The sequence below is a fragment of the Camelina sativa genome, chromosome 13, assembly GCF_030686135.1.
Source record: "Camelina sativa cultivar CO46 ecotype springtype chromosome 13, ASM3068613v1".
Classification (NCBI taxonomy): domain Eukaryota; kingdom Viridiplantae; phylum Streptophyta; class Magnoliopsida; order Brassicales; family Brassicaceae; genus Camelina; species Camelina sativa.
Genome location: NC_141892.1, coordinates 19881713 through 19952320, shown reverse-complemented (window position 1 = coordinate 19952320; position 70608 = coordinate 19881713). Strand labels below are relative to the sequence as shown.

The following is a 70608-nucleotide window of genomic DNA, read 5'->3' as shown; positions in this document are numbered from 1 at the left end:
TATCTCACTCAACGATTCAATACAAGGTTTGAAAGAAAGGTTTGGGTTCAAGGGTAGGGAAAACGAATCGGGTTAAACGAAAAGATTGGTAAAAATGGAGTGCTAACCAGATTTTAGAGTTACCATGAGCAAGTATTCAAATTCCATAAGCAAGACAATTTAAGTTCAGGTTAAGTCCAATAATATAGAGATGATGCAATGTTCAAGCAAGTGGAAGAAGCTTTCAAAAGATGCAAGGTTCTAAACAAAGATTTTTCATTTTTTCTCAAAGATTGATCTAGCAACAATGAACTGTGATTAAGGGCTATAGCTTCAATCCTAAGGTTTGATTTTAAACAAGGTGATTTTAATCATTGTCCCCTAAAATTCATATGCAACAATCCTATATGAAGCAATCTAGACTCAATCCTAATATGAAAATGTAACTACATAAACACTCTTTTTTTATATTTTTCCATTTTTTTCAAAATTTTAGGGTTTTTTATGCAAATAGATGCAGACTCCAATGAATAAAACTAGTATGCAAAAATTTGAAATAAGAAAATAAAATACAATGTTATATGCATCCTAGGACCCTCCCCTCAACTTAAATTACACAGTCCCTGTGTAAATAAAAGTCTGAAAAGGAGTCCAAGAATCACACAAGATGAAATAAAACTAAATGCAATGTTATTTACAAAGGTTGGATGAATGTGGTACCTCATGGGTTGGTGAAGAAGGAGGTTGTAGCAGCCTCCATACTCTCCAACGTGTAGCCAGGTTCGCCACCGGCTTCAGCAGGCGCCGGGATTTGCTCATCAGAGAGCTCGGTTATGCGCACAGACGACTTGCTCGGACCAGCATCCGAGGGGTTGATCGGGTAAGTGCTCGCGTAGGTCATCGGGTATGGCATCGGGTAGTACGACGGGTATGGTGGAAGAGGTCCGGAATGATCACCTGTATAGCCGCTTGTAGGGTGCATCGAGTAGGGCATCTAATACGACATTTGGTAAGGCGGAGGGAAAGGCCTTGAGTAATCACCCGAATGGGTGCTCGAAGGGTGCATCGGATAGGCGTCTGAGTGGATTTTCCGAGATCTTTCAGGTCTCGTGACACCCTCTTCTGCTTGGGGCTCGTAGGATGATGCTTGTGAGGTACTGGAGGTGTCAAACATCGAATTCCTCCTAGCGGCCCGCCTCTCCCCATCCAAGTTGGTGCGTATGCAGAGGTAGGAGCTTAGGCACAGCTTGCCTTGTCTTGCAGCTCCTTGATCTGACCTCCCATCATCTTCACTAACCCGGTAAGATCCTTCACCTTTCTCACCAAAATCTTGTTCATTATCTTCAGCCATCCGATCCTTTTGTGGGCTTCCCTCACTCCAACGGGTTGCTTTTGAGAGCAAGCATACTCCTCAAAGTCATAATCTTCTGAGCTGTCTCCTTGTCCTTGCTCGGTTGCCTATCTCTCTTCAGCTACTGATTCCTCCTTCGGATTGTACAGCTCCTCCAGAGGTGGTGCAAAATCGATGTTGTCCCCTAGCCGGACCTTGGTGGACATTACGTAGGGCAGGATCATTTGGGTGGCCCCGGCAGTCGGATGGACAAACTTGAAGAGCAGCATGTCATTTGGCTTTTCATAAGCCAGGAACCTCGCCAATGTGAGGTAGTCGACGTCTAGCCACCTCGGCTCATGAGCCACTCCCTTTCGGGGCACATCGGAGGCCACCAAGATTGGTGTGACCAATCCTCCAATGCAGATCTCTTCAGCTCCATCCCTCCTCTCAGTTTTCATAGCCCATGACTTGAGGTAAAGGAATTGATCAAGCAGCACAAAGACCATACTAGTGTCCGCAACATCTCCGACTAGCGGTGTACCATCCCTAGCATTGTATAAGACTCCACCCAAGGCAATATCTAGCAGCTGGAGCTCGTGATCATTCATATTCCCAGTCTCCTTTCTAGCAAAAAGAGTGCAGGCGAGGGACTTGTGAAAATACCTCAAAACAGGGCTCCTTATTTGAGCAGACTTGGAGCTTGTGGACTTGTAAGGAAGCTTGTCGCCTATTTTCAGCCATAGGGACTTCATCTCCTCCTTGCTCACCTCCATGTTCTCTCCACTTCCAGCCTTGAAACCGTAAAGCTTCTCCATCTCCTTGAATGTAAGCCGGTATTCCTTGTTGCGCACGGAGAAGGTGATGAACCCAATCCCCCCATCGGGTAGTAGGGTCGGGTGGTCCTCAAAGAAGTGTAACCGCAGCGTGGATAAAAAGTGTACCGTCTCGTCCTCATAAGCCTTGAGCTTGGCTCGCATCATCTTGCCCAGGTGGCACATGTCAAACAGGAACTCGACGTCTCTAGCGATGCCCAATTGCTTCATTGTTTCACGGTGAGGATAGCGGGTACAAATGAAGTTCATCTTGCGGAGGACCTTGAAAAGCTTGGCCGGAGTCTCTACTTCTTTCTGCTTCAGCCTCTGCGAAGCTTGGCGTGTGCGTTCTCTTTGCTCCTCCTCTCGGTCAGGGCTTTCCTCCTCTGAATCTCGATCCTCTTCCTCAGCTGCTCTCTTGGCTACCTTCTCAGCCCTTTCAGAGGCTGGTCTCTTCCCTCTTGCGACCGCAGCTCTGCTCCTTAACCGCGAGGTTTGGATCTCCTCTGTTTCTCCTCTGTCGACATCATAATCGACCTCCATAGGGTCAGTAACAGTTCTCTCAGACGTAGACAGGTCCCTACGTCAAGGAGATCGGCGGACTGCGACAGCAACAGGATCGGGACAAAGAACACGAGTCTCTACACGATCTGTTGCTCGAGCATCCTCTCGGGTGGCCGATCGGGTTGAGCATCGGGTTGGGGATGCGAAACGTCCAGCCAATGGTTGAGAATGTGGAACGTCTCCCCTCCCTTGTGAATTGTGAGCTTTGGCGGCATCACCTCTGGTTCTAGCAGCGGCGGAGGTTGATCTGCTCCCCTTCTTTTGGTAAGTCTTCATCTTTGGAGCCATTGTTGAATCCTTGAAAAGAGAGAAAAGCTTAACTTTGAGATTAGTAGGGTTAGCTCCCAAGAATTTGAAAAGTCTTGATTCCCTTGAGAGAAAAATAGAAAGTAGGAATGCAAAAAGCTTTTAGGGTTGAGAGACTTATCAATTTGTGCTGCTGAGGGAGAAGGGTTCTAGTCCCTTTAAATAGAAGAGGGTTAGCAACTTGGGCTTCCCCGAGAGTAGGCTAGAGTTTTGTGGAATTCGGACTCCACTCGCCAGTCGATGAGGAACACGACCAGGCGCGTCGGCTACGGATTCGGGTAGAGCCTCGGGTTCCCCAAAATTTGTCTTTCATCTTTTTTTTTTTATAAATATGTAAAAATCGAAAATAATGCAAAGTAAACAAATAAATAAATTTTAAGAAAAAATAAGAAAATAAAAAGATATCTCTGTAGCAGGGTGATTCAATGGATTTCCCAAGTGAGCTTGTTTTAAGTCACTAAGCTTGACTCTTCATGCTCCTTCAGCATTGGTTTTAGGAGGGAGAGGTTCTGGAATCCTCTCCTCTGTAGCAGGGTGATTCAATGGATTTCCCAAGTCTTGTCCAGGTTCCACAGCAAATGTAGTGTTGAGTTCTTCAAGATGCTTGACTTTTCTCTGCTTTGTCTTAGTGGAAAAGGCTTGACCATCAATAGTTGGCCTTTTAATTCCTTTCTTGACATCAAACTCCATCTTGAAATGCTCCCCATGCTAAATTCTGATCTTGCCTTGTTTAACCTCAACAACGGCACCTACTGTTGCCAAGAATGGTCTCCCTAGAATCAGTGGATCATCTGGTTCCTTATGCATATCAAGGATCATAAAATCAGTAGGGACTTCCACCCTTCCAATCCTGAGAGGCAAATTTTTCACGATCCCATTCGGATGTCTGATTATTCTATCAGCTAGAACCAAATACAGACTACTCGGTTTGAAATTGTTGAACCCCATCTTGTTACCAACTGATAGCGGCATGATGGTGACTGAAGCTCCCAGATCGCACAAGCAATTTTTTCAAAATCCGAAGTCCTATCGAGCATAGCAAAGTAAAAGAGCCAGGATCCTCCAATTTCTCCTCGATTTGCAGCTCAGGGTCTAAGCACACTACATTCTTGAGTATTTCATACCCAATCTCCTTGACAGCTTCCTTAACCTTAATCTCCAGCTGAGCTGCCTCCTTGACGATTTCCTCTCGAAGTTCGTGTGGTGGCAAGAGATTAGGAGGTGGAGCCTTTCGCTTGGCCATACGTTCTGTAAGTGCTTCTAATTGGATGTCAAGAGCAGCATTGAACATTTCCTCTAGTTTACCTTCTGCTGCTTCAAACAATTGAGGTTGATCTGTCATCTAAACATCTACACGATGTATCATACGATCACCATCATCGGGTGAGTCATCGGGTTCAGCCTCGGGTAGTTCTTCAGATTGTGATTCTCGAACCAGTGCTCGATCATCGACTCGATCACTCTCCTCGGGTAAAGTCTCGGGTTCATACTCGGATATGTAGTACTTGGCCTCATTTATCCCATAGTGATCCATAGCCTCCCCATCTTGAACATCACTATCCTCACTGAGGTAGTCCTCATAATCATCATCAAGGAAAATGGTTTAAGCAGTGGCATAATCCTTTGGGTTCTGAACAGCTTTACCTGGAAGCTGGTTGATCTTTGGAGGTGGTTGGTTGTTTTGGTGGCCCTCGAGGTATCTCAGCTTGGTGTTGAGAGAGTCATACTTAGCAGTCAAATCGTTGTATCCAGAATCGATCTTGTTGCTCATCTCGGCAAAACGTTTGGCATTGTCCATTGCAGTCGATGCTTGATTCTGGATCATTTCTTGAATCAGTCCGCGTAGATCAGCTTCTTGGGATTGGTTATGCGGGCCTTGTTGTGGTTGGAGTCCAGGTGGTGCAATTGGTTGATAGTTTCCAGAGTATTGCTGCTTAGGAGCATAGCCTTGATTGTATTGAACAAAAGGATTTTGTTGACCTTGGTTCCCTTGGACTCCTGATGGGTAGACTTGGTCTTGAGGATTAGCAACGTTGGGGTTACGTTAGGACAGGTTCGGGTTTGGTTGTAGTTGTTGTACCCCTTGTTGTACCCTCCTTGGTTGTTGATGTAGTTTATATCCTCTAGCTGAGCATTCTCCCCATCTTGTTGCAAAAACTGCTCTTCCTCTGAGATGGCATAGACATGCTGCTGCTGGCTTAGGAGCTTATCCAACTTGTCATTTAGGGCCTTTGATACACAGAGTTTTAAACCCTATTTTCCTACTGCAAGTGCACAACAAAGAAGTAGTACTTAGGGGTCGAATCCCACGAAGACCAAGTTTTACTCTATGGTTCTATTGGTTCAATTTCAACCTAAGACAATTCAAAGTTGGGTTTGTTTGGTAACAGTAACGCGATTAAAACGGTATAAAAAGGCAATAAGCAAAACACAAGATCAGGGGTAATTCTCGGGAATTTCAGAGATAGCAACTAAACAACTATTCAGGACATAGATTAAGTACCAGTCTAGAACTCAAACATAAATATAAACTGATCCACTGCCGTGGTATCAATAACTCTATCTGATCGATTCTGTGCGGAAACGCGGAGCACATGCTCGACGGTCCATAAACCCTAAACTGTCGTTTGAGCCCAGAATCGCAGACAAGCATTAAAGAACAGGAATGATAAGTTCACAAATCACCTACACATCAACTTTCGCAGGTCTAGGATAATTTGCCCACTAATGTCTTTTCTAGCAACCTATTACACTTTTGATGAATAGATAAACCTAGAATCATAGATTGGGTGATCAAATCAACCTAAGCATTAAGTCTAACAATAGTGAAGACAATCGATTATATAAAGCCCTATTTGTGTTCTGTTGCTAACCCATGAAACCCCTTTTGAAACCCCTAATCTAGCAAAGAAAACTACTCAGACATAGAGAAATGAGTAACCAACATAGATGAGAAATTCAATAGCATAAAAATATAAAAATCACAAGGGTTCAGAATATGCTTCACAAGGTAGCCGCTCTTCTCCCTCTCACAAAAGCGTCGCTCAAAAACCAAAAGAAAAGGTATCCTATCTCTCCTAAAAACCCTAGGTTAAATAGCATACAAGTAGAGAAAAATAAGAAAAGATTCCAAATTCAAATCTCCCTATTAAAAAACGATCTCAGCCCTCTTTCTCTCACAAAGGATCGCCTAAAGTAAGGGGAATTAGGCATGGAATCGGCGCCTAGATGCTTACCACTTGTCGTCATGAAACCGTAGAGTTGGGAGTATGTGCTCGGAAATCGGGAGCATGTGCTCCTGGGTCTAAAATCAGCTTTTCTGCTCCAATTCAACTCCTTTCTGTTCCGATTGCTTCTGCTGTTCCAATCCTTGCTTTTAACTTCCTAGCCTCTTATTATAACCTGAAAAAGACTCAAACAACTACAAAACTATCAAATAAACGGGGTCAAAGTGAGTCAAAACCGTAACATATCAACTCCCCCGGACTTAGATCTTTGTTTGTCCTCAAACAAACTCAAACCAAGCGCCAAGAGAGCCAAGGTGGGAACTCGCAAAAATCTCAGAAACCGTGAGTAGACCATGACCTGCAGACCACATGTGTTAGAACAAGCTATACCGATAAGGTTCTCCAGCAAACATCTCCTAAACCAGAACCATAATTGGCAATCAAACCCAGAAAAAGATCACTTTCCAGACAAAGACTCTTTACATTCAATTAAAATTGGCGTGAGCTTCTCATTAAGGGCATTAAGCTAGTGAAATCGAGGCTTGGTAGATAAAAGGCTGTTTTAATGGTGGACTATAGAGTGTCTAGGAGTTACCATTACTTCGAAAGAGATGCAGGATATCGCACAAAATGGTAAGGGAGAGTGGACTCAATGATGTCCACAACCTCTAATCACTCTCCTCTTCTTATCTTCTCAAACTCAGTCTCTCTTTTCTCCTCAGGGTACAACGCATGCTCGGGGGGGTGTAACACTAGCTCTTGTCCCTTTCCATCATCCTTAAACGTTTTTTTTTTTTTTTTTTTTTTAGACATATGAAGGATGATGGGGGATCTTCTTCTGATATTGCCCCAGGAGCATGCGGACCGTATCCTAGGCTCTCTCTCTGCTCAAAACAACTCGCGGACTCGGATTTATATAATTTCGGAGTAGGTGCTCGCTGGGTTGGAGCACGTGCTCTGTCCGTCCGGCTTTTTCCTCTTTGGTTCTCCAGCAAGAGCGGGTTAGGCTCGGGGTGGTACTAACTTTAAATGAGCTAGCTATTCAGGATCAGCAAGATTGGCAAAATGAATAAGAAGTCCTGAATATGTGAAACGTTCCCTATCCTAATGCCAAAAACGAGAAGAATTTAAATCCGGTTAGGTTCCAATAAAGTAGAGTCTAAGTCTTTCCGGTGAAACCTTAATGGGATGAAGCTTTTCTGGCCAGAAGAAAGGTCCGAATGTGAAGAGGTATTAGCTCGTCTCTGTACTCTTAGTTCTGCAACAATGGTCACTAGGAAAAACGGTCAAACTAACAAATGGTTAAAAACATCACAGATTTCGGTCCTAATTCCCACAAGTTTTGGTTCGACTCACATGACAAACTGACTCAATAAAAAGAAAGATAAAGAAAACAAATGTCATAGGTGACCCTCCCCCGGACTTACTTCACACCGTCTCCGGTGTGAAAATAAGCCAAAGAGAGACCTAGACAAGAAGAAAAATAAAGATAACAATAAAAATGAAAAGAAAATAAGGCGGATAGGACAATAATGGTGTGTGTAACCGCGATCAGGCGTCGGAATCGTCTGGGCTCACGCTCTCTGAACGGGCAAGGCGGCGCCTCCGACGTGGTGGTCTCACCGGTGGGCTTGGGCCTGAAATTCATTAAACTCACCAGGCCCAATCGCTCTTCTCTTTTTCTTTGGTTCTCAGTTCGCCGAGCATGTGCATCAGGTTGCTCGCGTCCTGCGAGCATGTGCTCCGCGTCTTCTTCCAACATTCCTGAAACCGAAAAGAGAAGAAACAAATCCTAAAAAGAAAAAGAAAAACTCAGCAATATATACCTGGTGGGTTGCCTCCCACCCAGCGCTTGTTTTAAGTCATTAGCTTGACTCGAAAGCTCCTTAGGCAATAGGAGGGTCGCCTAGGACGAAGGTTTCACCTCTTTCGTGCTCAGAGGCGGCAAGATATGGCTTCAGCCTCTGTCCATTCACCACAAATTCTCCTCCTTTTGTTTCCAGCAACACAACAGCCCCATATGGTCTAATCTCCTTGATGGTGAAGGGTCCGAACCATCGTGATCTTAGCTTTCCGGGAAACAGTTTCAGCCTAGAGTTGAACAACAAGACTTGATCATTAGGAGCAAAGGTCCTAGTGAGGATCCTCTTGTCATGGTAGACTTTGGTACGCTCTTAGTAGAGTTTTGAGTTTTCATAGGCGAGGTGCCTAATCTCCTCTAGCTCATGCAAATGCATCTTCCTCCTTTCATGGGCGCTCTTAGTGTCAAAGTTCAGCATTTTCACTGCCCAAGCAGCCTTGTACTCTAGCTCAACAGGAAGGTGACACGCCTTACCATACACCAAGTGAAACGGTGTAGTCCCCAGGGGTGTTTTGTAGGCGGTTCTATAAGCCCATAGAGCCTCATCTAGCTTCTGAGACCAATCCTTCCTTGTTGTGTTCACTGTTTTTTGCAAAATGCTCTTAATCTCCCGGTTAGAGATCTCAACTTGGCCGCTTGTTTGTGGGTGGTAGGGGGGTGGCGACTTTGTGCCTCACTCCATTCTTCTTGAGAAGACTCTCAAAGACCTTGTTAATGAAATGCGATCCACCATCGCTAATGACTACCCGTGGGACACCAAACCGTGGGAAAATAACCGACTTGAACATCTTGAGCACGGTCTTTGCATCATTATTGGGGCTGGCCAAAGCTTCTACCCACTTGGACACGTAATCGACAGCCACCAATATGTACTCATTGCCGAATGAGTTCGGGAAAGGTCCCATGAAGTCAATTCCCCAAACATCAAATACCTCAACCTCCAAGATGAAATTCTGAGGCATTTCATTCCTCCTGCTGATGTTCCCTTGTCTCTGACATGTGTCGCAAGTAGACACGAACCGCTGCGCATCTCTGAACATGGTAGGCCACCAATAACCCGCTTGAAGAGCTTTGGACATGGTTTTGAAAGTAGCAAAGTGTCCAGCATAGGGTGAGCTATGGCAATGAAACAAGACTCCAGGAACCTCCTCCTCAGTCACACACCTCATGAAAACACCATCCAAGCAATGCCTATAGAGGTAAGGCTCATCCCAAAAATACCGCCTTATGTCTTTTAGGAACTTCTTCTTCTTGTTCCCCACAAACTCAGTAGGTTCTTTCTCTGCTGCTAGGTAGTTTGCATACTCTCCAAACCAGGGAAAACTCGGCTGTTTGTTGGTATCGATTGCCTTGCACGGGGTTTTCGGAGCATGTGCTCCCAGGCGGAGCATGTGCTCGGCGGGATCAAAGATGCCGATCGAGTAAACATGTTCTTCAGGAAGGCTATCATCCAAGGGTAGCTCTTCTTCTATCCTCATTCTTGATAAGTGATCTGCAACTCCGTTCTCAATACCCTTCTTGTCTTTAATCTCCAAGTCAAACTCTTGAAGCAACAAAATCCAATGGAGTAGCCTTGGTTTTGCATCCTTCTTGGTCAGTAGATACCTCAACGCTGCATGATCAGTGTGAACAACCACTTTGGAACTAACAAGGTATGATCGGAACTTCTCAAAAGCAAACACAACCGCTAAAAGTTCTTTCTTGGTTGTAGCGTACTTGCACTGAGCCTCATCCAAGGTGCGGCTGGCATAGTATATCACGTGCAGCTTCTTGTCTTTTCGCTGTCCCAGAACTGCTCCCACGACATAGTCACTAGCATCAGTCATGACCTCAAAGGGAAGGTCCCAATCTGGCGGTTGTACAATCGGAGCGCTAACCAAGGCTCCCTTGATCGTGTGAAACGCTTCCAAGCAAGCAGAATCGAAATCAAACTTCACTTCCTTACACAACAGCTGGGTAAGTGGTCTTGCTATCTTGGAGAAATCCTTAATGAACCGTCTGTAGAAACCGGCGTGGCCAAGGAAACTGCGGATCCCTTTTACCGAATTAGGCGGTTGTAAACTCATCATCACCTCAACCTTGGCTTTGTCAACCTCAATCCCCTTTTCAGAAATCTTGTGTCCCAGCACTATCCCATCTCTGACCATGAAGTGGCATTTCTCCCAATTCAGCACCAAATGTTTGTCTTCACACCGCTGCAACACCCTGCACAAATTAGACAAACAAACGGAAAAGGAGCTCCCATAGACGGAGAAATCGTCCATGAAAACTTCCATTATATCCTCAATCAGGTCAGTGAAAATGGACATCATGCATCGTTGGAAGGTCGCTGGTGCATTGCACAAGCCAAACGGCATTGTGCGGTAAGCAAAGGTGCCGTAAGGACATGTGAATGTGGTCTTCTCTTGATCGTCGAGATGGATTGGGATCTGAAAGAAACCTGAATAGCCATCTAAGAAATAGTAGTAAGGATGGTTAGCCAATCTCTCAAGCATTTGATCAATAAACGGCAAAGGAAAATGATCCTTACGGGTCGCAGCATTAAGTTTTCTATAGTCTATGCACATGCGATGTCCCGTAACTGTCCTAGTAGGAATCAACTCATCCTTATCATTCTTAACCACTGTAATTCCACCTTTCTTAGGGAGTATGTGCTCGGAAATCGGGAGCATGTGCTCCTGGGTCTAAAATCAGTTTTTCTCCTCCAATTCAACTCCTTTTTGCTCCGATTGCTCCTGCTGTTCCAATCCTTGCTTTTAGCTTCCTAGCCTCTTATTATAACCTGAAAAGGACTCAAACAACTACAAAACTATCAAATAAACGGGGTCAAAGTGAGTCAAAACCGTAACATATCAGCCTTCATGTCCCTTTTGTACTTGGCGTCTTCTTCTCCATTAGATCGCACAGTGCGATCGTACTCCTCATTGTAATGCCCATCAGACTGAGCCAAGTTCTCAACTAGATCCCAACCTTCATCGACATCTTTGTTGAGGAAGTTTCCATTGCTTGCGGTGTCCAGCAACATCCGTATCTTAGGGACCACTCCTCGGTATAGTGTACTTAGCAATGAAGCATTGCTGAAACCATGATGTGGGCATCGGGTAGTGTATCCCTTGAAACGTTCCCAAGCTTCACTGAACGTTTCATTGTTCTTCTGAACAAAGCTGGAGATATCTTTTCGCAGCCTTGCAGTTCTGGAGTTGGAGAAGAATTTGGCTAGAAACGCCTTCTTGCATGCTTCCCAGGTGGTTATGGAATCCTTAGGGAGTCGTTTCTCCCAGATGTGTGTTTTGTCGCCCAAAGAGAATGGGAAAAGCCGGAGCTTGAATCCAACTTCACTAACTCCATTTATCTTGGTTAGGCTACAGAGCCTATCAAACTCATCGAGATGATCCAGCGGGTCCTCCATTGGCAATCCATGAAACTTGTTACTTTGTATCATCTGGATGAGACTACTCTTTATCTCAAAGTTGTTGTTCTGGACAGCAAGTGGCACAATGCCATGTCTTTGAGTGTGAGTAGATGGAGCATCTCCTGCTCCTATGTGGGTCCTCTCTTAAGGAGCTGGTGGACCATTCTGATTATTCATCTCCTCCTCAATTGTTGGTGGTTGCGGATGCTGGACTTGTTGTTGACGTAGTAGCCTAGGTCTGTCGATGTTGTCGATGAATGGACTCAAGTGTTGGCTACCTTTGGATCGTGTTTGCATGCACAAACAGTTGATCGAGTGTGTACACAAGGTTCAACTTAATCTAGGTGATCGAGTGACGGGTCGGGTGGGTACTCTGGTTGTTCCTGAAATGCAAAACAATCAAACGCGTATGCAAACAGGTCAGTACCAAACCAAAATGGAAAATAGAACTTGATCTAGCAAGTGCTGATATCCTAAACATAGCAAATTAAAATCAACCAAATGGCAACGGCTCCAAATTGATAACAGGATTTTCACCCAGTGTATCAATTCCCTATGCAGTTGTAGTACAAAGGGTTATCAATCCAAATGGTTGTTATGCTAGCAGATAAGATATGATCAGAACTATGAAAGTCAAGCCAAGCAATAGTTGGGTTTGATCTAACAATCCTAAAATGATTAAAAGAAAATAAATAGACAAGAACCAAATGACCTAATCTAATCTCTTAGGCTAAGTGAGTAAATCTCTAGCATTGATTGATTCAAGTATTTCATCTACACCTCTCAGTGGTAAAACGCCTTAGATCTAATCTCAACCTCTCGGCGGTAAAACGCCTTAGATCTAATCTCAACCTCTTGGTGGTAAAACGCCTTAGACTAGAAGAGTATAGAATCGAAAATGCAAAAAGAAATGAAATTAAATCCTAACAAAGTGTAGAAAGATTTTTGAGTCACTCAGTTTCTCTCCCAGAAGCTCTCGCTCTCTGTTCTGAGGGTCTACGGCGTGATAGGGCGAGTGGAAGAAGAAGGGGGGTTTATATATGGAAACCCATTAACCCTAGCTTCCCAGTCCTGCCCGAGGGTCTGCTCGATGGGGTGCACGAGGATGTGCTCGGGTTGTTTTCGGTTAGGCTCTCAGATTGTTCTTTCTGTCCTTGGATCCTCTTCGATCGGGTTGTTGTTCGGGCTGTTCTTCTTGTTCCATAGCTCCTTTGGGTAGATGCTCGGATTTGACCTTGTTTCTCCCCATTTTCGGCTCTTAAGCACCTGTTTTCATCCAAAATATGCAAATGCAAGAATGCAACACCCTAAATGGCCTAAATGTGGATTCCTACAGTAAATGACCTAAAAATGCTAAGGTTAGGATAAAAACAATGCAAAATATGGACAAAAAAAGATGCTAAAAACATGTAAATTAGAGAGTTATCACTTGCATTGACCGACACCAACGTTCCATCGACCGATGCATGCTCGACATTTCACGAAATCCCTAATTGCATCGATCGACACCTCCACATGGCATCGACCGATGCTCTTAAGTCAAATCGCGTAGTCCCCGCATTGCATCGACCAACGCACAAAGTGCATCGATCGACGCACATGCCGAGCATCATCTTTCCCAACGTTCTTTGCCGGATCTCCGTTCCTAAACTACCAAAACACGATCTGATGCCAAAAAGAAGCTTCCCAAAGCCTCAAGTGACACATAAACACTCTAACAAGCCAAGGAATCAACCACATAATACATAAACACGAAAATCAGATAAATCTCAAACTTAGATAAACCATGGTCATGCACTCACCTTTGCCAAAGAAGATTTTGACTCTCAAACGACAGATCTACACTCCTAGCAAGCTCCTACAACGTTTCCAGCTACAAATCTCTCCAAGAACAGTCACAAAAGCACAAAAACTCCCAATAATGCTTAAGAACTTCTTCCTATCTTCTCTTTTTCTCAAAAACGGCCAAACTCGGCTAAAACCGCAAACTTCTCTTTTAATACGCGATTTAAGGGTTTCCTAACCCAGAACCCAGCGTTTAACTTATTCGCTTCGCGACCAAACCGACCTTGCATCGATCGATCCTACACCTGCATCGATTGATGCACATCCCAAACCGGAATTCCGGTTCACAGATGTTACAATATATAATTCAATCATCATTGTAGCATTTTATCAGATACTCAGTTCTTTTCCTAATACTCCTTCTTCTTCTAATACTCCTAGTAATGTAAATATTAATAACAAATTAAAAAGAAGAGAAAAAAAAACAGTTCTGTTATAAATCACTTAGGATGGATCTCCATAACCGGCCTGTTCACATGTCCAAGCCCACAAGGCCCATCGGTCTTGTTTTCTTATTCTAAGTCGGTTTAGGAATTCCATTGTACTTAGGGCTTTATCCTTTATTATATATATATATATATATATATATGTATCATTCGATTGAATCATTAATAAGAAGAAGAGAATACAACTTCTTGTTTCTCTAAATTTCATAACACGCTATCAGAACGAGGTCGTTCTAAAACCCTAAACGAAAAATCCCTAAAACCCTAAAGTAGCTGCACATCTTCTCATGTCCGTCCAAGCTCTCAACCGGATCAAGTTTGTGATTGTTCAAGCTTGGCGATCGGTTCTAGTTCGTGATCAGTTCGAGGTTCGTGATAAAACTCAAGGTATATGTGAGGTCTTAAGCTCCCGGATCAATTCCAGTCAACCCCAATCGGTGGAAGGTAAGCAATCAAACCACCTTCACATAGATGTATATCGAACCTGATTTTAACCTATTAGAACCCTAAAATGTGCAATTACACAATCAACAAATCAAAACTCTAAAACCCTAAAACTTTAAAATTTGATTGCTATGAGGTTTTAGGATTGCTTAGATTGTTTGTAATTAAACTGATTATACCTTGCTTAAAAAATTTGGTTGTTGTTGATTGCTTGTTTAAAATCAATTGCATGAAATCTTAAAACTAAAACCTAAAATCAAAAAGAGAAAAATATTAAGCAGTTTGTTATATGGTTTAAATCCGATCATCATTGATTGTTTGCTAAAAATCAAAACCCTAAAATCAAACATTAAAATCGGAATTGTTCTATGTTTTGCATGAAAATCTAAACACAAAATTAGGATAACTTCCAAATTAATTCTTTGGCCTTATCTCTAGTATATTTAGGAAAATTTAAATATACTAGAAATTATCCAAAAAGCCTAGAAAATATTTCCTAAAACTTTTTCCTAATCCTAACTAGAAAAAAAAATTCAATTTAGAGAAAAGGGAAAAACTTAATAAAAGGAAAACCTTGCATACTAGATTTTAAATTTATCTAGGATTGTTTTCATGCATATAATTAGCCACGAAACTATATATTAAATGACAAGAAATTATTTACTAAAATCGGCATGTTTCGGTCTTAAATACCGCATGGCCTAGACTAAAATAATCGGCATGATTTGGTCTTAAATACCGCATGGCCTAAGACTAAAACGATTGCATGGTTCAGTCTCAAATACCGCATGATAATAATCGGGTGCTTATTTCTATTTTATAGATGTCAAAGATCAACAATCTCAAATATGTTGCACTTAATGTCTACGGAGACAATATTTTTTTTTTGTGACGAAAGACAACTATTTACAATGGGCATTGGATACTAAGATTACCTTGAAATCAAAGGATCTATGTGAATGTATCGAGGATGGTAATGATACCACCGAAAAAGAAAGATACAAGGCGATTTTGCTTATACGCCATCACCTTAATGAGAGTCTCAAGAACCAGTACCTTACCATTGAGAATCCTCTTGACCTTTGGACAGAGTTGGAAAACAGATATGGACACCAAAAGACGGTTCTCCTACCAAAGGCTCAATTTGATTGGAAAAATCTAAGGATCTAGGATTTTAAATCCGTGGATGAGTATAATTCAGAGCTATTTAAGATAGTCTCGATCTTGAAGTTATGTAGTAAGGAGGTTACTGAGGAAGACTTGCTAGAGAAAACATTCTCAACCTTTCACACTAATAACATACTGCTTCAGCAACAGTAAAAATGGCTTTAAGACATATGCAAGTTTAATCTCTTGTTTGCTATTTGCTTAGCAAAACAATGAATTATGGGATTTTTGCCAAAAATGCCACATTTTCTAAAAAAGTTTTCACCAATGCCACATTTTCAAAACCTTAAAGAAAATGCAACAAACCAACTTTATGGCATAATATCAAAAGACGATTTTGCCCTCATGATAATAATGAAGCAAAGAAGCGGGAAAGTTGTGTCTCTTTCATGGTTTTGGAGGAAAAAGTACGGATGATGGACAAGATGGTGGATAAGACGATGGACATGATAAATATGATGGACAAGATGCGGTTGATGGACATAGAAGCAGATGATGGACAAAATGATATAGAAAATGATGGACAATATGATAGGGAGAAAAATGAGAAGACGATGAAGAAGAAAATGACGTGGAGGATGATGGACAAGGTGATAACATGTAGGATGGTGGACCAAAAGAATATGCGGAGGATGATGGACCAAAAGAACATCTGGATGATGGTAAAGGTATAGCATAGAGGATCGTGGACCAAAAGAGGATGTTGAGAATAGTAGACCAAAAAAGGATGATGTGAATGAGGGTGGAGAATTGAGTTTCTCGTCGTCATATTTCTCCGTAACATCTTGTCCACCATCCTCATTTTGTCCATCATTTGCATCTTGTCTATCATCTGCATCTTGTCCATCATCGGCATCTTGTCAATCATCCATATCTTGTCCATCATCCGCATCTTGTCTATCATCCGCATATTGTCCATCATTTTTATCTTGTCTATCAGCAGCATAGTGTTTATCGAGGGGCATTTATGTCTTTTTTATTGGGGGTTGTGGCATTCTGGAAAAGAAATGAACAAAGTGGCAGTTTGACTAAAATTTTATACTGTTCATGGCATTTCTTTTAATTAACTCATGAATTATTGCTAATGAACAGTGTAATGAGACCTCCTAGTTCTGCCCCATTACCGGAAGCCCATAAAGTTGATATAACTACGAAAGAGCCTCAAGGGCCTAAAGAAACTAAAGAGTCCAATTACGTCCATAGGGACAAGTATCACGGTCGTGGCCGTGGTAGAGGACGTGGTGGTCTTGGCAATTACCAAGAAAACCACTATGATGGTTATGGTCGTGGGAACCGATCCGACTTTGGTCGTGGTCAAGGTAGAGACCGCAGAATTTTCAAACCGCAACATAAGACTTAATCGGTTTGCCATCGGTGTGGTATGGAGAACCACTGGGCTAAGACGTGCAAGACAACTAAGCATCTTATTGATCTCTATCAAGAATGTTTGAAAAAGAATCCAGAAGCTAACTTGGTTCATCTCGATGGTGAAGGAGATTTCGCCATGAGAATGATGACCAAATGGATTATGAGACTTCGGATTAGCCCTGGTCGTTCGGTTCTATCGGTTTAATCGAGTCGGTTTATTCGGTTTTTTAAATTTTTGGTTCTTTAAAAATTCTACCGAATTTTTATTTGGTTCGGTTCATTCGGTACTTGGTTTATTCAGTTCGGTTATCTGTTTTAATTTCTATTCTAAATTGAACCGAATTTCATTTTATTTCAGTTAATTTGGGTAACCGAATATGAAAACAATATACATCCTCTATGAAAAATCAGAAGATCCGATGGAGAAACTCTTCAAAAAGTATGAAGAAGTTACAACCACGTAAAATCGATTAAATCCATGAAAAGGATTAAATGTCAGACCTTTTGATAGCGAGCAAACCCTAGCTTCAAACATAAAAACTAGGGTTATTATAGCTTTAAAACGATTAGGGGATTAGATGAAAAATTAGGCTAAAGGCGACAGCAGAACTGATAAAAGCTGAGTTATACTGCAAAGAATTGAAAACCAGGAAAGATAAAGAGATTTGTTCTCTGGCTTTTGATTTTCTGTTATGTGAGAGGCAGACGGAGAGAGAGAAATGTCTGAGAGGTAGTGGAAGAGAAACAAATTATATTTAGGGTTTTGTTACTTGATTTCAATGATATTAAATAGTTTGTGGGCTGTAATAATATTGGGTCTGACCATACAATTCACCCATGTATATATTAAGCCCAAAAAAATCCTAAATTTATTTAAACGCAAGTAACGTAGCGTTTTGTTTATTTTTCTTTTCTAATTTCATCGATTTGTCTTCCTTCAGTCATCCATGGCGGATCTGCAACTCAATCTCATTTTAACATCTTAACCCTGGCAGATCTTCAAGGATAAGTGATAGTTGGAAGAGAACCGAATAACCGTTCGGTTATGGCTTGCCGAACCGAACCGAACTGATAACCAAAATCCCTAAAAAAATCTGCCGATCGGTTTACTCCTTCTCTCAAATTCGGCACCGATAACCAAAAAACTCGGTTTTCTCAGTTCGGTTTTCTCGGTTATCACCGAACGCCCATGGCTACTTCGGATTTTTTAGGAGAGGATTTAAATTTAAAATTGTCTTGATTTAATTTTTATGTTTTATGCTTTGCATTTTATTGAATTATGATTTTGGTTTAAATTCAATTATTTTATTTCCTTCAATATATATTTGTTTGTTTCATTCTTTATGTCTAAAACATGATTCTTGTCCATATTAAGAAATGGCTGAGGACAAGAACAATGTCAATATTAGCACAATAGCGGGTATAGCAAGTCTAATTGAAGGCTACGGCCATGAACACAACTTGAACTAAGTGATGCCTTATATTCACCCAGCTCAAAAAGGAGCTTATTAAGTTTCAAAGATATTTGTTTGAATGGTTTCCATGTTGAAACTAAGGGTGAAAGAAACCAAGAGTTCCTACATATTACTGAAATCACCCAAGGATCTAAGAAAATCATAGAGACTATACCCACATTATCTACTAGTCTTTACCATGAAAAATAAATATGATAGAGGCAAATTTGGCAATGAACAAGATGTTTAATGAATAATTCACTTTATGGCATGATCGGCTTGGTCATTCGGGTTCTAACATGATGCGTAAGCTAATTATGAATTCAAATGGGCACACTCTTAAAGAGAGAAGAGTTATCCCTAAAAATCTCACGTGTGTAGCATGTGCACAAGGGAAACTCATCACCAGTAAAAGTCAATAAAGAGACTTTAAATTTTCTGGAAAGGATACAAGGAGATATATGTGGACCAATACACCCACCTTGTGGGACATTTAGATATTTTATGGTTCTTATCGACGCATCGACTAGATGGTCGCATGTTTGTCTATTTTCCACAAGAAACCTAGCATTTGCTAGATTGTTAGCCAAGATCATTAGACTGAGAGCTCACTTTCCAGATTTTCCACTTTAGACTATACGTCTAGATAATGCTGGTGAATTTACATCCCAAGCGTTTAATGATTATTGTATGTCCATGGGGGTAAGTGTGGAACATCCCGTGGCACATGTCCATACACAGAACGGATTAGCTGAATCCTTCATTAAACGTATTCAATTAATTGCTCGACCATTACTCCTGAGGTCAAAGCTTCCTGTGTCGGCTTGGGAACACGCAGTATTACATTCAGCAGGGCTTATACGCATCAGGCCATCTAGTGAGAATAAATATTTGCCATCCCAATTATTAACGGGTCATGAGCCAGACATATCCCATCTAAAAACATTCAGGTGTGTCGTTTATGTACTAATTGCTCCACCATAGAAAACTAAGATAGGACCCAAAGGAGGATGGGAATATATGTTAGATATGATTCTCCCACCATTATTAAGTATCTAGAGCCAACTACGGGTGATTTATTTAAGGTTAGATGCGCAAATTGTCAGTTTGATGAATCCGACTTTCCTATATTGGGTGGAGAGACAAACAAGCTGGTCAAAGAAATATCATGGAATCAAACATCCTTAAATTGGCAAGATCCTTGGACTCTAGCATGTGAGGCAGAGGTCCAAAAGATTATACATTTACAAAAGCTAGCTAATCAATTGCCAGATTCTTTTTGCTGACCCAAAGAGAGTTATGAAATCGTACATACCAGCTTGTAATGCACCAGTACGTATTGATGTTCAAAAGGAACACAATCAAGTTGCTACAGAGTCTAAGACACGTTTGAAACATGGTAGACTAATAGATTCCAAAGATAAGATTCCTCGGAAATCTAAGAAAGGTGCAAATAAAAACAAGGTTAAGGAAACCATAGACATGGCCGCGGAAAATCAAAAGGTACCAAATGAGGTTTGGGACGCTGAACCTCAAGGTCCTGAAGGTATTGATAATAATGAGATCTTAATAAATTATATCATGTCTGGAATTCAATGGAACCGAAAAGATGTCGACATTGATGAAATATTTGCATACAAGGTAGCACTTGAAATAAATGAGGATCATGAACCCACGTCTATATTAGAGTGCACTCAAGGAAAAGATTGGTTAAAATGGAAAGAAGTCATTGACGTGGAGTTAAATTCATTAAAGAAAAGGAATGTGTTTGGTCCGATCTTAAGGACACCATTCGATATAAAGCCAGTGGGACACAAATGGGTCTTTGTAAGGAAGAGAAATAGGAATAATTAAATCGTGAGATATAAAACACGGCTTGTAGCACAAGGATTATCACAAGACCAGGAATAGATTTTTAGGAGACATACTCCCCTGTGATGGATGCAACGACTTTTGGATTTTTTATAAGTCTGGCTATAAGAGAAAAACTTGACTTGCGGCTAATGGATGTAGTGACCGCATATTTATATGGTCCACTGGATAATGAAATTTATATGAGATTACCAGAGGGTATTGAGCTCAAAGATAAGAGTGGTTCTCGAGAATAATACTGCATAACGCTAAACAAATCCCTTTATGGACTGAAACAAAGTGGGCGAATGTGGTACAATAGATTGAGTGAGTACCTAGCTAAAGAATGCTATAAGAATGATCCCATCAGTCCATGTATTTTTATAAAAAAGTTTGCAAACAAAGGGTTTGTAATCATAACAGTTTATGTGGATGATTTGAATATCCTAGGAACCTCGGGGGAAATCGCTCAAACATTTGAATATCTAAAGAAAGAGCTTGAAATGAAAGACCTAGGTAAAACTAAGTTCTATTTGGGATTGTAGCTTGAGTACATAAATGATGGAATCCTTGTGCAGCAAATGGCATATACTGAAAAGGTACTCAAGAGATTTAATATGGACCAAGCTCACCCATTGCTTAGCCCAATTGTTGTGAGAAGATTAAATTTGGATAATGAACTATTTGGTCCAAGGAAGTGTCATACCTCAGTGCTATAGGAGCGTTAATGTTCTTTGCTAGCCACACTAGACCAGATATTTGTTTTGCCGTGAACCTCCTAGGGAGATTTAGTTCTTGTCTGACCCAAAGGCACTAGAACGGTATCAAACATGTATTGTGTTACCTACAAGGAACGTTGGATTTGGGTTTATTTTATACTAACCATAACAAAGAAGGTTTAGTTGGTTTTGTTGATGCAGGTTATTTATCGGATCCACATAATGCTAGATCTCAAATCGGCTATGTGTTTACACACAGTGGTACAACAATTTCATGGCGTTCAATGAAGCAAACCATTGCGGCCACTTCATCTAATCATGCAGAGATTTTGGCTATGCATGAGGCCAGCCGTGAGTGTGTATGGTTGAGGTCGATGACTCAACATATCCGATCAGATTGTGGCATGGCCGACGATAAGGAACCAACCATCATATATGAGGACAATACCGCTTGCATCGCACAGCTCAAGGAAGGTTACATCAAGGGAGATCGGACAAAGCACATTTTACCTAAGTTTTTTTTCACACATGAACTACAAAAGGCCGGAGAAGTGCAAGTTCCATCTTACGACAATTCAGCCGATCTCTTCACCATGTCATTACCGACATCGACATTCAAGAAGCTCACGCACCAAATTTGGATGCGGAGACTTAAGGACTTTTAGTGATTCTTGGAACAGGGGGAGTAATACGTGTTGTACTCTTTTTCCTTCACCATAGTTTTGTCCCAATGGGTTTTCCTGATAAGTTTTTAATGAGGCAGCATCCTCAAACAGTTATGTCATCCAAGGGGGAGTGTTGTAAATCACTTAGGGGCTATTATTGGAGAGGTGATTTCTAAATCCATATGGAATTTTAAATTCTAAAAATCAAAACACATGGATTTTGAAATAACATGTTTTATTCTTGGATTTGAATCTTTCTATTTTACACTTTCAAATTCATTCAAATCCATTTAAAACATAATGTGTATTTTGAAATCCAAAAACAAATCATTAAATGAATAACATGGGATTTTAACAAGTATTTGAAAATCATAAAACCAATATCACATAATTTTGATAAGTATTTTAAAATCAATGATTGAATAACACATGATTTTTGTTTGGATTTCTAAATCTACTAAAATCATATAACCAATAACTCCTTCTTAGGATGGATCTCCATAACCAGTCCGTTCATATGTACAAGCCCACAAGGCCCATCGGTCTTGTTCTCTTATTCTAAGTTAGTTTAGAAATCTTATTGTACGTAGAGCTTTATCCTTTACTATATATATGTATCATTTAATTGAATCATTAATAAGAAGAAGAGAATACAACCTCTTTTTCTCTAACTTTCACAACAAGTTCTGAGATCAACTAACTAGTGAACCTTCTGTATAGAATAGAAGTTTCTCTATTACCGAACAACGGACTTGACAAGGGAAAGTAGACAAACATTGAAGAAGGCATATACTATGGTTGCGATGAATCACAAATATTTTATTCTTCCTCTTTGCGTCTGAAATTGCACATTCATTTCCAACAAATATATATACTAAAAAGCAGAAAAAGAGAAAAGGAAAAAAAAGTTGAAACCTTTATTAGATTTTATTGGTGAAATTCTTCAATTCCTTCAAAACTGGGTTTTCTCGAGAGAGCATTACAGTAATGGCGGCACCTCGGAATATAACAGGTGACGGCGGAGGAAGACAACAACAGCTCGTGAAAGACGAAGAGAGCGCCGCGGCGTCGTCGGCAGCTAAAGGAGGACTCGTAAACGATGATTCGCTGACGAGCAAACGCACCAAATCGGAGCGGTTTCCTCTGTCACGGTGGGAATTCGCCGTGTTTTTCACCGTCTTCCTCGTCTTCACCACCGGTCTTTTGTGTATTTACCTCACCATGCCTGCCGCTGAATACGGGAAGCTCAAAGTCCCGAGAACTATCTCTGATCTTCGATTGCTCAAGTGAGATTATAAAAGCTTCTTCCTTTTTTTCTTGAATTGAAAGTGTTTAGCTTTGAGTTGTGTGTTCTCTTGAATCTGAATCCTAATTCAAAAACCCAATTTGAAAGTTTGGATCTTTTGGGAAATTGGTTTAGATAGCAGCAAATTAGCTTAAAGACATGATTTTGGAAAGCAGCATTCTCACTTTCTTGTATTCGTTCTCTTGTTCGATTGATTGAGAATTGAATTTAAACTAATGGAGAAACTGAATGTGTCTAGCTTTTAGTAGTGAGATCTCTTGAATAAATTTGGAGCCTAATTCAAAAATCAAATTTAAAGTTTGGATCTTTAGAAGATTACGAAAAATGGGTTTAGTGAGCAGCCAAATTAGCTTGAAGACTTGATTTGAAATGTGAATATGATTTGCTTGGACTTACTATATGATGATGATGATGATACATTTATATGAATATATGCAGAGAGAATCTTGGGTCTTATGCAAGTGAGTACCAAGCACGGTTCATTTTAGGTTACTGTTCGACGTATATCTTTATGCAGACTTTTATGATACCTGGAACAATATTTATGTCCTTGCTTGCTGGAGCTCTCTTTGGTGTGGTTAGAGGTTTTTTCCTTGTTGTACTCAATGCAACAGCTGGAGCATGTTCTTGTTTTTTCTTATCGAAACTGGTCGGTAGGCCTCTGGTTAACTGGTTGTGGCCCGAAAAGTTGAGGTTCTTCCAAGCCGAGGTAAGTTCATTTTGTGTTATATTAGGATACATTAAGTCGTTTGTTCTTAAGGGTTAGTGCCTTAAAATCATTAATGCTTTGGATCAGATTGCAAAGAGAAGAGATAGGCTCCTAAACTACATGCTGTTCTTAAGGATAACACCAACACTTCCAAACCTCTTCATCAATTTGTCTTCTCCAATCGTTGACATACCCTTCCACGTCTTCTTTTTGGCAACTTTAGTCGGTCTTATGCCAGCTTCTTACATCACCGTCAGAGTGAGTCCTATTATTGTGGTTCTTTCACATTAAACAGGCAAATTTCATAACTTTTATTTCATGTATACAGGCTGGTTGGGCTCTTGGAGATCTCAGATCAGTGAAGGATCTGTATGATTTCAAGACTTTGTCAGTGTTGTTCCTCATTGGATCCATCTCCATATTCCCTGCCCTCCTAAAGAGAAAGAGAGTATACGAATGAAGACTGAATACCAAAGATATATTTATATAGATACTGATGAGCAGCACCATACAGTCACATGGCAGGATTTTTATGGTGTATATGAGCTCAAGCTAAAGAAGAAGATCGCTTCCAAAACCACTAACTTTGGCTTTGATTGGTTTATTACTTTGTCGTCTGTTCGGAAGCCGTTCTTTGTAGTTCCTCATTCCCTTTGTAGAAAGTGTTTTACTAAATCTTGATACGAGATTCGTTTTGTATATTGAATGTTGATTCAGAGATCTGACTCTGCAGCCTATTGGCTTATGTAGTAACATGAATACATGATTATGTATATGCTTGAAGACATTGCTTTGACCAAATCCTTATGATGCCTGTAATCCAAATCATTGCATTCGGCTGCATTGTGGAGTTTGTATCTCTTCTTCTCTTACATTAAAAAGACTGTCTTTAGGAAACTTAATAAAGGAAAAATTATGGAGCAAAAATTATCCTTACTATTACAAAATTTGAGTTGCTCATCTACAAAAGTAAAATTGAAAACAAAAAGAGAGATAACAGATTCAGTCTTTCTTTTGTGGGTTCTCATTTTTTTAGTTCCAAAATGTGTAAAGGTATGAGACAGGTATCATAATTAGTTTGGTGAGTCATCAGACTGTGTAGTGCTGCTGGTGTCCTCAACCCCAAAAGCGTCTGCTATATTGAAGTTCAAGTTGTTCCTCATCGTTCTGCTCCTCCCAACTCCATCTCCTTTCTTCATCATCGCAGTAAACTCTGAGAAATCAATTCTTCCATCCTAACCAAACCAAGCATTTGCACCATCAGTTTTAACCCAAACTTACTAAGAAACAAGACAAAAAGAAACAGATCATGTAGGCTTCTTACATTATCAAGATCAATCTCCTTGATCATGTCGTCAAGAGGAGTGTCACAGAGACCAAACTCTGTGCAGGCTTGTTGAAGCTCGTCAATGGTGATATAACCACTACCATCTTTATCAAAGTACGAAAACGCAACCACCAAATTCTCCTCTCTCTCCATCTTGTTGATATGTAATGTCGCTGCTAGGAACTCACCGTAGTCTATTGTCCCACTGTTGTCTATATCCGCCTGCCAAACACAAGTTTAAGCATTGTAATTACTAGAATGTAGCAGAACATCTTTCATATGGTTCTATAGATAATTCTAAAAGAGGGTTTTTGTTTTGGTATAATACCGCATCCATAAGAGACTTTATTTCTGATTCCATTAGCTCAGATCCGACTCTCTTTAGACCTGCTTTAAGCTCCTCGAAGGTGATTGTTCCACTGTTGTCTGTATCTATCATTTTGAACAGTTCCTTCAGACCACCAATTTCTTCCTCTGAGAGTCTCTCAGCGATTACCTGACAAATGAATCAGTTCTTGATAATAAGCAATCATTTAGATAGTTCTTGAAATGCTTTTTCTTAATCAATCTTCCTAACCAGTAGAATCAGTTCTTAAGCAATGAGTGTGGAGATTGAAGAGCTACTACTTCTTACTTACCCGTAAGGCCATTTTCTTAATTTTATTCATTTGTGAGAACTGCTTTAGACGCGACAAGACTGCTGGATCGAGTGGCTTATCTGGTGCAGCATGTTCATCAATAATCCACTGGTGACCTGATCATATCATCAGAGGAAAACTCAGTTCATATATATAGGAATTAACAACGAAATACATGCAGCGGAGAGGATAACTATCATTACAAATAACTTACACAATGCTTCATGTGCAGAAATACGTTTCTTAGGGCTCCTATCAAGCATTTTGTAAATCAAATCTTTAGCACCTTCTGAGATACTAGGCCACGGATCAGATTTAAAATCTATCTTCCCTTGCAAAATCTGTCTGAAGATTCCTGACTCGGTTTCTGCAAAGGCATAGAAGCATAAATCACACAAGCAATATGCTTATTTCGGTAGTAACAAAGGAATTGGATTTATAAACTTACCAGCCCAGAAAGGAGGAACACCACTTAGTAAGATGTAAAGAATAACACCGGCGCTCCACACGTCTATCTCTGGTCCATAACACTTTTTCAGAACCTCAGGTGCAACATAATACGGACTTCCAACTACATCATACAGATACTGCCCTGAAGAGCCAAATAAAATAACGACAGTTTTGTTTAGTCACATTCCAGCTCTGACAGCATCGCTGCATATGTTTATCGTATAACAAAACCTTGCGATTAACACATTCATATATCACAAGTTCAGAACTAAATGTCAAATCCAGATTCAGAAAAATAATTCCAAAGGATATGAATGTTTCCCTAACAATGGCCAAGCAGCAATATTCAATTGACCATTCAACAAAGATCCTGCAGATAGCATATCAAGAAATCTGTTTTTCAGCATCAAACAAGACAATTCTTGATAGCGTATCAGAAAGCAATCAGCGAACCAATGAAGACAAAACCATTTGATTTCATAGGTTATATAGTAGTCTAAAGGATGAATCAAAGAACCAAAAACATCAATTCATTAGCATAACCATATGTTACAATATAACAAGACCTTGCGATCAACACATAATTCAGCTAAATGTCAAAACCTGATTAGAAAAAGAAAAAAAAAATCAATCTTTTCCTAACAATGCTCAAGCAAACAGAGTCAAACCATTTCTTGGAATCAATAAACCCAACAAGAAATTTCATAACAGTATTCAAGAAGCAATCAAATCAACCAATGAAGACAAAAACCATTTGATTCCAATCAAGAAGGGATGAATCAAAGTAAGTACCTGGCTTGTAGAAGACAGACAAACCAAAATCAGTAGCCTTGAGCTTAGCATCATCATTAGGACTATCAAACAAGAAATTCTCAGGCTTGAGATCTCTATGCATAACACCAAGAGAATGACAAGCCTCAACAACACCAAGGATAGTCTTAATCAACTTAGCAGCCTCACGCTCACTAAAATGCCCTTTAGATACAATCCGATCAAAAAGCTCACCACCTTCACAAACCTCCATAACAATGTGTACAAAAACAGAGTCTTCATAAGTACCCTTGATCCGTACCACATTAGGATGCTCAGAGAGATGATGCATGATCTGAATCTCACGCCACACGTCTTCGTAGTCCTCACGGCACACAAGCTTACGTTTAGGGATTGATTTGCAAGCGTAGTTAGCTGACGATGATTTCTCTGTACATAGATAGGTCGTACCAAATTGGCCTTGGCCTAGCTTTTTGCCTAGGAGGTAGTGATCTCTTAATCTTGGTGTCTCGTATGGGAGAACACTGTTCGAGGGTCTTCGAGGGTTTGGTTTCTCCATCTTCTTGGTTTCGAAAGTCTCTGGCTTTTTTGGTTTTTAATCAAAGGAGGAGGAAGATGGATACGAAGTTTACGAACCCTTTCTTCTTCTTCGTCTTCTTCCATTGTTTATGTTGTTTGACTCGTCTTATGCAATTATTATTTAATTATTATTGCTCTTTTATTTTCCCGTGACCATCAACATTTATATTTCTTTTAAATTTGTTTTTACCAACTATACTATCACAATAAATTGAATTGAAGAAAAATAAAATGTATTGAAAAGATTTCAATTATTGAATTGGATGAGAAAAAAAAAAGAAATAGAAACTTGAAAGGGACACGCCATTTATGGATTTTATTAATTATGTTGTGATATAATTTGTGAGCTACAATTTTTAAAATTTTCAGTTTTTTTATACTACTATTTATCTAATAATTTATTCACTACACTACCAATATTTGGAGATCTAAAATGACTCTAATATTTGGATGTATTAATTGAATATTAGTTTAACAAAATAAACTAGATAAACAATAATCTATACTAGTATTTTTGCAGTAGTTTTTGCTCAAAAATACTTATTGGAAAGTTTTTGCATTTAATGCATTAACTTTAATATTACTTACCAAAATTTTTAAAATAATTATAAGTAAGATTTTAAAAAATAAGGAAATCTTTTTAGCTTATTCAAACATAAATATATGATTCTTTTTCATTTTTATTTGAATTTATATTTAAATTATCTTGAATTATTCTATAATATATTTAGTTAATAAAAATTGTGATTTTTTCCTGCATATATTACTCAATTTACAGATACAATATATCCCACCTCGCCTAAAAAAGTAGAGAAATGGTTCAGAGTCATACAGTAAAACCTCTATAAATTAATACTCTATAAACTAATACTCTATAAATTAATAAACACTATAAATTAATAAATTTTGCTAGTCCCAAGTCGGGACAGTGTAAAAAATAACAAAATTCGATTAGATAATAAGATAATAATTTTTTTGAAATCTCCATGTAAAATATGGTCCCAATAATATCATAAATTAATAATCATGTAAATTTACATATATATATATATATATATATATACTGATATAGTCAGTTCCGTCTCAAAAAATGTTAGACCCTAGATGAACTGAATTTTTTGGACCCTTGACACAAGAAATAATTTTTTTTTGTTTGTTTGGCCCCCTTTATTCAAGGGTTTTTTCCAAATTTGGGTATGGTCCCTAGGCTTTTGCCCCTCTCGCGGCCCCTATGAGCCGGAACTGGATATAGTAAAATATGTTTCTCTTAAACATCAAATCTATAAAACAATTATTATGTTGTATCTTCAAATTATAATGATATAAAATATTCTATAACATTTCATAAAACAGCTAAATTTTTTTAAAGTTTTCAATTTCTAAATATGCATCATTTACATTTTGATAGTTTGATAGACTATTAAAATACGATAATTGATATTCTTATTCATAAATTTGAATATTTATGTCATGTGTATAAGTGAATTTGTCTATAATATTTGTAATTCATTGTCAATAATATTTTTTAATTATTTCAAATTCAATTCCAATACCATAAAATTTACAACATCCAAAATTCTAATCTTATTTTGCAAAAATGGTCTCAATTCATAATTTTTTAAAAATTAAACAATTAAAAATACCTATAAATTAATATCACTATAAATTAATAAAATATCTTGGTCCCAACATTATTAATTTATAGAGGTTTTACTGTATTATAAAAGAGACCAAAATGATTCATAATACAAAAAGCTTGATTTATCAGACATTCAAAGTTTTTAAAAAAACTTTTATTTAGTTTTTCCGGTTCTTTATTAAAGATTTTTAAAAAGTTAAATATTTATATTTTATATTTTATAAAAAGTAGAGTTATTATAAATATTTTTTTTAGAAAGTTAAACTTTATAAAATGTTAAAAGTATTAATAATATTTAAACGTTCATGAAATTTCAAATTTGTAAAGTTTAAATATTATAAATATTTCAACTTTTTAAAAAATTAAAAGATCTTTAAAATATTAATACTATACTTAAAATTTACGAAACTTCAAATATGAGAAATACTCAACCGTTTTAAGAATTCTAAGTATTATAAATATTTAAACTTTATAAGAAGTGCCAATCTTATAAAATGTAAATGATTACAATCTTAATAAATAACATAGCAACTCAAGCTAATATATATAATACAAAAAAATAAATATAAAAAATTAAGATGATATAGTACGAGTTAAAATATCTCGGGACAAAGTTATATAGCGGGACGGGTTTATCGATATTTATATAAATTTAAAATATCATTAATTTGATGTTACACGGGTAAAACATCATTTCATTATTTTGTTAACACTATCGGTATCAGAGAATATACATATCTAATTAAATTGATTAAATAAATATTATGTAAAAAACAAATTCTATGGCGGTATTATATGGTTTAAACTTTAAATCATAAAATTAAAAACTATTATATAATTATAACATATTTAACCAACAAATAAAATTTATAATTTAAATGTTTTAGTTATAAATAATTTGCACCGCAGTGTACCACAGGTCCTAATCTAGTATACAGTACATTAGATACTAATGTGTCTTGTGGATAAAAGACCAAACCGAAGACTCACAAAAGTGGATTGTCTTCGACTTAATCGACCCACAAAATTACATGAAGTATATAGTCTCACTCGAATAGTAGTATTTTGCGAGTCTTTTTATTCACAATTTTATATCATCTCCTCTTCAGTATTAAACGCCTTTTTCACAAAACTATAAACAAAATAACAATATCTCATAGGAGATATAAAGTTTCAATCTCAAAATAACTAAACACGAAAACGCGTGGAATAAATCACAAAACAATTAAAAGCGTTTTAAGTAAGAATCGATCGTACATGCATGCCAGCCAAAATTATTCTTCAGTTCAAGTACTTCTCCTCCATTCACGTCTCTAATCAAAGATTAGTTTACAGGGTTAACTAGAACTACAGGTAACTAATTTAAAATCTATACTAAGTATAACTCATCATCTATTGGTCTAGAGTTCTTAACCGGTCATGGCAAATAATTTTCTTATTTGATTTCCTCAAAATGTTATTAAAACAATTTTTTTTTTTTGATTAAAACACTAAGCAATGTGGCCAGTGGAAAACACGTCGTTTGGTAGTTTATTTGACATATAAAAACAATTATAAGAAGAAAACTGAAAGTTAAAACAAAACCTCGTCGTCCCATCGGAGACGTCATCAGCTCATTTGCAAGAGTGATAAACAAATAAAGAATGAAGAGACAAATTGGAAATGCCCGGATTTAAGAAAACAGGCCAAAAACATTAGATTGAATTCGGTAAAAAATTTACAATTTAGACAATAGAAACTATAGAAAATGACAAAATATAAAATTAAACAGTACAAAATTTGGAAATGTCAGTTTTATATTGTTGTTTATAATAGTAACATTTTTATGATTGATAATTTTATAATCGTTATACACCGCTATAGAGTACCAATCAAAAAAAAAAAATTTGCAGGATATTTTACGGATCATGATTCTCTTCTTTGGGCTTAGGAACTTCTGAGTGTACTAGAGTATCTTATCCTTCCAGTCAAAATATCTAGTTGGAAAAACACGTTCACTTTACTCGATTAACACATGTTTAAGCTTTTTTCTGTTCACTTTGGAATTTTAATTCTCATCCTTCCAGTTTCCTCAAGAACACCAAAGATCTCCAGTTCTGGGTTTCTGATCAAAGCTTCTTGCTTTCAAGTGGTTCAGATTGTAAGCCTCTTAGAATGTCTTTTTCGATGGATAAACTGATCAAAGCTATGTCGCTAGAAGAAGCAGATGAGCCTTTCAGTCTGCCGGATCTACCTCAGTTCTCATCCAAGGATACAAACTCTATGAGTTTAATGGGAAGACTACTCAGTCCAGACAGCCATAATGTTTCAGACATCGTTCTCGACATGCCAAGGAAGTGGCTAATCTATGATCGAGTTAGAGGAGTTGCCCTTTCCAAAGACAAGTTCCAATTCATCTTCAAACACAAACAAGATTTGGAAAAGATTCTCAATTTGGGGGTGCATACACATAACCAATGGTCTCTAGTGTTAGATAGATGGGTTGAAAATCCACCGAAAACTTATTTTCAATCACTTCCAATTTGGGTTCAAATTCGGAATATACCAGTCAATCATCATACTAGGGAAGCGATCTAAGTTTTTGCTGAATTTACAGGTCCAGTTATCCTAATCGACTATGATCCGACAATCTCTCAGAACAAAGATTTTGTTCGGGCTGAAATTCTGTTTGATGTCTCAAAATCACTCCGGCGCTCCAAAGTGATAAAGCTCCCATCTGGGGAGACTATCACAATCCTATATGATTATGAAAGGATTCAAAAGCGGTGTTTCTTTTGTCAACGTCTCACTCATGAAAGGGAAAAGTGCCCCCTAATCCTACAGAGAGGAAAAGAGAAGATGGACCTTGTTCATGATAGATCCACAGTCTTATCCTCTCTCAACGTTCCTACTTGGAATTTTCAAGGCTCTCCTCTCGACAAGACTAACACTCCAGACGTAGCCATCCTACCTGCAGCTACAAATGAAATTCAGATGGAACCTTATACTCAGAAATGTCAAGCAGAAGAGGACACTCTTTCTTCAGAGACTGCAACTCCATCTTCCACCCATCCTTACTCAAAAGACCTTCCTCTTCCAGAAAATCTTTATGAAGTACGACTGAACTCATCATATGTTTATGATGTCCTCAACTCTGAACCTGGGACTTCGGGAACAACAAATTCATATCCTACTTATCGGAAGCATCCCCTTAAGCCAGCAAGGATTAAAAAAGGTACTCCTTTGGTATACCCTCCTCTTACTTCTGAATTATCAGTAGATTCAGGAACATTTCAGTTGGGTAAACGAAAAGGCAAACTCCAAGTTAACAATCCTCACAAAGTGGCCAAAACCACAAACCAAAATATGGTCCCAATTGAGGGACCATCCAAAATCTAATGAGCCTTCTGAGTTGGAATTGTCAAGGCTTGGGACGTTCTCAAGACTTGACAATTCCAAGGCTCAAGGAATTGCGTCAAGAGCAGTTCCCTGAGATTTTCTTTTTGATGGAATCTGTGCATACTAGTAATGTATTAATAGATATACAGGAATGGTTAGGATATGATAGAGTGTTTACAATCAACCCTATAGGCAAGTGTGGAGGTTTAGCTTTATTTTGGAAAAATAGTGTTGATATTACTTTCCAAAGTGTAGACAAAAACTTATTAGACTTTCAAGTTCAGCTTGGATCTACAGTCTTCTTTGTTTCCTGTGTTTACGTCGATCCCCTGTTCTCTTCTAGACCTTTAGTATGGTAAAAACTCATGCGTATTGGTATTAATGAAATTCTGAATAACGAGGAGAAATTGGGAGGTCTTAGAAGAAGTGAAGCTTCTTTCTTACCTTTTGCGGATATGCTCAGAAACTGTGAAATGCTTGAATTACCATCTTATGCTAATAGTTTCACTTGGGGAGGAAGGAGAAATGATTTATGGATTCAGATTAAATTAGATAGATGTTTTGGGAATAAAAATTGGTTTCAATTATTCCCAGCTTCGAATCAGAACTTTCTTGACAAAAGGGGATCTGATCATAGACCAGTATTAGTCAAGCTTCTTTCCTCACACAAACCCTATAGAGGGAACTTCATATTTGATAAGAGGCTTTTAAATAAGCCCCTGGTTAAAGAAGCTATTTCTACGTCTTGGTCTTCTAACTCATCAGTATCAGATAAGCTTAGAGATTGTCGGAAAGCTCTGAGTTTTTGGAAAAAGGAAAACAGTTTAAACTCCTTGAACAAGATACATCAGATCCAGATAGCTCTAGAGCAAGAACAATCCTCCTCTTTCCCCTTTTTTAATCAAATCCATAGCCTTAAGATTCAGTTGCTGCTCGCTTACAAAGAAGAAGAAATTTATTGGAGTCAACAGAGCCGAGAAAAATGGTTGCAAGAAGGTGATTGCAACACAAAAATTTTCCCTGCTTCAGTTCAAAACTCTAGATCAAGAAACAGAATACAAGCCCTGATCGATTGTAATGGAAACACTCAAAAATCAGAAGCATCTAAAGGAGAAGTTGCTATTACCTACTTCAATGAGTTATTTAAGTCATCCAACCCAGGAAATTTTGATTGTCTGTTTCACGACTTTCAACCAAAAGTTTCACCCCAGATGAACGACTCTTTAATAAGCCCAGTGACTCCCAGAGAGAGTAAGCAGGCAGTTTTCTCGATAAACCCTACTAAGGCCCCTGGAACCAATGGTATGACTGGCTTATTCTTTCAAAAATATTGGGAAATCCTTGGTCCCCAGGTCACATTAGAAGTTCAGAACTTCTTTAACACTAGTTCATTACCTCATGATTGGAACTATACTCAACTTTGCCTCATCCCTAAAGTCAGGAATCCTAAGTTAATGTCAGATCTTAGACCAATTAGTCTTTGTTCAGTCATTTACAAGATCATCTCCAAGATTTTGGCCTCAAGATTGCAACCTCTTTTACCTTGCTTAGTCTCTCCAACCCAATCTGCTTTTGTCCCTAAAAGATTAATCTCTGACAACATATCTATAGCTCATGAATTGGTACATGCTTTAAGGACACATCCGACAATTTCGTCTGAGTATATGGCAATCAAAACGGATATGTCCAAAGCATTTGATAGATTGGAATGGAATTATTTAAGAGGATTCCTAACAGCTTTAGGGTTTCATCATAAGTGGATCCACTGGATTATGACTTGCGTTTCAACTGTGACATACTCGGTGTTAATGAATGATCAAACTTATGGGATGATATCACCTCACAGGGGTCTGAGACAGGGAGATCCTATCTCTGGGCCAGCTATTCACCATCTTGTTTTCGTTGATGACAGCCTTTTCAGTTGTAAAGCCTCTATTGATCAGGTTACCACTCTCCAAAACATCTTGCGATCATATGGTGATGCTTCCGGTCAAAGGATTAATGTGCTTAAATCCTCAATAACATTTGGGTCCAAGGTGGATCAGCATACTCAGAACTCCATAAAGCAGTTAACAGGAATTCATAGTGAAGGTGGAGCAGGTTCATATTTAGGTCTGCCTGAATGCTTTAGTGGTTCAAAGGTGGATATGCTTGACTATATCTGTGATAGACTAAAATCAAAATTATCGGGCTGGTTTGAACGCACTCTATCCCTTGGAGGCAAAGAAACTCTACTAAAAGCAATAGCACTGGCTTTACCGGTTTATGCAATGACGTGTTTCAAATTACCTATTACAACTTGCAAAAAACCCACCTCGGCAATGTCCAGCTTTTGGTGGAACTCATTAGAACACAAGAGGAAGATTCACTGGATAAGTTGGGATAAGCTTTGCTTAACAAAAAATTAAGGAGGATTAGGATTTAAAGACTTGCAAGATTTTAACCAGGCATTACTAGCCAAGCAAGCATGGAGAGTCCTACAACACCCCGATTGTCTATACGCTAAAGTTATGAAAAGCAGATACTTTAACAACAATGAGATCCTAACTGCAGTTATGGGCTATCGTCCTTCCTATATTTGGAGAAGCATTCTTCATGGACGAGAATTGTTACTCAAAGGGATTAAGAGGATGATTGGTAATGGCAAGAATACATATGTCTGGGCGGATCCATGGCTCTATGATGACAGAAGAAGAATTCCTCTAATGAAAAACATCTTTATTAATTTGGATATGAAGGTTTCAGATTTAATTGATCTTCCTAACAGGAACTGGAATCACGCTTTATTAGAGGACTTATTCTATCCAAGGGATGTAGATATAATTTCAACAAACAAGCCAGTGATATCAAAGCCTAATTTCTGGAGTTGGAGCCATAAGAGGAGTGGAGACTATTCAGTCCAAACAGGGTATATCCTAGCAAGTCGATTGAATAATCAAGATTTGATTTATGCAGCCGATATCAAACCCTCTCTCAATGAATTAAAGACTCAAGAGTGGGATTTACATTCACCACTGAGAATCAAAATTTTCATTTGGAGAGCTCTGAGTGGAGCAATTGCTATTGCAGACAAATTGGAAAATAGAGGATTGAGCAAAGACACAAGATGTCAATTCTGTGGTCTAGAAAAAGAAACAATCAATCATGTTCTTTTCTCTTGCTCCATAGCAAGACAAAACTGAGCTCACTCGGAATTCCCAACTCCTGAAGGCGGGTTTGATAACTCTTCTGAATTTGCAAATTTCTCTTATTTACTTTCTCTTGAAAAGAACCACAAAATCCCCCATTACATCAGGAAGAGCTTTCCTTGGATACTTTGGTATCTTTGGAAACACAGGAATGCTCTATGCTTCGAAGGCAAATCAAAGGACCTTATGGCATTAGTTCTCAAAATCAGAGAGGAAACAACATTATGGTTTAATGCACAGGGTATAGAATCACGCTATGCTAGTTCTAAAGTGTTTGACATAGGTAAAGTTGGTTTGGGTTGGATTAATCCTCCTAAGTCCTGGCTGAAATGTAATATTGGAATGGCTTGGTGTCAATTTACTAGAATGTGTGGATTTTCTTGGGTTCTAAGAGATTGGAAGGGCAAATTTTGGTTGCATAGTCGATGTTCACAGTCTCACATTTCAAGTTTGGTAGAGGCAAAGTATCAGAGCATTTTGTGGGCTATTAACAGCATGGTTAGCCACAAAATTAAACAAGTGATCTTCTCTTCTTATGCCTTTGAATTGATCAATGCAGTAAACTATCCTCAAGAATGGCCTTCATTCCAGTTCTATGCTTCAGAACTAAGAAGAAGTCTCCAACTTTTCACTGCTTGGAAAATGGAGAAGGCACCAACACATTCGAACAGAGGAGCTTCCCTAATTGCATGTAGTGTAATAAAAAATAATCTCTTTCAGTCATATGTGGCACGAGGAGCACCACGTTGGATTAATTCACTTTTTGATGTAGAAGGAAGATCTCAATCTTAGGTTTGGATAAACGTATCACGTTTGACTAGGTCTCTGTTCGTTTTACCTGGTTAGTCAGCAGTAGATCTTTTCAACTTTTAGGTTTATTTTTTTAAAAAAGGAAGAGGTAGGTGTGTTTGACGTTTCTTTGTCTCTTCCTCTGATCTTTCTAGACTCAGTTGACTTTCCTATCCTCTATCCTCTTATCTCTTATCTCATTTTTTCCCACTTTTTGTTTCTACCACAGTTGATTTCTTTCTTCAACTCTACTGTTGAGATAATCTTGCAGTATTTTAAAGCTTTTAATCACCTTCTCGAGTCCTTCTTAACCTTTGTTCTTCTCATATAAATAACCCATCCCACGTTTTTCAAACCTCATCGGCTTTCCTTTTTAGAGAGTCAAAATGGAGAAAGAATTATGGGATGAGCTTCTATATTTAGCTTTAGGGAGAGACGACCCAGAGCTCTTAATCCCAAATTCTGACTACGAAGAAGTCTTAGCAAGTAATAGGTTAAGCTTGATTGCCAGGCCTCTCAACCCTGCGGACCAGAACTTGTTTGAAGTGGCTGACAATCTCCCAATAGCTTGGGGCCTATCCTCATCGGTTCATGGAAGAGTACTAGATGATCGCTTCATCCAATTTCGTTTTCAATCCGAAGGCGAACTGAGATCAGTCTTACAGCGAGAACCATGGAGTTTCAACAGATGGTTTGTAGCACTGCAGAGATGGGTTGACTTGCCCAGATTGGATTTCTTAACATCCTTAGACCTTTGGGTTCAAATCAGGGGGCTGAATTTGCCTTACATCACTAAAAAAACCATTCGCAGGATAGCTAGATCCCTTGAAGAAGTGGTGAAGATTGATTTTGAAGATTCAATTACAAACCAAGTCTCCTTTATCAGAGTGAAAATTCGGGTTTCAATAACTGATCGTTTCAGGTTCTTTCGAAGGGCGAGGTTCCAATCAGGTGAAAGAGCTATGATAGGCTTCCAATACGAGAAGATGGAAAATATCTGTACTAATTGCTGCAGAATCATGCATCCTACCTCTAGATGCCCCTTTGAACCTACAAACACTAATCCCTACAACAATCAAGGTAACCAAGCTCATCAAATGAGAAATGAAGAGTTAGAAGAGCTAGACCCGGATCCCATCTCACAACCATCAAGTCCCGTTGCTCAAGTTCCTGTTCTCAAAGAACCGATTCAGCAGAATTGAGAACATATTCCTGCACAGAAATCAGGTCCTTACTTTGCTTTAGCATTTCCACATTTTGATCTCTCGGGCAAAGAAGAATCTATAGGGTCCAATGTAGACTGTGGGGATTTTCCCAAGAAGTACTCTAAAAAAGTAGGAGAATGTTCAAAAAAGAAATTGGAGGTTAATCACAAAAAGGAACTTCCACTGAAGAAAGATCAAGCCCACCAGGCCATGGAAGGGAGGTTAATCATCACTCTCCCTGATCACTCTACTTAATTCTGTCAAGTTTAACTTTTTGGTGTGAATAGTTTACTTTTAATCGGCATGATCGTCTTGGTTTAAGAATTTTGGAGCTGCGAAAAGCATCATTCTGGATGAATATGAGCTCTACAGTGCAGATAGATGACAGTCAAGATGACTAGGACCTCTCTTCCCTTTTTTTGGTTATGATGTAATGTCATCTTAACTTAGTATCAACTCTTGTTTTACTTAGCTTTCTTGTGTTTAAGTTTAAGCTGTTGCAGTTGTATCTTGTAACATTAACACTGGTTCGGCTTTGGCCATTAATAAAAAAGATCCTGTTGTGAAAAAAAAAAAAAAAAAAAAAAGAGTACCAATCAAAAACATCATTGTGTCGATACATTAAAGTAGTTCTCGAAGAATTTAACTTATCAAACGAAAAATCTAAAGAGAAAGAAAAAGACAAAGATTTATGAATACTAGGAATAACGTGTTGACTACTTCACTAATCAGAACATGCAATGTACTACCAGACACCAATAATCTGTTTTAAAAAACTATCCGTATCTTTTACATGAACTATTTTTTTTTTCTAGGTTTAACATTAAATAAAACCAAATATATATTGTCTTTAACTGAAGAACATGAATTTTCTCTCGTTATTCTATTTAGAAAATATCAGAGATATATTACCAAGAAAAAAAAGAAAAAAAAAACGTCAGAGATAGACTTAGAGAAGGGTCGTAACTCGAAATCTATATAAACAATTCACCGACATGCATGCGAACGTGCCAGCGAATGGCACAATAACCAGTTTTCATCATATTATGTTGGGTTGAGTTCACACGGCTTTGGCAGCTTTGCACTGCACGACCGCAAGTTGCAAACTTCATCGTCGTGAACACCACTCTTAATTTTGGTTTCTTTATAAAATAGACTTCAAGTAATTAATTATCAAACATTTATTTATTTCCAATAAAGGCCAAAAGGAAAAAAACAATTTTTTTTATCTATATGCATACATGTCCCATATAATATAACATAACTATAAACATTTCAAACTAAAGCTGGTAAAATTGAAGATAAACATCATGTATTTTTTTTTTTTTTTGTGCAACAAACATCATGTATATATTTATTTAAAAGGAAACATTTAACTCAAACGTGGAATTATTTTTTTAAAAAAACGTGGAATTATTTAATTTCTTCAAAGGAGACGATTATTAGAAAACGTACTAGTAGTCTAGCACTATGTATTTGTTGCCTATGGTATCATTCAAAATAAAATTTATCTTGTATTCAGTTATATGACTTATATCACCATATGCTCATATGATATTATAAATGAAGATTTATATCACAAACGTGACCTTGACAATTAGTCTATATGAAGTTTTACTAGCTAGTATCACTTTATTATCCAAATTTGAATCTGTATAATGCATATACATTTTAATGTGCTTGCAACATACAATACCAAATTTGAACTTTTGAATCAACAAACAATCAAAACCGCGACAAAAAAGACTCCCTAGATTAGTCAATTTGCAGCATGTTGGCATTTCTAGAAATTTGTAACAGGAGAAACAAAATAATTTTGCATTGGAACAAAAGAGCCCACAATTTTGAGAGGTAAAGCTAATGTGATTATATAGGCCCAAAAACAAAAGGGCCCAAAAATTTATTTAATTGTTGCAATTTGTAGGATTATTTTGTTAGAGATTTTGTAAATCTTTCTGATTTTCTTTACTATGAGGTATGAGCATATAATTACTCACTCAAATTGTTAAGTTCTAACGGATTATTTGAATCTATTTCTCTTTTGAAATTTCAAAGAATTAGGAACAACTAGGATAGTACCCGCGCTACGCCGCGGGATCGGTTTTAATTTGTTTTTTTTTTTTTTTTTTTTTTTGTTAATTTTGTGTGGTGTTTGCTATTATTTTTTCTGATTTTTTAATTTTTGGTAATAATTTTTTATTATTGTTATAAAATTATAATCTAAATTATTTTTTGCTTTTTTCTATATATTATGATGCATTGGAGAATCATTTTTATAGTTAGTTGTGCTTTCGTGTTGGTTTCTTTCCCTGCCGCACGAGAAAAGGGAGAAGATTAAAACTCAAAAGTAATGTAGAAGTTTTTGAGAAAACGAGTAAATCTGAATAAAGAAATAATGCTTCTCATGGTGTTAAAGTGAAGCTCCAAAACGATCTTCAAAGCTTATCACAAAAACATGGGAAACTAAACTCTTGATTTATGAAAGAAAACTTTAATGTCTACAAGCTCTCTACACACTATATCTTCTATCATTTTCACATTCAAAATCATACAAATCCTATCTTTTAGATCTTGAACATAAAAAATGGAATAAATGTCCAAATTTTCATTACCAAACACACACTAAAATAACATTTGAAAATCAATACTACAAACTTAAGGCCATTAACTACGAACTTAACTCTTCTTCTTAGCCACATTGGTCCACCGGTCTTCCAATCAAATTCATGGTCAACATTGTCTCCGGTTTATGATCAACTCACTCTCATACACAGTAAAGGATAACTGTCCAGACTCAACATCATCAGTTTCGTGCAACGTGCTCCCTTGTGGTGACATCACCTTCCAAAGAGAACATTGAAAAAACTTCCACTTTGACATATGCATGATTGAGATTGAGGTGAAATCTATATATGATCTATTCACATAATGAAAACAATTCCTAACTTGCCATTGTTTTATACATTTACGTCAATGATGAGCTCTTATATTGATACAATTCTGTCACTTGTTATCATCGATCCAACAACTTTATAAAACATAATCTCTGGCCAAACCCTCCATTCTCCACATAATCTGACATCATTTACTGACAACCTATAACATCACCACATATCACTAATTTCTGACCCATAAAAATTCAACTTTCAGCTCAAGAAAGGCAAAGCCAACTATTTTGTCTTACCTCTTCTGCTAGAGTTTCATGTTTGACCCACTAGTTTTTTTATAAGCCATGCAAATGTATTCTCTTTCTTCACTACAACCAATTTACATTCACTGTAACAAAGAGGATATACAGGTGAACAGTAGCACTAACATTTGTGACCATGTTTCAGATTTGCTCTCGAGCATGTTTCAGATTTTACCATTGACCAACCAAATTTTCCTCTATTCTACTTATATTCTACTCTACCATTCTTGCCCAAGAAGTGGTGGGCGAGTGGTAGGACCAACGTGGGGAAAAGGTGAAACTCCCATACCCAAGTTCGAACCTCCTCTCTTGCTGTTATCAACACTAACAAAATCGAGTCGTTTTTTCCAGTATATTTTCAACAGACCATTCCTTATCTAAAGCTTCAATTCGATTTAAAAATTCTTTTTTTAAGTTTTCCTTTTTTTATTCGTGGATCAAACTCCAATAAGTAGAAACTTGGTCACAGGTTTTTTTTCTCTTGCAAATGAAGGTATCTTTTTTTCGATCATTTCAAAAAAAGTGGAAAGATTGGGGGGGATATGTAAAAGATATTCGTTCTTTTCCATCACTTTGACGTGTATAAAAAAAATATTGTGACATTTCATTTCTTACAGTATTTCAATTTTATCATTTTGTATATATCGGTTTGGTCGATTCCATTTTTTATAATCGAAAACTAGAGTTACAAATGGTTTTTCAAAGCATAAAAAATGATCCTCTTTTTTTTTTATTTTGAGAAATTCTAAATTCGAATTTTCTTTATTTCCATCTAGATTTTCAGAAACTGTTTTATAGTATGTTCGAACGTGGAATTCATCATCCTTATTAATTTTGTCTTTTCCATTCACTCGGATTTCTTCCATTTCATCGATTTTGTCCAGATCTTCCCCTTCTTCCGAAAAAAGAGAAGGAAAAGGAGCTTCTTCGGTAGATACCTCTTGGTCCTGTTTAGTCCCACCCGTTTATGAGGTTCCTTTTAGTTTCTTAGTAAAACTGGGTGATGGTATTCTGCCTAAATAATAGACACATGTAATAAATAAGAGAATAGTAAAGATTTGAGCCATAGAATTTCTCAATTCTGACACAAGGAACTTATACTTATTAGATCTAATAAGTACATTAGACCTAATAGAATTATTTTGATGTATCCAGACTACTACCAATCCAACCCATTTCATGAATAAAATGTGACCAATTAACCAACCAACAAAACTACTTGTTACAAATAACATCTTGTTGTCTCATCGAAACATATAAATGTTGACTAATCTGGCTAACATTGAACTTGGTAAAATGAAATGGTTGAATAATTGAAAAATGAGATTATTCAGGAATACACATTGAATGCGAAGATTTTGCATTTCATTTCTGGTAGTAGATCCATAATCAAAAAAGTGTTTGTGATTGTTCCAAAAGAAATGAAACAAAAGATACGGTAGAGCTAGGACAGTTATTGTATGAGGTCTACCCAATGCTAAATGCAGAGGTGCATAATAGATCGATATGAACATCATGAGCTGTCCCGCAATAAAACCTGTTGTTGCTGATACTTTCTTCTCGGTTCCTTCTTCTCCTTCGTCCATAACCCGAGCTCTGAGAAGGAAGAGATAAGAGGGCCCTATGGAGAATGTGGTCAGATATCCATAATAGAGTCTGACCACAACGAGCGAATTGATTATCTTCATGCATAAGGATACTAGATTACCTAGTATAAAAGATTGAAAAACCATCACAAACCTCCCTTTTTTCTTTTCTATTTCAATTTCTGGATTATTATACGATGATTTTGCAACTTTCCATATAGAGAAATAGAAAGAGATAGACTAGAAACGACATCTCTTATGTAAATGACACCAAAGGGATATAAATGAATGGAATTGGGATATGGATGGAATATAATGAAATAGAGCCGCTTTGAGGTTCCCTATGAAATTAGGCATGGAACGGAGCCACTACGAAGAAGTTCCGGGGGTTAGGAAGGAAACTTCGAGTTCATATTGGTCGTGGGTTGAAATCGGGAATTGAACTCTATGAGATATATTCTCCCGTTGTTCCTCAGTAGCTCAGTGGTAGAGCGGTCGGCTGTTAACTGATTGGTCGTAGGTTCGAATCCTACTTGGGGAGATTTTATCATTCCGAATTTAAGAATTCAGAATATAAGAATGAACGGGTTCGCTTCGACCGTTAAGATTCGGTAACCCGTTCCTTGTGTCTTTGTTTCTATTGCATTCTATCTCATTGTATCACATTCTGTTATGTGATATTTGAGAATCACCGTCAATACCTCGGTGTAGGTCCGAGATAATCCTTTATTCCATAGTCCTGGGGCTATTTACAACTAGCCAATTCATAATTTTCAGATGTACTAACAAGTGCATCTTTAATGCAGTCATTGATTCTCCCAAGAGTTCACAATTACCGCGAGCAAACATATGAATTTAATGACTTAATGATGAGGAACACTTTTTTGCTATGCTACTAATACTTGTACTTGCTCTGCTATTCTGCCCAAGCCTGGCTGAGGAAGAGTTACGGGGCTTCAAAAAATATGCTGATTTGGCCGTTTAAAAATACTATATGTAAAAAAGCCCTAGATATAATAGATATATATCTAAATTCAAATAAAAAAGAAGGCCACTCTACTCTATTTCGACAAAAGACCCATCCCCAAGTTCCATAGCTTTGAGTCCGCTATCCCGAGCATGATTTTCCTACCCCCCGGAGGGAAAGGTCCTTCCCTTTTGGGCCGGTTGTAGGCGAGGAGGGATTCAAACCCCCGACACCGTGGTTCGTAGCCACATGCTCTAATCCTCTGAGCTACAAGCCCCACCCCGTCTCCACTGGATCTGTTCCCAGGAGTACCCTAAAAAAAGGAACCTTTCCTCTCCCCAGCCATTTCGGGTAAAGAAGATGTGAAAGTGCCTTTCTCTCTATAAGAACGGTGTGTTCCGGGGTGTGAAGTGGGATAGAAGGGATTTCATAATTGGGGTTTTGAATAAGAAAACCTTTTCATTTTTCATTTTTTTTTCAATATGAAAAAGTAATAAGAATGAGAGGTGTTAAGCTTTTCATCATCCTGGCGTCGAGCTATTTTTCCGCAGGACCTCCCCTACAGTATCGTCACCGTAGTAGAGTTTAACCACCAAGTTCGGGATGGATTGGTGTTGTTCCTCTACGCCTAGGACACCAGAATATAGAAACATGAACGATGAAAGGCATGCGAGAAAAGCATATTGGCTAGTGATTATGAGGCTCCAATTCTTGACTGGAGTGGACACCAAAGGCCTCAGCCCTCCCATCCTTTGGATAGAAGGGCAGAATTTTAGGTTTTTTCATGTTGTCAAAGAGTTGAACAATGGTTTTTTCGTGTTGTCAAGGTTCAAGTCTACCGGTCTGTTAGGATGCCTCAGCTGCATACATCGCTGCACTTCCACTTGACACCTATCGTAATGATAAACGACTTGTCTCGCCGTGACCTTCTCTTTAATTCTCAAAACTTCTGTCACTCCATCCCCGCAGGGGCGGAGAACCCGTTGCTGTCTCGGCTGTGCTACCGGAAGCGCTGGGGAAGTCGGAATAGGAGAGCACTCATCTTGGGGTGGGCTTACTACTTAGATGCTTTCAGCAGTTATCCGCTCAGCACTTGGCTACCCAGCGTTTACCGTGGGCACGATAACTGGTACACCAGAGGTGCGTCCTTCCCGGTCCTCTCGTACTAGGGAAAGGTCCTCTCAATGCTCTAAAGCCCACACCGGATATGGACCGAACTGTCTCACGATGTTCTAAACCAAGCTCACGTACCGCTTTAATGGGCGAACAGCCCAACCCTTGGAACATACTACAACCCCAGGTGGTGAAGAGCCGACATCGAGGTGCCAAACCTTCCTTTCGATGTGAACTCTTGGGGAAGATCAGCCTGTTATCCATAGAGTAACTTTTATCCGTTGAGCGACGGCCCTTCCACTCGGCACCGTCGGATTACTAAGGCTGACTTTCGTCCCTGCTTGATGGGTGGGTCTTGCAGTCAAGCTCCTTTCTGCCTTTGTACTCGAGGGCCAATCTCCGTCCGGCCCGGAAAATCTGTCAGGTGGGTCTTGGCCCACATAGTTTACCTGGTAGTCAGAAATGCAGGCGGTCTGATTACCTCCTGGCATTAATCGGAAAGCATTCCAAACTTGGTTAGGTAATGTGGTAGTCCAACATCTATGTGTTGGCGACGAGTCTACATGGTAGCATTTTGGTGTGTTCCCCCAAAGTCTGATCGGATCAGCCGATCAGGTCTATTAAAAAGTAAACACCATTCCTGCTTTTTTTTCTTGGCAAACCCAAATAAAATAAAATAACTACTAAACTTTTTAAAAAAAGAACTAGACTATATGTAATCTCTGATTTTTCAATTAATTGTTAGGTACAGATAAAACGTCTAACGATTTAGTTTAGAAATTAAAAGTAACTTAAATTAAAAGCTATTTTTTTTTCTACATCAAATATTCTATAATATTAGATTAAAAAGGTTTAGAAGCTTACTTTACTTTGAAGAACTAACTTAAAATACTAACTATTATAGGATAGTTCTCACAAAAAAATGGTTTCAGAATTGTACTATTTTAGCATACCCGAGAAGAATCCAAAAGATGTCTCCCCCACCCCAAGTGATATAGAAAACTCAAAACTCATATAATGATTTTAGATGTTGTAGTCAGTCAATAGAGACCATTCTAGATAGCTAATTCTAGATCTTGTTTTTTTATTATATGTATATCCTCATTCAGATATTTATTACAAAATTAGCAAAATACTTGTAACATCTATAACCTTGGATATTTTTTTAATTTTGTAATTAGGACTTTTTGTAAAAACGAATACTTTAACTACCTTTCTGAATAATTCCAAAATTAACAGTTACATTCTTATAAAACCAAAAAAAAATAAAACAAAATTAAAAAATGTTATACTCGGAACAATTCTAGATATTATTCTCAGAAGTCTTTGGTCTTACCTTCTCTCGCTCTCTTCTATGGAAGAAGCTCAAGTGTTTATCATCGTCATCATCCATTAAAACCCTAATTACTTCTCTTCAGTTTCTTCTTCCGATTCCTTCTTTCTCGATTCGTTTTTTTTTGTTCTTTGTTGGGTTTAACTTTGATTTCATCTAAAGCTTAAGGAGAGAAACATGGGTCACGCTTCGATTGCAACAATCTTATCTCTGTTACTAATTTCACACTTGGCTTATGCGAAAATTTTGTTGATCGGGAAAAACAAATCTCTCTCCTTTGACGACATCGAATCCAATTTCAGTAAGTTCTTGTTACTGTTCCATTCAATCCCCCACTTCTGTCCTGTTTTTTTTCAATCACTGTAATAAAAAAACATCAAAAGTCTTAGATTATGTAATGAAAATGAAATTTATGGAATTAGCTGATAAGGGTTTTGATCGTATGTATTGAAAGTGTGAAACTTTGTTGTCTTTTTCAAAGTTATGGTTTTATTTTGAATTTTTCCAATTTGGGTTTTTTTTTTTTTTCAGCTCCGATGATAAAGAGATCGGATCAAGGTGGTGTGTTGTACGTAGCAGAGCCGCTTGATGCTTGTTCTGATTTGGTTAATACGGTGACTGTTGTTGTAAATGGATCAAGTGTTTCTCCTCGTCCTCCGTATGTGTTAATTATTCGCGGTGGTTGTAGTTTCGAAGATAAGATTAGGAATGCTCAAAAGGCTGGTTATAAAGCTGCTATTGTTTATGATTATGAAGATTATGGTTTCTTAGTTTCAAGTAATCACATCTCTCTCTCTCCTTCACGCTTTTGTATTGTTTTCTTGTTTTTTGATTTGACTAATGATCTTGTGAACCTAATTGTAGTGGCAGGAAACCCCGCTGGTGTACTTATATATGGGACGTTTGTCTCTAAAGACACAGGGGAAGTACTTAAAAAGTATGCGGGTCGTACTGATTTTGAAGTGTGGCTTATGCCAAGTTTTGAGACTTCAGCGTGGTCAATCATGGCTATCTCATTCATATCTCTCCTCGCTATGTCTGCTGTGCTGGCTACTTGCTTCTTTGTCCGTAGACATCGAGTTAGGCGCAGGCGTATTATGTCTCTTAGTGGCAGTGACTTTCCTCGTATGGCTAAAAACTTGCTGAGACGCATGCCTGTTACAATATTTAACGGTGTTTGCGATGAAGCGTCTACTTCTGTTTCTTGTGCTATATGTATCGAGGATTATCGTATTGGTGACAAGTTAAGGGTCCTGCCTTGCAATCACAGTAAGTGTTTTGAGACTCACTTTGAAGTATAAAGAATTCATGCGTAATCTTTTTCTTAAATGGTGGTTGTTGTTGTTTGTCTTGGGCAGAGTTTCATGTTGGATGTGTAGACTTGTGGCTTGGCCAAAGGAGATCCTTTTGTCCGGTTTGTAAACGTGATGCAAGAAGCAACAGCATCGATATGCCTGCGTCAGAGCACACACCCTTGCTTTCTCCTAGCGTGACCCCGACCTCATCGTTTCTCTTATCATCACCCTCCACAACCCCGTTACAGTCAGCTTATGAGCTGCCAATATCTATCAGAGTAGACCCTTCTTCACCATCAACTTCAATGCAGCCACAAACAGTGCCTATGTATCTCTCTCACTCTCGCTCCCACACAAGCTTCCAAAACAGGTCGTACTGGCGTTCCCCGTATATACCAGTCAGCCGAAGTTCAGCAGATCTCAGAAGATCTTACAACTCACCCCGCCAGGGTTCTTTGCCTCGTTCTCTCCACTCAAGATATACACACATACTTAGCCTGGGAAATGCATCAAGGAGCTGGGTTGTTGGGTCGTTAACAAGCCAGCGCGAACATTTATTTCTTCAAAACGACTCACGCAGGTGTTTTGCTCACTTTTCGTCTGCGAGCTCTCTACCAGGTTGCTAAACAGGTAAAAAAGGTAACACCGTACTAACCAAAAGCTACAGTTTCGGGGCTCACTGCTTTGAAGAAGCAGTTAACTCCTAGAGGAATGAGGATGTTCCTCGGCTCTAATTCGTGACCATGCTGATTTTGTTAAACAAATAGAGTTGAAAGAGTGTTCAGTGTGAGTGGTATATTCTTCAGCTGTACAGTTGTGGAGAATGATGAATGTGAGATGAGTGAGTTTGAAAGAGTAAAGCGTGTTTTTTGGTGAGTCAATAAACTAACAACCATTGAGTGTGGGTATATATAACTAGCATATCATTTTGGTTCGTTGTCTATATATACTTCCGCTTCTCTTTCACAAGTTTAAACATGTGATTTTTTCTTTCTTTCTACTGATGTACCACAGACTGATTTGACACAAAGGTCAAGTGTACGTAAGTGTTAAAAACTGAAGAAACACAAGTAATAGAACCAATTAAAACACTCGAGTATTGTATTGGCAAGGAGCATAGGACAAGCCTCTCTTATGAATCCAAAACACAATGACGTCGTTCTATACTCTCTGGCTCGTATCTCAAGAACCCATTGTCCAACTCTATCTATGGTCACCAAGATGATATAGGAAAAGGAGAGTGAAGCTGACATGGTGGTTTAAGAAGATTTGATTGGAGGAAAATGAGCAAATGAGGAAAAGGAGTGATGAAACTGAAGTATAAAGAAGCAGACGAGTTCATTTGTGGGATTATTATGCAAAGAATCTGAAATTGTGAAAAATCTAACTCTCGTCCATCTCTTTCCTTTGCATCTTCTTATCTTCTTACTCAAATTCTCCCATAATATTCACCAGGGGCGGATCCACGTTATGGTTTGTGGTGGCAGTTGCCACCAATAATATTAAAAAACCTAAAAAATTTAAACTATGCAAATGAAGTTAAGTGGCAAAATCGCTTGAAAACAAGTTTAAATATGTTCAAGTTAGTGACAATCTACCATCACTAATAAATTTTTCTCCCATCCACATAACCGAATGGTTCTTTATTGTTCTCCAATCAATCAAGCCAACAGGGACGACAAATATTGTAGTTAAAGCCAAAGGTCATCTCAAGATCAATAGGAACTAGTAGTTGTTTTCGCCAAGCAGAAGATTATCCGGGTTTTTATCCATGTTGCCAAACCTCAAGTCTGCTATCGAAATCTTGTGAATCTCTTCCAATGATAAAGCAGCAGGAGCACAATTCGGTTCAATTTCATCCTCCTTGGACTCTATATATTTAACCAAAACTCCCGACATTGTTTCGCTTCCAATCTTGAATTGTACAAATAGGGTTGGAAGTTCTCCAGAAAAGCCATAAATCTCTTAAGACTGTGATCGATGACCATTCTCGGGATGATCTAGGAGGTAAACACAAGCTTCGTTTCCAGCCGATTGCTCATCACCATCACGTATTGCTTTGAATAAACACCTCACATTCCCATCAGTATCTAAGACTTCATAGATGTGTTCATAATCTTTGAATAAAGGCAGACCACCTTGAAGTCTGGCTTGTTTCAACCAATTAATCATCTTTTGCAGATGAGCTCTAACCAGACGTGGAAGCTCAGAGAGCCTCAGAAACACCATTACTATTTTATCATATTAATGAGACTATATATTTACATATGGTTTTAAATATATATATATTATATATATATTATTTATGGAATTATGTCAAATATTACACTACCTTAACTCAAACCCGAAAAAAGAAAAAAAAATCTACAATGCCTATTAATTCATAGAAATACCATTGTACTAAAACTACACAAGTCTAAAGGCATATCTATTACAAATTGTAAACTAGATTTTAACCAGCGGTACACCGCGTGAATATAATTTTTATTATTATTTATATTTTATGTTTATATTAATTTTATTAAATATTAGATGTTTTGTAAATAAATGAATAACTAAATTTTTTTAACCCGCAATACACTTCATGACCATTTGTTTGTTATATTTAGTTTATTTTGTTTAGTGTTTGAGATTCTATTTTGATTTTTAATTATTATAACAAAAAAATAAGAGATCTAAATACATAATAGTAATTTATATGCTGTGATTAAGTCATATTTTTCCTAACGATTTAATTATTTTACACAATCTTAGTTAAATCAACTTGATTTTATACGTCAAATATTCTAATATTAGTAGTGGACAAATAATAAAATGAGGATTTAACCCATGTTAGCACAAATTTAATGATATTTTTTTTATTCCAACATATCCTCTTTCTAACCTATCAACATATCCTTTTTATATAGTATTTTAAATTTTTTTAATGTTACATAATCTTAATATTTTAAAATTATATATATATATATTAATTATAATATTTAAATAAATGTGAATTGAAGTTCTCTTTACGTTAAAAATTAGAGCTCACAGGTTTTTAGAAAAAAAATGTGAATCAAATTGTTGTTTTCTTTGTTTACAAAAGATTTAGATATAGAATATCCTCAAAAGACAATGAAATGTGTAATTAAATATATTATAGTTTATGTTTCCATATTGATTGTTGTAATTTTTTTTAGTTGGAAACGGAATGTAAAATATTTAGGAAACAAAATCTGAAGTAATGCTATTTTTAAAAATTTGTTAGGGATTAACATTGTAAATAAATTTTTAAATAAGTACAAATAAAAGGGTATAACCAAAAATGTATTTCAAAAATGTATATGTAGACAATAGACTAGATACAATTCTAAAAGAAATTGTTTTTTTGTTTGTAATTTAGGCATACTTTTTTGGTATGATGTATTTCATGGAGATTTATTTACAAACAATTTAACCTTTTTTCTTTCAAAAAGGTACAAATACCATAAACTTTAATTATAATTGTAAATCTGAAATTGTGAAATTGTCTATATATACTTCCGCTTCTCTTTCACAAGTTTAAACATGTGATTTTCTCTTTCTTTCTAATGATGTACCACAGACTGATTTGACACAAAGGTCAAGTGTATGTAAGTGTGAAAAAAGTGAAGAAACACAAGTAATAGAACCAATCAACACACTCGAGTATTTGTATTGGCTAGGAGCATAGGACAAGCCTCTCTTCTGAATCCAAAACACAATGGCTCGTATCTCAAGAACCCATTGTCCAACTCTATCTCTGGTCTCCAAGACTTTTCGATCAGTCCTCGCTTCCCCTGACCTCGAGGCCGCACGATCCTTCATATGAAAAATGGAGAAGTGTCTCTATGTTTGCTTAAACCTAGATAACAATCCTACCTGATTCGAACTTTTCCTAGCTCCCAAACAGAAACTGATACCAATCCCTTCATTTCCTAACTTTCCTCGCTAACATCCCAGTTCCTCAAATGTTGTCTCAGTTGGTTCAGAAATGTACTTAATCGTCGGATACATAAGGGAAAAAATAAGAAGCTGGAGAGTGTTTCTTCTCGATTGTGGATCTCATCAATGGCGTCAACACCGAGAACTTTGGAGAAGTTTACTACCCAAAGACAAAAACTTGGCACCCTAAAGGGATGGGTGGACATGTTTATCGCGATAAAAATGAGGTTTTGGTTTGAGCTCGACTGTTTGCTTGTTAGAGGTAGAGAATGCAAAACTAGGAAGCTAGTCTGTGGTGGTACATGCTTGTGTTTCTGAACGGTTTTAAGTGTTTTTTTTTTTTTTTTTTTTTTTTTTTTTTTTTTTTTTGTTATGGCGTTTTTGAACGGTTCATGCAAATAAAAAGAAGTTATAATTAATCCACAAAGCTAAATTATACAAATAAAACAAATTACAATTCCTCCATACAACTTTCTTTTAATCACACAAAAAGTAGTAACAACATTCACATACCAACAACCACAAGAGTAGTAGAATCCCCAAGTTTCCTTTACTTTTGGTATATCACATTGGCATACCTGTAACATGAATTATGACAATTCCATAATTATGAAACATTTATTAGATATCAAAACAATAGAAAGAGACGGACTTCGGTAGACTTGGACATATCGAGAGAATTTTCAGTACCTGAAGAGGGTGGTTTAGGAATTATTATGATGGTGTGGTTGTGACAGAATCAGGGATAGACTCACGCCGAAGCTCCTTCACAACAGTAGCTAGAGCCTCAGGGTTAACACCAAGATCACAAAGAGCTATGAGGACTGACAAAGTATGCCGGTCCAGTCCTGTGTCCAAGATGTTTGACATGCGAAACACAAGCTCTAGCGACTCTCTTGCAGTCCTAGATGCCTCCTCATCCATATTGATCAGGCCTGTTAAAAATCCACAATTCGAAATTCATAAGGTTGTTTAGCAAATTATGGTGTTTTCTACCAACCAAATTAGAGGAAAAACTATTTTTATCTATGCAAAAGCTTTAATAAATCAATCAGATAAAGCCTCAGCAGTTTGCATCAGAGAACCATGACCTACCAAAAGCGAAAATAAAGAGTCTTAGGTGATTTGGACATAAGAAGTTAGGAACATTGCTTCAAACTTGGGGAAGGTTAAGACTACTAAAACATAAAAAACAAATATATATATATATATATATGCTAAGTAATTTTTTCATTATAATTGATGCATCTCAACTCAAAATCAGAATCCAAAGAGTGTTGATGAACTAACACAAACCTTCAATTGTAAACACCACAAAAATCGACAAATATTAGCTCTTCAATGTCAAAACAGATTAGATATTATGCTAAATTCTTACTCGTAGACTTGACTTTGAGCTTAAAGATAACTAAAACCTCAAAAGCTACAAACTTTTCTTTCACAAGATACATAAGAACTAGTACACTACCCTGAAAAGACTCTCAAGTTATACATTAAAGTTCTATACAAGTTTTAAACCAAAGAGTCTTTACACACCAAGATTAAGATCAAAATACTAAAAAGGTTTTAGCTTTCTAATGAAATTTTTTGTCTTTTCAGATGCCTGTGGCAACTAAACCAAGTCTAAATAGTCTTTGCAGAGAACATACAATACAATACCCAACAAATGACTAATCGCTTAAATTAGATAACATTGAAGCACACACACACACATCCAGATCTATCTATCTCCCCTACACACAAAGGTGATTCAAATTTGCTTCAGAACCTAATAAAATTTTCTTAATCTGAACAGATCAATTTGAATGCCAAAAAAACAGAACACTACCCAGGAAAAAAATTTCAATTAAAAAAAAGAAAAGAAAGAAAGTGTACCTCAGGTGAAATCGAGAGCGATTGCATAACTGGGTTCAATCAATTAATTTTGGAAATCGAGAATGAAGATAAGAAAACTTACGTTTATGGAAATCGAATGCAGAAAAGTATGAAGCGTGGAGACAGTCACAGTGAGACGGAGGAGGGAGACGAAGATTGCTTTCTTACTTTTAAGGTTTCTTCTTTCTTCGGTTCGGATTGATACGGTCAGTGATTGTTTAACTTTTATTTTAAAGTATGGATTAATAATATGTGTATTTTTTATCAAATATATTATTATTTTTTTTATTTTTTTATTTTTATATTTTTTACTTGTCTACTAAATTTTATTAGTCTCTCAGGAATCGAATGCTGGAGTAGCTATAACCACTGGTTTTGAATACGCTAAACTAAATCGAAGCTTTGTAGTCTACTAGTCTTTTATGTCTATTGGTATTCAGTGTACTAATATAATTCCACATGATGTCTGTTTTGGCGTTTTGGTAATGAACTTGACTTGAAATCAACACACTTCAGACCTTAAATCCATATGTGAAACAAGGTTAATGATAATTTACACGCTCATTAGTACAAATTATAAAAAGCCATGTATTGGGGTGGGTTTTACCCATTGATCTCTAAACCGTAGAAGATGGGTATAATCAGTTGGTCCAATTTTTCTTTACTTTTCACTATTGTATGAGATGAACATTATTCGTCTAAGGAACCAGCTAAAGCATAGAAATAACGCTTGCTCAAATAGCAACACACCTTATACAAATACTAAAAGAGACTTCTGGAGCAAATACAAACTTTCAAAAAAAAGTAATTTTGAAAAGACACGGTTAAAATGGTTTTACCTTTCTATATGAACCAAGCATCCAAAATATATTTGCACTCTTCACTGATGCAACAATTTTGGCCAGTGATTGTTTATTTTTAAAATTTTAATTCATATTAAAAATATGTTTAATCATGAATATTCTAAATTAAATATGTTTTTTAATCTACAAGGAACATTATGATTGTAATAAATTTTGACTTGAGTTTAACAATGAAAAGAAAATGGATTTAAGATAAATTATATTTAAATATGCTTTTTTTTTCATAGACATAACATAATTTTGAAATAGTTTGTAAAATTCGCGCTGCATCCCATCTTTGGGTATCAGACTCGCAATTCTCGAATCTCCAAATTCCCGTGTAGAAAAACATTTTTTGTTTTGTCTGATAGTTAAGACAGAGTAAATAAGGTACAAGAGCAAAAACTTCTTCAAAATGACAAAAACGATAAATTTGATCAAAATTTGCCGATAAGCTCAAGATATTATGTAAGCACGAGTCTACTTATATTAAAACTAGCAGAAATATTGTATGAGATGAACATTATTTTAACATGGCTGCATCAGTAGATCTTCTTGCACTTTTCCTTCTGCATCCGTGCAAAGTTGTGACATGCATTGTATTGTGAGTGTTCATAGATTTTGTCAAAATATATATCTATCAAAAAAGGTATATATATTCAGCTTAGTAAATAGATTTCTGTCGACATGTAAATTTTATCAACGGTTAATCCAACAATTGTGTACACCTTATCCGAAAATTCGACAAACATAGACAAATGATGGAATTTTGGCCCATAAGTGTATGACGCTATGTAATATGGGTTACAAAATAATATTTTAAGTACTTTGAGAAATATGACGATTGTTTCCCAGATTTAAATTCATAGACTTAAGAAATCTTAAAACTCTAATTACATGTAAAATAAGCTAACTATGGAAAACAACTAGTGGTAATTAAAGGTAGCATATACATATATCATCCTGCGGATCATAATATGGCTTTTCAAAAATTTTAAAAGAATTAAAAGAAATTCTCTGTTAAGTTTTCTCTTGTGCTATATATAGTCGAGGTATATATATTTACATAATTATATACCTCCCTCCACATCATATTAAGCAATATTTTATGACCATTTGTCTTATGATGTTCGTTTTATCATTGCTTAATTTATACTAGGTAGATGATAAATTATATTTATATTTTAATTTATAGGAGTTTTTTTAAAAATATATGTACAAAACCCTTAAATATGTTTTATCAGTCACATTAGCTTCAAACACCTCCGACTTTAAAGTACTGCCATGATTTTTTCTTTTGTGATTTACTGCCTTTCATTCCGTCTAATTTTTTGTCTTTTTGTATCGTTAAAACTTAAAATACATTCGTCGAATAATTTGTATGTCATATTCAGAAAAAGACCAAACATATATATATATATATATATATATATATATAAAGTGGTTTTTCTAAATATCAACCAGAAAAAGTCTATATCGTAGTTTAATTTTAACCCAAAATATATATAAAATGCATAACGTAGCAAATCTTAAACGGTATGTATAACAGACTCCGTACAGAAACGAAGAGAATAAGGACGTAGGAATCAATAAATTCCTGCAATACAAAACAGTATGGTCGCTTTATCTCAGATCTATACCGTCCATAACTCTCTTCATGCCTACAATATCCATATCTCCCACATAGTTTACTTACTTTAGTATTTTATTATTAAATTTTATTTAAAAGATTCTGAAAAGAAAGATTTTGAAACAATGAAATTACGCAAAAGGCTATATTGGTATTCAATTATTTAAATAATTGAGGAGATTCCTAAAATTCTTGAGATATAAAATCGAAAAACATTTAACAATATTTAGATTCAAAGCCCTAATAATGAAACTTCACATGACGGTTTTTGGTGAAAGTTCATATTTATGTTATAAAGATAAGTTCATGCATTTTTTTTTTGTTGATTCATTTTATTTATTTAAGAACCAAAGACTAGTTCCACTCCTTTATGATGAATGAGGTCTCTGTATATGTTCTTAATTAAAGTCAAGTTTATGGCCAAAGTGAATAAGAGAACAATTTGAACACAATATACTTACAAAGTAGAAAATACATTATATAGCATATATATGTAAATTTTATAAAAGCCAATGAGTTACTATATTACTGTTATGATTAGCATAATTACTAATTAAGAGACAATAGAAACAAATTTAGGCTCAAACCGTCACAATTTTTGTCTTATACGAGGAAAATGTAAAAACCTTGTCGGATAGTGTATGTTAAGTGAATTGGGCAAGTATGGGGAGAATGATCAATCCTCTATGAGCAGCAGTAGCAGAAACCATGTGCTTTTCCTCAGTCACATAATCGTACCTCAATCCATTACCCATTTATATTAACCACACATTACTCTCTCTCTCTCTCTCTCTCTCTCTCTCTTCTCTCTCTCTCTCTCTCTCTCTCTCTCTCATGCATACGTAATGGTTCGAAAAATATATTAATGTCATAGGCTCTGGCTAAGTTCATTATTCCACACAATCATCTTTAGGACCTAGCTAGCTAGCTACGATAGAACGATCATATATGTTATCTTGTTCATTATCCCTTTATCAAACAAAAGAACTTACCCCATGTGGACTTGTAATTCTATGCATACGCTCTATTTATTTACCTTATCCGATCCTTTTAACACACACAGGATCTAATGAATGTTTGCGTCTATATGTGTATAAAATCTTCACCTTTTTTTTTTGGTTAAAGGCTTTATATGAAATCTTAACTTACAAGAACAATAGTGTATTCAGCTAGACATTTAAAATCATGATCCAAAAGAAACTATATAAATTAAACTACATGAATGCATTCTTATGGATTATAAGAAGATTGTTTAATCAAATTGTTCTTTAACGGTATTCCAATACTAGCTAATATTATATAACGTATTAAATTTTTAAGTCCCGCCACAACTATTCCCAAATACTACTCCAAGTTTGTTGATCTATATAAACCAAATACTCATAATTACTTGTTATATTGTGTTTTTAGTGTCTGATGATTGTCAACACTGAATGGTTACACTTTGGAAGCAACGAGATTATCCCATATTTCGGCAAAACGAAATTTGAAAACGAAATTAGTAAAGTGGATATGAATAAGCTTATCATTTTCAGTTTATTTCGAGTTTACTCTCGCAAAAATATACTACAACTACGTGAATGCATTCTATATGGCACACATTCCCAAACCCGACAAATAAATAATAAATGTAAGTATGTATAACTATATATAAGCGTACCCAACTTCCAATTGGAAGTGGAAAACACAAAGATCCCCACAAAATCCGTTATATGTCCTGTGACTCACTCTCACACCCAACACAAAAAGGTAACTATATAATAGGCTATATATTATGCCTAACAAGGTCACTGACATGCACTTCCACCAAGTAGAAGAAGAAGAAGAAGAAGAACATACTGGAGAGAGCAGGTCATCCTCAAGAACACCGAGAGGGCATTTCGTGGTTTACGTTGACACGAACAAGAAGTTGGAGAGATTTGTGATTCCCACAAGGTTTCTGAAGAGCCCATCTTTCCAGAAGCTTCTTGAAAAGGCTGCCGAGGAGTATGGTTACGCGGAGGCTTACCGTAACAAGATCGTCTTGCCATGTGATGTCTCTAGTTTCCGAAGTCTCGTCATGCTCCTGACTTCTCACGGCAAGGGACATTAACCACATGAGCCCCCTACTACGTCGTCTGAATGATAAGATTGGTCATATATATATATATATATCTCATATGCATGTGTTATTATTTAAATTTTTGTAATGTACTTTATATTCTAACTTAATTCAACTGCCAGTGTGAGATCTTTACTTATCATATTCTTGAATATTATTAGTTCAATGTGTGTGTGTGTGTGTGTTTTTTTTACGCCAATTCAATGGGCTATTGATTGCTAACTTAGTACTATGTAAAATGTTGTTATTTGTGTTAGATGTTTTATATCATTATCAAGCATAAAAGCAAAAACTGAAACCAAATAAGAGACAAAAGTCTTCATAAAATAAATTTTTGAATGTACTGACAAATTTTGGAACTATGTTGGACATACAAACAAGTGTGCTTCGCCATTGAATAACGGTTGCAGTCACTAGTCCGGTTTTGGAGTTAGTCATGCTTCGACCATCATTATACTCGTTTAGGCAATAAGAGATAAGCATGTTCCAAACAGTTTGAAACATCCAATTAGGCTTCTCTTTTTATTTCTCCACTTTTTCTTGTATTTCGACATTGTTAAGCAAACGGGCTACACCGAATTTCAAAATTTTCGCGAACACGTGTGGTCATACTGCACCGTAATCCCAATTGATAATTTTTTTTCATAGAATAGTAATTAATCCAATTTTTAAATAATAATTCATTCTATATAATAATAAAATTTGAAGAATACTATAAAAAATCATGTTTTTCAGATTTAATGAGAGTATTTTTGAAAATGGTTAGTTATAAAAATTATTTTTGAAAAGAAAAAAAATACTAAAAAAGAGTTTTTTTTCAAAACTTATCTTGTAAAATGCGATAACATATTTCATCGAGTGTATATTTACAATGTAACTATTAGATATTTATATGCTGGCTATTTGGTGATTATGAATCAGTGGAATTTAATCATCAGTAATAAGAGGAGAAAATTCCTGAACCATCTCCGAGAGATACCCCGCACATTAGTTTTATAAAAAAGATCCTCAAAATATTTTCAAGCTATATTCTCCATGCCAGATACCAACTCATCCCAAATATTATCGGGACCATATAAACCAATAATCCTATTTCTCAATCGTCCCTGCTTCGTAGAAGCTTGAAAAAAAATTGTATTTTTATCTCCAACTATTAACCAAAATTTCGGACTTTTTTGCTGCCAATTCTTCATCTCTATACTCTGAATTTCCTCATGAGAAATTAGGTCATCCATTTTCGCCTCCTACAAGGCCGCCTTCAGGGAAGAAATAAGCGTAGGGCCATAAGATACATTATTTTTCTGCCACCAAGAAATCAAATTTCGATAATTCTTTACCTTATCCAGAAAGCTCAGTATCCTGAAATTTCGTGTGCAATTCCACCCAGACTCAACCGCTCCTGATAGTCTGTCTTTTCCTACCCAATGCTTATCAAATCGAAACTGCCTATTCCATCTTATAACCATTTTAAGAAAATTTGCTAAAATTGGACAATGGTTGGAACAAATCATCTCTAAATAATCTACCTTTGAGTGAGAGAAAAAACAATGTCAATCTTCATTACCCAAAACACGATCTAACCGACATCTAACCACCTCATTATTATTACGTCTAATACCTCGCCAGGATAATTGCTCACCATAGCAAGGGAATTCCAACATACCAAAATGACGGAGCATTAATATAAATGGTGTACAAGAAGAGGCAGGTCGCAAAGCACCACACTTTTTCTCATGATTATCCACAAACTCATTAAAATCGCCGATCATAAACCACGAATCAATCTTGAAAGAACCAATATCAATTAACTTATCCCATACCTGCTCTGGATGTTGAAGAACGAGATCACCATGCATTAGTAAACATGGACTTGTATGGAATTTATCATTTTCACCAACATTGTGTTCAATGTGACAACTTTGAGTGAGAATGTCCCCTATAGGATGAAGAGTTGTTTCAACGATGTCAACGTCTGGCACAATGAAAGGCTTACAATCACTTCAACAGAGCCATCGCACAACATATTGGGGCCACAAGCCCAAAACCATATTAAGGCCAACTTTTTAGTTGACTCAAAAAAGGAAAAAAAAAATTGTAAGAATTGTTGCTGTAAAGGGTCGTACTCAAGATGTCAGACACACTATTGTTCACCTTTACCACTACACTAATGAGACATTAGCATGATTTTAGGGCCGAAAATCATCATATTATTACCGGGCCGAAAGCACAAGCTTCATCAAGCTTTACAAGCTTCAATACAGCCTTCCCTAACCAGAAACCTGCAAAATATAGTTTATTTACTAGGAAGAGAAGAGGTCAATGCCTTTAAAGAAAAATCACATGATTTAATTTGGACTCCTCTCATTAGTTATAAGAGAAACAACCGAAAGTGCAGAGATTTATTATACGGATTGCCGTTTTAAGACGTTATCAAATGTTGTAAGACAGCGTTCTCAAATAAGAACCGTTATTTTTCTTACTTTTCATAATTATTTTTGATTAAAAAAGAGCTTTTTCTTTCTTTTTCAAACATCAAAATATATATTTCTTTAGTTAGTGTCGTATGATGCATCTTTTCATTTTCTTGGTTTAATTTTGATAGTTCTTGATAATTAATACAATGATCGAAAATGATGGATAAGCAGTTCTAGTTTTGCATAGCTCTTAATAATGAAAACAATGATGAATTAGAAGTTCCACTGGATACTTTGTTTTTTTAATGTATTGGTGTTGAAGATAAAACAAGATTACAAAGTTATTATGATAAAGCTTCAAAAATGAATTACACCATACCTTCTCTAGCATCAAATGGTGATTAATCAAAATACCAAAAGAAAATATAGTTTGTATGAAAGCAGAAACTTCAGTTGGATATAAACTCAAGTAATTTTGCGTTATTCAAATAAACTCACATTTACTTATAAATCATTTCCTAAAGATCATCTCATCTCAATGCCATGCAACAATTCCACTTTTTTAAGTTCATAATCCTCTTTATTTTTAACTAACACTTTATGTCCTCTCGACTACAACAAAACACATTGTTGTGGCAAAATCTTGATCAGCGGTTAAAACCAAGAAATTTATAGTTTGACGGACTGATCATGTACATATAAGAAAATCATGTCTGTAAGAGATATGCTATAATATATTTTCTATGTTTAATATGTTGTTGGTAATCTGAGAGAAAATAATAATAAAATATTGAAAACAAATTAATAATGTTTCAAAAAAAAATTATGTGGTTGACATAATATGAGTTGTCCACATATTAGAAATGTATGATTTTTTTTTCCCATACATTTAATATTGAAACAAATATTTTTAGAAGTAAAAATTACATATTTTAAATTATCAAACACTAATAGTTGATAGCATATTCACTAAAAGATGTTTAACCTTTAGCTCTAAGGGTGTGGACATAATATATTTTGGTAAGCTTGTTTATTAATCCACAACCCAAAAAAAAAAATATGGAAGCAAAGTTTTAGTTGGATATAATACTGAATATTTTCTAATTTAATTTAAATGCATTTGATTATCATAATTGTGCTACATTATTCATTTCTTTTTTAAAACAATGTATTTTTTAATGATTATGCATGTAGATTCTTAAAAACATATATATTATTCATTTTTTTTTAACACAAATCTGAAAGAATGTGCATTCCAATGTCTTTTCGGTAATGATAAAAAAGATGATTTATCTCCAGAACTTACATGCATGTTCATATAAATACATGACATCCATGAGTCAAAATAAAGAGTCATGTGTTTTTGTTACAAACATGCATACCTATGTGAATAGATGTATATAACTACTTGGGATTTGTAATTTTATTTGTTATTTTTTCAAATCATATTGTTCGTTTCAAAAAATTGTGTCTCGGCCAAAATTGTCACTGTTAGTACTAATGTAAGATAAGAAATACTTTATGCATAATGTTTATAAAATTTATTTGAGTTCTATAACTAAACGCATATCTCATGTGAAGAAGTATAGCTGGTATGATGATAAAGTATCCTAAAAGAATTTGATGAAACCGGGACATATTGAGATTATGCAAAAGAGAAAGACTCCTAACTATGTAAATGCATTTTTGTTTTCCAATTCTAGAGTAGAGTTCTTATAACTAGTTTAATTAGTTTTGTTATGTAGAATAATATAGAGAAATATGGTAGGTAGTGTATGTGTTGTTTGTATGATGTATATACAAATTAAATTATTTAATTGGAAATTTTATCAATGATAATTAATTGTTTTAAAAGTTAAAAGTGTTAATGTATATATAATATTCACCTATATCCAAAAGCCGTGAAGTTGTTATTTTCGCTAGTGGTAAGAGGTGAAGCCCATAAAATCCAAAAGCTTTTCTTTGTTGCCGCTAGAACACCTAATAGAGGCTATGCTGGTTTTTATGCGTAGTGACCCATAAAGATTGGATCAGTAGTATTGTATCAGGCTATGAAAATTAATTATAACTACTTCATTGTTGATCTTAGGCAGAAATGAGATGAATTTACAGTAGTTAGAATTGTTGCAAATGACTTCGAATTTGTACCCTTGATTGAGGTATCATAATCATCCGGTTCCTATTCAAATTTAAATATGTTCATAATATCTTAAATAGAATCTATATAATAATAACAATCTGAATAAATGCAAACAACAGTTGCGGTTTTTTGTTATATTTTTTTATAAAAATATTGTTTTTATTTGTTTTTTTTAAATTCATACAGTTGTATATGTTTATTGTAAAGTTGTGTCTATTCACCATATTTTTCATATTTTTTCATCACAACTTTTCGTTCTAATAGATGTTTTGATTTAAATAGTTGTGTTTTTTGAACTCTCTATATATTTACCTACTCATCAATAACTAGCAAAATCATTGTTCGTTGAAACAAATTTTCTATTTTATGTTGAATCTAAATAATTTGAATATTAATATCCAATATTTAGTGTTACTCTATAATCTAACTAAAATTTTAGAAATAATTATAGCAATATAAAAATTCAATACAACTTAATATATAATTACAGCTTCGTTTATTTATCATAACTTTTTGTTAAACAAAACTATTATAGTATTTAAATTTTATTTATTTTTAGAAGTTGTGTATTTTAATTATAATTTTTTGTTGATACATTTAAACTCATTATTAGATATATTTTATAATTATAATTTTTTATTAGAAAATTACATTTACTCATTAGAACCATTAGTTTAATATTCTCAATTAGGATCACTTTTCCATAATAGTTTTTTTTATAAAATTTTTAACTCTTTACCATAATTCTTCATAAAATATCTTATATTTATAATATTTTAAACAATGTTTTTTTGTAAAATTGCGTCTCTTTACCATAATATTTTTTTTATTATAAGTTTTTATTTTGATGGTTGAGTTTTTATTAACAGTTTATGTTTAATATTTCTGTATTTCAAATAATTTCATAATATATAATTTAAATTTTAAAATTTCAATTATTTTTCTAAAATATTCCATATGCGGGTCTGAGTCCTAATATATATAGGGTACATAGTTTTTATATAAGTCATCTACCAATTCACTCTCGTAGAAATCACTTCTATTTCTTCTCTTTTTTTTTTTTTTTTTTTTTTTACATTACATTTGTTCTTCAAATTCTCCATCATCAAGATTCCTTTTTATTAGAAACCGTTCATTTGGAACAGAACTTGTAGAAGCCAGACGGAAACCGAACTACTTCTATTACCGACACAAAAAAGTGACGTCAGCTGGTGAAAACAGAAGCGATTTTTCTTCAGGTCCGATTTCAGCACCGTTAAGCTTTGTTTCTTCGATGGCAGAAGCTCTGCCTTCTCCCCCTCCGCCGGCTCCTCCGGATTCTTCTTCTCCTCTCTCTGGTTCTTTTTTGCCGGTTCAGTTTCCTCACCTTGTCGATGCAGAGATGTCAGATCTGCCTTCTTCTTCCTCTCTTCCGCAGCCAATTAATACTATTCCCTCTGAGAAAGGAATTCTCGGAGTGGCTCCTTCTTCTCTGGTTGGAGACAATTCGTCTCTTCCTCCCTATCCCGGACAAGCTTCTTCGCCTGGTGTTACCGACTCAGGGTTTAATTGGGCAAAAAATCTTACTTCTTCGGGTAAGATTCCTGTTTGATCGGCTTCGATTTCTATGTCTACAGAAGGTCGCCCTCGGGTTAAAGTTTCAAATTCTGTGTTTGAAAGAGGTGTAAAGCTTCATGAAAATTTCATTGTGGGCATCTTCTATGGAACGGCTCCATCTTATGGGAAGATTTGGGGTGTTTTAAACTTTCTGTGGGGTAAAGATAAAAGAGTCACAATTCATAAACTGACCTGCAATGCTTTTCTATTCCATATCCCCTCTCCATCGTTAAGAAATAGGGTGCTGCAACATGAATTATGGCATGTAGGTGTCTCTCCATTCTTTGTCACGGCTTGGAAGTCAGAATTCAGTTTTAATCCTCCTTCATTAGAGAAAGCGCCAGTTTGGGCATCTATTAAGGATATCCCTTTTGATTTAATCACTCTAGAGGGTTTAAGTATCATTTGTAGGCCGTTGGGGCGAGCAGTGGATCATAAACGTTTCACTAGTGTCAACTCTGCCAAGGTAAAAGTAATTGTAGATCTTATGAAACCTCTTCCATCGGTGTTGGAAATAGAACGAGATGATGGACAGGTCTTGCTTCTTAATGTCTCTTACCCTTGGTTACCTCCTCTTTGTCCTCTTTGCAATGAAATTGGACATAAAGCTTCACTTTGTCCTACTGCTATTAATTCACATATGCAATCTTCTTTGGCTGGAAAAGAGAAGCAAACCCCTAAAGGACCTGGAAATAATGCTTCTTCATCAACTCATGTGGAAAAGCAACAGGTTTGGAAACCCATGTCTGAAGGCCATGTTAAACAAGTTTCAACCCATACTTCAGATTCTATGGTTCATGGAAAAGAGGATTTACCTACTTCCTCTCAGGTTATCAGAGCTCCCTCTGTTTCCGCTCCATCTGGGTTACCCCTTGCTCATGAATGTTCTTCTGTGGACTTGGATGTAGCTTCGACCAATTCTGTTCAGTTGCCTGAATTGGCCACCCCTAGTATTCTCTCCCCGCCTTTACTCTCAGTGGTTCAACCTTCTACTTCCATCAGTAGAGGAAAATGCTTTGGTCTTGGGTGAGATGTCTTCTTCGCTGGTTCTCTATGGTTCTTCTCCCTCTTCAGCCTCCTCCAAAGATGAAATCAAAGAGAAAAAGATATGACCAAATCTCACCTGCTCAAGGTGGCGTTCTCTCCCTGCAAAGAGGGAAGCGTCACACTCCATAATCTGTTTATATGTCAGACAACTTTTTTTGGAATGTGCGAGGTCTTAATGATTTTTCAAAGCATCGACCTCTTTATAACTGGCTTCGTAGTCGTCTTGTCACTTTTGGAGCTTTGTTGGAGACACATGTTAAAGAAGCTAGTAAGGATTTTATTATGTTAGTTCTTGGTTCAGAGTGGTCTCTTTTGTCTAATTACCAGTTCTCGGAGTTAGGAAAGATTTGGATCATTTTCAAAGCGCCGACTAAAGCAACAGTTCTTTTTGTTGACCTTCAGTCAATTACTTGTGAGGTTTCTTTGGAGGATGGGCCAGTTCTTATTTACACAGCGGTTTATGCATCTACCGAGGAAGAGGAAAGGAAAAAGCTTTGGAGCTCACTTCATGATAGATACACATCTCTCTATTTAGCAAACAAGCCGTGGATGATTAATGGGGATTTCAATGAAATTCTTAGTCCAGCAGAAACCTCAAATAATAATACAGTCAGCTCTACAAGAGGTATGCGTATGTTTGGAGACTGTTTAGCTGACTTAGGTCTCTTTGATCTTCCCTTTTGTGGACCTAAATTTTCTTGGACGAACAAAAGATCAGAGATCCGATTGGGAAAAAACTAGATAGATGCTTGGTGAATGGTTGTTGGCTGCTAAGATTCCCTTCTAGTTTTTGTACCTTTCAAGCCCCTGAGTTCTCTGATCATACACCTGGTCATATAAAGATCGTCTTGCCTCCTCCGTCTTATGGTACTAGGCCATTTTTTTTTTTTCGCTTTTAACAAAGCATCCAAGTTTTCTGGATTCTGTTATGGAAGCTTGGACACATGTTGGTATATCAGTTCTTACTCTTAGAGACTTCTGTTTCAAGCTGAAAAAGCCTATAAAAGATTTGATGAAGAACAATTTTAGTGGCTTAGAAAAGAGAGTTGCTGAGGCTCACTCCAAGCTTAATGATCTTCAGTTGTTAGCTTTGAATGTCCCTTCTCAGATCAATATTCAGAATGAAAAATTAGCTTTGGAGGGGTGGTTGCATCTTAGTCTTGCGGAGAAGAGTTTTTACAGACAAAAGTCTCGTCTAAGATGGTTGGGTGAAGGTGACTTTAATAATTCTTTTTTCCATAAGGTTACTACGGCTAGGAATGCTAGAAATGCCATCAAATTTCTGTTGAAACCGGATGGATCTTTCACTTCATCTCTCCAAGAAACTCATGATCTAGCTATCGGCTATTTTGCTGGGATCCTACGTTCAGTTAGAGGCAGATTTTGTCCTGATTTACCTGAGCTTCTTAGTTCTTTAATCCATACAACTTGTTCGATTGAGCAGCAATCTTCTCTCTCCTCTCCTTTCTCTGCTGAAGCTATAAGAGCTTGTCTTCTCAAGTTGCCTCTCAATAAAACACCAGGACCAAATGGATTTCCTGTAGAGTTCTTCAAGGCTACATGGTCTATTATTGGGCAGGAATTAACATTGAGTGTGCTCCAGTTCTTTTATGATTCCTTTATCCCAACTGCCTTAAATTCCACATCTCTTATCCTAGTTCCAAAGAGGCCAGGGGCTGTTGAATTGAAGGACTTCAGACCCATCTCTTGTCTTAATACGGTTTACAAGCTCATATCTCATCTCTTGTTAGACAGATTAAATAGTCTTCTTCCTGACCTTATACTTCCAAACCAAACCGCATTTGTAAAGGACAGGCTTATAATAGAGAATGTCCTTCTTGCTTCAGAAGTTATGCTAGGTTATCATCTTAATTCTGGTGGAGAAAGAATCACACTCAAAGTTGACATCTCAAAAGCTTTTGATTCAGTTAGATGGGACTTTCTTCTTGATTCTCTTCAGGCTTATAAGGTTCCTCTTATTTTCCTTAACTGGATCAGAGCTTGTGTGTGTTCGCCGTCTTTCAGTATTAGTATCAATGGGGTTACTTCAGGCTTCTTTAAAGGAAGGACGGGTCTGCGCCAAGGGGATCCTTTATCCCCAATTCTGTTTGTTATGATAATGAATGTGTTATCCTTAATGTTGAATAAAGCTGCTCTAGAAGGATCTTTCAAGTACCACCCTGGGTGTGAGGACCTTCAGCTTACTCATCTATGCTTTGTGAAACTTGACATTTTTATGGTGGGTGATGATGAATGAGATGATATGATGCGATGATGAACAGGTGGAATGCAAGGAGTTTCAATTTCCCTTATGCTGTTGTAGTATAAGAGATGTCAAACCTAAATGAGTGTTATGCAAGCAATCAGGTTATGAATATTTGTCTAAGTCAAGCCAATTATGTATGATGTTTGTCACTAACAACCTAATGATGAATGTAAAATGCAGAATGTAAAAGCTTATAAAACTAGATGCTAAAAGTAAAGAGAACATGATGATCTAAACAACAATGCAATGAAACAGAAATAGAAACTATAGTAATGCAAGTAATAAACTAATGCAAGGCAAGTAATGAACAGAAAACTAAATGAATGTAACAGAAAAGCAACTAAAATGAAATAGGAATTAAAACAGGACAAACACAAAGCATAAACAAGAATTCTGGGGATGAGCTCGAGCAAGCACTCGATCGAGTACAGGGTCGAGTCAGACAAATGCGAGAAACAGAGCAATGCAAACAAAATAGAGCAAGACAAAAGTAAATCAAACAACGACCAAACAACATGATTTAGACTAAGAAATCAATAGACAAGGAATGTCTTGAGGAGGGATTCATGGGCTGGACTACTGATTAAGGTCATCTAACTTGGTCAACAAATCTCAATCAACTTGAGCTAATCTCCAGACAATGATCTCCTAGAACATGTTAATCCACTCTCATGGCAAAAACAATCAAGCTCATAAATTTCTAGACTTGTTCTCACAAAGCAAAGAACTTATACAAGCAAGCATTAAGCAACAGATCATTTATGTCAAAAATAAAACAAGACATCTAATCTCTTAGCATGCCTAATGATAATCTCTAGATCTAGCCTTATCTTGCAACCTAGACATTGGTGTGATGCTAAGAAGCTTAAAATCAAATCCTACCCTCTCAGTTATAGGATCAGCATAGAGTACATCTAGCCTAGAAGAGATCTATAACAATCAAGCTTGACCTAGCTAAACAAACCTTAACCACAATCCAGCCTAACCCATCCTCAAGATCCTAAGCAACTACTCACAAATGCTAAACATGATGAACAAAGTCACAAACCCAGAAAATAACTAAACTTGCATCATTAGAAAGATAAAGCAGAGATCTACAATATTGAAGAAGGAATCAAACTCGAATTCTTTATACTTTGAGAGTTATTGAACAAACAAGTATGAAGAAATCTCTTGTTTTCTCCTTTAAAAGTAGAACAAAATCTAAGAAATGTAAAAAACAAAAAGCATAAATTCCCAAAAGGGTAAAAACTAAGTTTTTAGATTTTCTCCAAGGTGGCTCTCTGGTGGCTGAAGGGTACAAGGCCCTTTTATAGAAAAAGTAATAGAAGCCCTAAAAATGCTAAGAGACAAAATAACTAGGCGGCTCGGTCAACTTGACCTGGTGCCTGGTCGAGTGACCGGTCGAGTTGGCTCTTCTTGTGCTCCTTCCACTCGGTCGAGTCCTTCTCCGCACACGGTCGAGTGTCTGGTCGAGTGGGCGGTCGAGTGAACTCCAGACCCTTGATTCTTCACCTCTAACTCCCTTGCTTTCTTCTCTTGATAGCTTCACTCCTCTTCAGCATTGCTTCCATGCTCCTTAGGCTCCAAAATCACCTGTTTATGCAAGAAAATATGCAAATGCAATGCAACTATACTCTAATGCATGAAAAGCCCTAAAAGCTATGCAAATATGGTGAAAAAGGATAGCAAAAGATGCAAAAGATGTGAATATAGTAAGGAAAAACAGGGTAAAATATATGAACATCAACACCCCCAAACTTAGTCTTTGCTTGCCCTCAAGCAAATAAACAAGACAATCAAGAAGGTAGGTGAGGTTTGAAAGTGGGATCTTAGCTCCTAAAGCTTGCCAATAAACTAGCTAGAATCAATGTCCAAGTTACTAGTACTATGATGCAAGTTGAATGAGCTGTACCTAAAGATTTTAGACAAGCCTATCACAACCTTTACTGATTTGAGCCTTAGATGTCCACATGCATTCAAATCAACCATTTCCTTTAACATTCATTAATCAAGAACATGAATCAATTCTATGTAAACTCATTTGGCTTGGTAGTAAAAGGTTTAGAGACAATGATGGTCTCTCTTTAGAGTGGGGCTTATCAATATCAAGGTTCTCTCATAAAAATTGGATTGAGCTTTAGAAAAATGCTAAAGGTAAGATCAATTAGAAACATACAAGAGTAAAACCTTGTCTACCCAAAGGTACCCAAAGTGTTTATCCTATCAATCTAATCCCAAATTGTCCTAGTTCTACCCTTTAACTTCAACTTTTCTCAAATACCCTTTTCTCATTTGTTTTTAAGCCTTAGGAGAGGTTTCTTATTTGATCTTTCTAGTGGAATGGGAGATTCTTACTTATTTGCTATGGTTCTCTTTTCTTCTTATTCTTAAGACATAAAAGCATTTTGCTATACTCTTCTTTTTCTTTCTTTCTTTTCTTTGACTGGAACCATCTTTAAACAATATCATACTTCCCATTCTTTCACTAGACTTTGATTTTACTTAAACACATTTCCCTCCTTAAGACTCTAACCTTTTCTTTCTCTTTTCCTCTTTTCTTTTCTTTCTTTTTCAAACAACCAAGTCCCAAACCCAACAATGAAATCACCTAGTCCTATCTAGTTTGGAAAATGCAAACTAGAACTACACAAGACATTATTCTTGTCAGTTCAAACCTAACACTTTCTACCAAGCTCAATCCCAAAATAGGCCTTACACACTCAAGAATAAACATGGTTTGAAAGAAGGGTTGGTTAAGGGGTAGGGAAACTGATTTTAATGGCAATCAGCTACTTGGATCAACAAGAGTGGTAAAAGGAAAAAGATGATCCAAATATGTATATGGTATCCATGAGTTTAAAGCAATGCACAAGTTGATAATTGAAAGTCAATATTAGGTTCTTATAAATAGGAAATGGCATCAAATCACAACATGCTTCAATTTAGACCAAGTGCAATGCAGGAATTCAAGGCTTGGTTCATTCTTATGCTTCTAACTACTCAACTAGCATCAAAGTACTATTAACTTGGGCATTGATCCTAGTTTAGTGAATTAAGCAAGCTAACAAGGCAAAACTCATCATAGATCCCTAATGCAAATATTAAACAGTCCTACATGAAACATGCTAAACAAGATCCTAATATGCAATGCAAACTACATGAACACTCTTTTTTATAAAGATTTTTGCAAAAAAATTTCAAATTTTTAGGGTTTTTCTATGCCTTAGATGCAATGCAAATACTAACATGATTATGCTAAAAATTTGAAATAAGAAAACAAAACACAACATCAAATACTATCTCAAACCCTCCCCCAAACTTAAATTACACAGTCCCTGTGTAAGAAAATTTTGAAAGAGGATTCAAGACTAAAAACAAGATGAAACTAGACAAAATAAAACTAGAGATGCAATGGTATTTACAAAGGTAAGGTGATAGTGGTACCTCATGGATTGTGGAAGAAGCTATCCACATCCTCATTCATGCTCTCATATGTGTAGTTGGGGTCTTGTGGTTTACTTGGAGGTGGTGAAGAAGGCAACTCGACTATGGCCATCGACTGGTACTCGGTCGAGTGCACAGTCGAGTGGGGGGTCGAGTTGGCTGCCGAGTTGAAAATTGCTCACCTTGCTGCTGGTAGAACTGGTGCAAGAGTGCTGGATCCATGAAGTATTGGGGTGGGATGGGAGGGTAACCTGGATAGCTTGGATATCCTGCTGGAGCTAGGAAGCCATAAGGAGTTCTGGGTAGGTGCTCGGCCGAGTGCATCTGGGGTGCTCGGTCGAGTGGCTGCTCGAGTGAACCGGTCGAGTGCCTCGAAAATTGTTGTTCTCGGC

General features: G+C 36.7%; 6 protein-coding genes, 2 long non-coding RNA genes and 2 other non-coding genes across 11 annotated transcripts; 7 read left to right on the top strand and 3 right to left on the bottom strand.

Moving 5' to 3' along the window:
* Positions 1–11162: 11162 nt before the first annotated feature.
* On the top strand, positions 11163–11269 carry LOC147929725 (small nucleolar RNA R71). The gene has a single exon (XR_015579000.1). It is a non-coding gene; the product is annotated as a small nucleolar RNA R71 (small nucleolar RNA).
* Positions 11270–22091: 10822 nt separating this feature from the next.
* LOC104736956 (putative membrane protein At4g09580) lies at positions 22092–24269 on the top strand. Its single transcript, XM_010457044.3, has 4 exons — positions 22092–22739; positions 23198–23468; positions 23556–23726; positions 23797–24269. The coding sequence occupies exons 1-4, from the start codon at positions 22441–22443 to the stop codon at positions 23926–23928; spliced, it is 873 nt and encodes a 290-aa protein (XP_010455346.1). The 5' UTR covers positions 22092–22440; the 3' UTR covers positions 23929–24269.
* Positions 24270–24356: 87 nt separating this feature from the next.
* Positions 24357–27368, bottom strand: LOC104736955 (calcium-dependent protein kinase 4). The gene is made up of 7 exons (XM_010457043.2): positions 26676–27368; positions 25882–26025; positions 25648–25800; positions 25434–25549; positions 25124–25291; positions 24793–25017; positions 24357–24703 (listed from the first exon to the last, which is right to left on the bottom strand). Exons 1-7 carry the CDS (start codon positions 27211–27213, stop codon positions 24542–24544), a joined length of 1506 nt encoding a protein of 501 aa, XP_010455345.1. The 5' UTR covers positions 27214–27368; the 3' UTR covers positions 24357–24541.
* Positions 27369–30819: 3451 nt separating this feature from the next.
* LOC109128520 (uncharacterized) lies at positions 30820–37950 on the top strand. Its single transcript, XR_015577354.1, has 2 exons — positions 30820–32086; positions 37150–37950. It is a non-coding gene; the product is annotated as an uncharacterized LOC109128520 (long non-coding RNA).
* Positions 37951–42677: 4727 nt separating this feature from the next.
* On the top strand, positions 42678–42749 carry TRNAN-GUU (transfer RNA asparagine (anticodon GUU)). Its single transcript has one exon. It is a non-coding gene; the product is annotated as a tRNA-Asn (tRNA).
* Positions 42750–45313: 2564 nt separating this feature from the next.
* Positions 45314–47911, top strand: LOC104736954 (receptor homology region, transmembrane domain- and RING domain-containing protein 4). Its single transcript, XM_010457042.3, has 4 exons — positions 45314–45922; positions 46153–46398; positions 46486–46890; positions 46980–47911. The coding sequence occupies exons 1-4, from the start codon at positions 45799–45801 to the stop codon at positions 47540–47542; spliced, it is 1338 nt and encodes a 445-aa protein (XP_010455344.1). The 5' UTR covers positions 45314–45798; the 3' UTR covers positions 47543–47911.
* A 730-nt stretch (positions 47912–48641) lies between these two features.
* Positions 48642–49145, bottom strand: LOC147929724 (uncharacterized). Its single transcript, XM_087480706.1, has 2 exons — positions 48930–49145; positions 48642–48830 (listed from the first exon to the last, which is right to left on the bottom strand). Exons 1-2 carry the CDS (start codon positions 49143–49145, stop codon positions 48642–48644), a joined length of 405 nt encoding a protein of 134 aa, XP_087336832.1.
* A 2128-nt stretch (positions 49146–51273) lies between these two features.
* Positions 51274–52954, bottom strand: LOC104736953 (mitotic-spindle organizing protein 1A). 2 transcript variants are annotated; one of them, XR_759665.3, is made up of 3 exons: positions 52816–52954; positions 51549–51793; positions 51274–51436 (listed from the first exon to the last, which is right to left on the bottom strand). It is a non-coding gene; the product is annotated as a mitotic-spindle organizing protein 1A (long non-coding RNA). The 2 variants fall into 2 exon arrangements; XR_015577353.1 differs by having other exon boundaries at positions 52734–52871.
* Positions 52955–56900: 3946 nt separating this feature from the next.
* LOC104736952 (auxin-responsive protein SAUR15-like) lies at positions 56901–57558 on the top strand. The gene has a single exon (XM_010457041.2). The coding sequence runs from the start codon at positions 56980–56982 to the stop codon at positions 57295–57297; it is 318 nt and encodes a 105-aa protein (XP_010455343.1). The 5' UTR covers positions 56901–56979; the 3' UTR covers positions 57298–57558.
* Positions 57559–63133: 5575 nt separating this feature from the next.
* Positions 63134–66760, top strand: LOC147929723 (uncharacterized). Its single transcript, XM_087480705.1, has 6 exons — positions 63134–63434; positions 63477–63614; positions 63726–64482; positions 64722–65128; positions 65308–65370; positions 65463–66760. Exons 1-6 carry the CDS (start codon positions 63134–63136, stop codon positions 66758–66760), a joined length of 2964 nt encoding a protein of 987 aa, XP_087336831.1.
* Positions 66761–70608: the final 3848 nt, after the last annotated feature.

Excerpts from the sequence above, each read along its gene's own strand:
- LOC104736956 (XM_010457044.3), top strand. The coding sequence starts at position 22,441 with ATGGCGGCACCTCGGAATATAACAGGTGACGGCGGAGGAAGACAACAA. Across the intron at positions 22,740-23,197 it reads TCTGATCTTCGATTGCTCAA|AGAGAATCTTGGGTCTTATG; the intron begins GTGAGATTATAA and ends GAATATATGCAG. Across the intron at positions 23,469-23,555 it reads TGAGGTTCTTCCAAGCCGAG|ATTGCAAAGAGAAGAGATAG; the intron begins GTAAGTTCATTT and ends GCTTTGGATCAG.
- LOC104736955 (XM_010457043.2), bottom strand. The coding sequence starts at position 27,213 with ATGGAGAAACCAAACCCTCGAAGACCCTCGAACAGTGTTCTCCCATAC. Across the intron at positions 26,026-26,675 it reads GTCTGTCTTCTACAAGCCAG|GGCAGTATCTGTATGATGTA; the intron begins GTACTTACTTTG and ends TTGGCTCTTCAG. Across the intron at positions 25,801-25,881 it reads TGTTCCTCCTTTCTGGGCTG|AAACCGAGTCAGGAATCTTC; the intron begins GTAAGTTTATAA and ends ATGCCTTTGCAG.
- LOC104736954 (XM_010457042.3), top strand. The coding sequence starts at position 45,799 with ATGGGTCACGCTTCGATTGCAACAATCTTATCTCTGTTACTAATTTCA. Across the intron at positions 45,923-46,152 it reads CGACATCGAATCCAATTTCA|CTCCGATGATAAAGAGATCG; the intron begins GTAAGTTCTTGT and ends TTTTTTTTTCAG. Across the intron at positions 46,891-46,979 it reads GGTCCTGCCTTGCAATCACA|AGTTTCATGTTGGATGTGTA; the intron begins GTAAGTGTTTTG and ends TGTCTTGGGCAG.
- LOC147929724 (XM_087480706.1), bottom strand. The coding sequence starts at position 49,145 with ATGGTGTTTCTGAGGCTCTCTGAGCTTCCACGTCTGGTTAGAGCTCAT. Across the intron at positions 48,831-48,929 it reads CGGCTGGAAACGAAGCTTGT|ATTGGAAGCGAAACAATGTC; the intron begins GTTTACCTCCTA and ends GTACAATTCAAG.
- LOC104736952 (XM_010457041.2), top strand. The coding sequence starts at position 56,980 with ATGCCTAACAAGGTCACTGACATGCACTTCCACCAAGTAGAAGAAGAA.
- LOC147929723 (XM_087480705.1), top strand. The coding sequence starts at position 63,134 with ATGGCAGAAGCTCTGCCTTCTCCCCCTCCGCCGGCTCCTCCGGATTCT. Across the intron at positions 65,129-65,307 it reads TACAGTCAGCTCTACAAGAG|CCCCTGAGTTCTCTGATCAT; the intron begins GTATGCGTATGT and ends GTACCTTTCAAG. Across the intron at positions 65,371-65,462 it reads CTTGCCTCCTCCGTCTTATG|TTCTTACTCTTAGAGACTTC; the intron begins GTACTAGGCCAT and ends TTGGTATATCAG.